General features: G+C 45.2%; 1 long non-coding RNA gene across 1 annotated transcript; it reads right to left on the bottom strand.

Annotated features, from left to right (window-relative positions):
• Nucleotides 1-32,544: 32,544 nt before the first annotated feature.
• LOC138302152 (uncharacterized) lies at nt 32,545-33,728 on the bottom strand. Its single transcript, XR_011205308.1, has 4 exons — nt 33,625-33,728; nt 33,451-33,539; nt 33,263-33,322; nt 32,545-32,974 (listed from the first exon to the last, which is right to left on the bottom strand). It is a non-coding gene; the product is annotated as an uncharacterized lncRNA (long non-coding RNA).
• Nucleotides 33,729-72,089: the final 38,361 nt, after the last annotated feature.

Genomic DNA, 72,089 nt, shown 5'->3' with positions numbered 1-72,089 from the left:
CTGTAAAGTATTATTAGCAATAAAATTAAATATTATAAATCATTTTCAAATCAGAAACTGTATTTGAAACAAATAATAACAATTATACAAACAAAAGTAACACATAGAATTAAACTAAAACAAATTAAAAACTGTAAAAAATTACATTATTTACAATTATATTATTGAAAATGATCTAAACAACAGCATTCTTAACAGCACTATTATTTACCTGAAAAAAATATTTTTGACAATGATATTTCTGCATAACAATATTTTTGTATCACAATAACTTTTTTCCCGATATTTCTGTCCCCTGATATTTGCAACTCAATATCTTATCCAATCACCAGTCAATGGACCAGGACCTGGGGTTGCACCGCTTGTTAATTAGGTACTCACTCCAGCAGAAGCCAACAAGATTCAGGTAGGTCTACTTTGGCCAAATTGCCCCTGAAGCTTTTGTCCACGTGGCTCACCTAGGTCAGTCAACTGGCCCATGCAATCACTCTGGGTTAGCCTGGCATGAAGATAATCAGATCCACTCTTCCATATCAGACAGCAAGGCTGTCTTCAGCCTCAGAGCAGTCCTCTAGTAGCAGGGCAGTCCTTCTTTTGTACATTCCACAGGTCCAATGTATAATTTGATGATTGGCTTTGGAGGTACAGTATTTTGTGGGGGACTCCATATCCTACCATCACATCTGGTTCTAGAAAATTTGCCTGCTTCCACTTCCCCTTCCCCTGTCAAGGCTCCAAACTTCTTGGGTGTGACAAAAGGAAGGGAAGGCCTGTTAAAAGATTCCTTTGTGTTTGCAGGATTCAAAGCCCTTTGTAGTGTAAGTGGGGCTTGGTACAGCTCCTCACCTAGCCACCATACCAGGATGGCCCACCCCATCCACCCTTAAGCCCATTCTGTGATGCTGTCTGGAAGCAATATGCAAAACCCAATACAGGACTCTTCCTCATCATCGCAGGCTGAATTGTGTCTTGAGGTTGTTGATCAAGGAAGGTCTATGGATAGTCCCACAGATTGCATTGTTTTATCAATAATTGAAACTATAGCTACCATTAACTCCTCAAAATCGGCCAAGGCTCCAGGCCCTGATAAGAGACAGGGGGATCTTTACAAATCTGAGCCAGTTATTTGGTCCTGGTATATTAATACACTATCTAATGCTATGGCCGCAGGAGGCCCTATTCCCAACACCTGAAAAAGGGCAGAATTAATTCCTATCCACAAGAAGGGTGATGTGGGTTCCCCTGTTAATTACAGACCAATTAGCTGCATTGATAATCTCCCAAAAGGTTTTTTTAAGCAGCTTCTGGATAGGCTTTTGGACTGGGTCCATGTTCATCAGGTATTGTCTACACTTCAGCCTGGTTTTTGCCCAAAAATCAGTACGGTGGATCAGGTTTTTAGGCTGACTCTTCTACATTAGAAATATTTAATCCTGGCAAAACAAAATTTGTATGTTGCTTTTGATCTGGTCACTAGAGAGAAGTTATGGGAAGTTCTATATAGAATAGGCATTCCTGGTAATATTGTACACTTGTTACAAAGGCTGCCTGAGAACACATATGCCCAGGTGGGATGGGGTAGTCAGGGAGAGTTAACCGATCACGTATCCATTCAGCGGGGGGTTCGCCTGGGCTGTGCCTTGCACCAACCCTTTTTAACTTGTTTATTAACGAGGTGGTGCATGTTGTGTCTTCCTGTCAAAAAGATGCCCCCTGCGCAAAAAATCCCTATTTTGCTATTTGCAGATGACTCTCTCCTGATTTCTAAAACCCCCATGGGTCTGCAAATTTTGGTTGACAGGTTCAGCGCTTTTTGTGCGGACCATGGTTTGGAACTTAATGCCAGCAAAACCAAATTAATGGTATTAAGTACGGGCCCTAAAGGAGATGTGCTATTACCTTAGATGGGGCTCCCTTAAGTAAGGTATGTTCTATAGATTACCTGGGAGTAAGAAACATAAAAAATATGCAGTGGGAGGATCAGATTGGAAAGAGTGTTTCACTTCTTCAGCATAGGTCAGGTGCCATTCTGCGCTTTTATAATACCACTATTGCAAAAGCTGTTTCTCCGGCTATTAAAATGTATTTAGCAAAGGTGCAGGGTGCAACGATTAATGGGGCTGAGGTATGGGGTCCTTTTAATACCAACAAACTGACCGTGGACAAAAATAATTTTGCAAGAGCTCTTCTTGCATGTCCTCGCAGTACACCATTGATCCCGGTCTTTTTGGACCTTAGACTTCATCGCATTTCTGATGTGATAGCCTTAAGATCCTTACTATTCTGGGTAAGAGTTTGGACCACCCCTGTGCTCACTGTTAACAGGGACTCCCTTCAATATATCTTAGATAGACCTAATGCTGTCTCTATTCCTTGGCTCAAGCATGTTTCCAAGTGGTTTTATATGTTGGGACTTGGGTATTTTTGGGAGAACTTGCACAATTTGGGGAGGGCCCTGAAACAACTTTTGAAATCTGTTTACTGGTCTCACGTCAAGAATGATGATCTTTTATGTACATCTTATGACCGGTTGACAACACAATTTCTTACTTTTTAATGGCATTGCCAGTTTGAATCTTTTTTGGACTTAATTCCTGACTTACTAGGTAAGAGCTTGTATGCTCATTTTAGATTTGGGTATCTACCGTTAAAGTTCTTTACATGTAGCTGGCAATCATCATTAACACTTGATTTGTGTCCTAGCTGTAATTGTATAACTGAACCTGTAGTACATTTTATGTTTTTTTTGTCCAGCTTATGCCTCTGTTTGTTGAAAATGGATACGACCTGTCTGTAGGAGTATGGGCATAAGACAATGTAAGCTGCCTTAAGGATATTGCAGAGCAATACCTCCCTCATCTTAATTTGTGCAGTTAGCAAGTTCCTTGTGGTCACATGGCATATACGATCTCGTTTTAAAAAAATTCATTTTTTTAGTGATACTTGTTCTTACATTTTTATATCCTTGTATTTATTATGTGCGTATATTTAGGATTGTTGTGATTTTATGCTTTGATGGTTGTCTTTTTGACCGAATAAAGATTATGTGATTGTGATTGTAACAGAGTGAGTCACAGTCATATAATCCATGATACTGACAAAAGGCAGTAGTAGTTTGGTCAAGAAAATGATAACGTTTGAAAAGTTACATTTTCAGAATTGTGACTTAACAACTGACTTAGCCATTAAAGAATGTTTTAAATTACAATTCCATCAAGTGTAAGCAGCATATTTCTACCTGCTCCCAATCCAAAGTTAGCCCAATATTAAATTTAATAAGGTAACTCAATATTATCCTATGGGACAGATAGGACTTACAGTAGTGAAAAGCATATCTAGCAGTTTTCACTACCACGACTTGTAAAACATAAAACTGCAAGTCCTACTTTTTGATGCAATGCAGCCTGCCCCAGGGGCTGTTTAGGGCTTAAACTATAGTAGTAAAAAGAACATTGGAGGCCTGGCATATGGATTATTTTGCCAGGTTGAATTGACAGTTTAAAACTGCACACAAAGACTGCAATGGCACGTACGAGGTAAATTAAAAAAGGCTACAAAAGAGGGTTGCACAAAAGGTTCTACATGTTCCTAGTAACATTTAATATACTGGTCCTGACTATGTGTAGTGCCACTTTTCCTGGGATTTATAAGTAAATTAAGTATGCTGATTGGGTGTAAGCCTTTTTACCATGTTTTAATCAGTGAGCACAAGCTCCTTAGCACTTGGTACCAATGGTAAAGTTCACAGAATCAGAAGGTGTGAAGGTAAGACTTGTATAGAAGAGTGTTTTAATCAAGATGGTCACACCAGCTATCTTACTTTTATCTGAGACCCAACATTGGGCAGGATAGCCCCTGCACTTCACCCCAAATTGATCTTGCTTCAGTAGGTGTGTCTCTCTTGCAAAAATATATCTCCCTTAAATACCTCTAAACCATTCATAATTTTGTTGATAAGATGAGACCATCCACATTAAATGTAGTGTGCTTGAATAATATTTATATTGTGTCAGATTAATTGGGGTTGAAACTCCTGCAGTCGTTTGGTTGTGTGTTTGTGGATTATATATCGATCCTGCAAATGTAGCTTAAATAATGATCACCCCAACTATTTCCCCTGTGATGATAAGGGTCACCTAAGTCCCCATGCAATAAAGATAGTGATCTTCATCTCTTTTATGGAGGTTGATATTGGTGTGCCTTAGGAACACTGTGTATGGTCATTGTAGTGTCCTGAATGTCATCCTCCCACTGATGCCCAATGTCACAAACCACCTCTGCAGTTCTGCTATGTGGCTCTTCAGGCTTTCCTCTGTGTTACTCATGTGATGATGATCATTGTCTATCCTCACTTTGTATCACTCCTCATCTCCCTGTTACCTGTCGCCTAACACAAATGTTTTTTGGAGCTGTGTCCACTTAACGTTTGTGGTGCTTCACTAGATGTGGTTTGTCAAGCAGTCAGCAAGTGTATATTGTTATCCCCAGCTTGCCTTTTGGTGAACAGAATCATTGTTTGTTCATTTCTTTCACATTAATTTAGTTTTAGGGGTGGGTGGAACTCGCTGAGTTTTACTCCGCAGAATTCTATGGAGTTCCACCCACTCTAGAAACTTTGTAAAACACACTGCAGACACAAATATCTGCCTTAATAAATGTAATTTTTCTGTCACTGTTAAGTGCTTTGCACCCCACCTTGTTTGTTCTTCCTCCCAGAGTGACTGCAGAACCAGTCCCCTCTCTCCCACCACTGGTTCCCAAACAGAGGTAGGGCCCAGAGTGTTGTTGAGGTGTCTCCCCACTGGCTGCTGAAGTGAGCAGACCATCTACTCAAATTTGGACTAGTTACGCTCTGCAAGACTTCCGTCTAACAAAATCACAGAATCGCTTTCATGACCTCACTCACTCAGTCTTGTAAGATGTTGTGCATTGATTCTCACTCACTTATCACTCACACACTCCTGCACACCTCACTTCCATGCAACCTCCCTCTTCAACTAACCCTAATTCACCCACACACCCTCATTCACTAAGTCACTTATGTGTTCACTCACACATATAAACTCACTTGAATTGATATTTGAAGCAACACTTGTATCCCTGTCTCTTAAACGTCCCAGACCCGAGCATGAATCATTATAAAAGAAATCCCAGAAATTCAATGCCTACTACTCTTGAGCAAAAACACCCACATGAAAAGTGCTGTACAGACTTTAACAAAGCTCACAGAATAAAGTACATAAAGGATTAATGTGGAGACATTGTATTTTTTTCAAACAAATTCCTTCACTTACCTGAGAACTGGGAGATGGTTCTTGAAGGATTCCAAGGTGTCCTCGCAGGAAGAGTTGGGGTGCAGGAAGATTGGGGGTTGTCTAAAAATGGAAAAGATGCTCACTACTATTCCCCCATATTGGGGGATGTAACGGGATTGAAACTACGGCTGGCAGGGTTTTATGCTGCCTCATTAAGTGAGGACTCTGAAAGCTTGTGTCTCCTTGGGGGTACTCTCTGATAAACACTGTCCTCCAAGGTCTCACTATTCTGCGGCTGAATCCAAGGGACTGAAAAGCAACAGGAGGGGCAGGCAGGTGTTCTAGAAAATCCTGCATAGGCTAGCAAATAGAGATGACTACAGAACTACAGATTGTGGGGTCATAGAGAGCAAAGCCATGAAACCAGCATACTAATACATTACCTTGTCTATCCAACTGATAGGATTTGAGACTGCAGAGTGCAGGGTGAGGGCAAGCCAACCCCAAAACCTGTATATATATATACTAATGAAACAGAAGTATTATAGAATGCAGAGTGTGAAGCTAAGGCAAGCCTAGCCTCAGAACCTGTGTGCTTCTAATAGCGCTGATTTGATTTTTTATCTCCACCAGAGGAGTGGAGCAGGGGAATTTCTTAATAACTTCATGTTACAAGAGTAATGAGGAATTACTGAATTCCTCCAGGTCTGCCGGCAACATTAAGAATTTCACCCACCCTTATTTATTATAGCCCTCATTATGACTTCAACGGTCATTCCTTATGACCGCCGAAGCCACGGGCGCCAGGAGACCACCAATAATGGCAGTCTTCTGCCTGCCATAATATGGGTACTGCTGGATTTCTGCCACACTGTGACCATGCTGGCGGTTGGAGGTGCTGGGGTGGTGCTACCATCTGCCACACTCCGCCAGAAGGACACCGCGGCCACATCATGACCATTAATATGGCCTGGCAGGGTCCTGCTGGCAGGACGCTGCCGGCGGTAGCAGTGCCGCTTCCTGTTCCCTGCCAGATGACCTCCTCGCCTGAAAAGGTATGTCGGGCGTCCAACTGGGGAGGGGAGTGGGAGGCTGGGGGATGTTGTGTGTGAGAGTGTGATGTCAGATGTGTGTATAAATGTGTGTGTACTTGTGTGAATGTGTCTATGAGTGTTATGGTGTATGCGTGGTTGTATGCATGTGATTGAATGCATGTATGAATGTTGCAGTGAGTGTGTGTCTGCATGTCAGTGTGTATGCATGAGATTTTCCAATGGAAACCATACAATATGCCTTTTTCAGATTCCAGTGGAAACAGAGAGTAGTAAAAAACAATTAAAATTGCTATCAAACTAAAACATATAACATTTTTAGAATTGTCAAAATTCAGGCCCTCTTTATTAATTTGGCTGTCAGTGGACCGCTGCGGTGGAGATGATGGTCTCACCACCGCGGGCCTGGTGGCATAGACCGCCATATTACGAGTACTGAGAAGGCACCTGCAGAACACAGTCAATTTGCCGTCTGGGCCGCCATTGTGGATGGACCGATGTTGCCGGCGGAAGCCCTCTTTTGGCCGGCGGTCAGACAGTTTACACCTACCATATTACGAGGTTGCACACAGCCAGGACTTTTGGGGCAGTCCAACCACCGCAAAAACCATGGCGGAAATGAACAACATAAAAGGAAGCACCCACCTTCTGGAACACAGGCGCTTCTGTAGGTGCCATGGCACGTAAATTGAAAGTATTTCCAATGCTCCTGCTGCCCATTGACATTCAGGACCAGCAACACCGACATAGACACCAGCCGTAAGTATCCCAGCCTAGCACACACTGGAAGGAAGGACATTAGTACACACACACGCACAAACTCGTAGTCACCATACATACATGTGCAAGGAAAGCCAGGACAAGCTATGTAGTACCAACACCAACGGTACCTCTGTAGAAAAATATTATTGGAAATATCAAATATGTTATGACAACAACTATCTACAAAATGCCACAAGGGCCAGTGCATCAGTGTCCGGGCACACTGGGTATGTGAGGACTGCCCGACTTGAATCCTGACTGCAATGTGAAGACCTCCATAGGGCAGGGGCATCAATGGGGCATGCAAGCACCTCAGTAATGGGGGGTGAATACGGTTTGCATGGGGGTCCTACCTCTTCTTATTAGGCTTCCCCCCTTACTATCATGCTGTTGGGGGGACGCCTTAGCATTGCCCCTCTTTCCTGCCTTCATAGGTGGGATGGCAGTGGAGGCCACCATAGCAGGTGACCCAGTTGGAGTGCCACCAGGGCTGGAGATGTGAGGGGCAGATGTGCCTATTGTGGCAGCACTGCAGACTGCTGTCTGCGAGGCATGGCCCAGCCCAAAGGAGGAGAGGGAGATGGAAGAGAGGGCTCTGGGAAGGCTAGCAAGGTGTTTGGGGGCAACATGGACTGGACCAGGAGATGGGAACAGGGAAAACTCATGCACGAATCTTTCCTTAGGTGCAGTGGGTAGGTCATGGGTAAGGCGTTTGAGAGTGGAGGGGGAGGGGGAGGGGATGGTTGACAGGTGTGTACATGGATGTGGTTAGGGGGCTGGTGCATGGGTGTATATGTGTGTGCTGGTTCCGTGTTGGGTGGATAAGTGTGTGGGTAAATGTGTACTGGGAGGAGGAGTGGAGGAGACACAGGGAGATGGCAGCGGGATGTGTGAGTGAATGTTGTGGTAGTGTGTGAAGGTAGGGTGGATGAGCTGCATGTGGTTGTGTTGACTGTTGTGGTGCATGTGGATGTGGTGTATGGGCTCCATGTATAGGGGTCTAGTGTTGTGGTGACGGTGGCAGTGACGGCACATGTGGCTGGACCTGGGACTGATGATGTGGTGTTTTCATGTGTGAGTGGTAATGTGACTGTGAGGGGGAGGACGTAGGGGAGTCAGGGTAGGTAGTGGATGTTGTTGTGTGTACGTCTGAATGGTGGATGTGTGCATGGTGGTGGGAGCATTTTGTGGTGCATGTGATTATCCTTGTAATCTGGCTCTGTTGGAGGGGATGCTTGCTGGCATGAAAGTGTGCTTTGGATGAGAAATAGGAGAGGGATGTGGGAGTGGGAACAGGTAGTTGGAGGGGGGACGGAAGAAGAAGGAACACTGGCTGCCATCAATAAGGAGGCCAGAGCCTGAAACAATCTCTGAAGGGCAGCCCTGACACCTTGAATACCTTCAGGGATGCATTTGGGATGCCAGTACCTGTATGGCATTCACAATGGTTGTCTACCCAACAGAGATGGACCTCATAAGGTCTATAGCCTCCTCATTGAGGGCAGCAGGGCTGACTGGGGCTGGGTCGGAGCATCTGGGGCGAAGGAGATGCCCACCCCCCTGTGTGATTGTGGCACAGGCAACTGGGTGGAGAGCTACAGGGAGGATGGTGCTGGTAAGGGGGGTGGCGGACAAGGTTGTTGCAGGCTTAGGGCCTGAAGTTTCCGCCACCACCAGGGAGTCACCATCGGAGGAAGAATCAGTTCATGGTGTAGATGTTCCTGTCTCCTCCGTGGTGCTCCAATCGTCCTCCATCCTTTGTCCCCTCGACTTGGCTGGTATCAGCCTCCTGGGTCCCGTGGGATGCAGCTGCCCAACTCGCTGGTGCCCCTCCTCCTACACCAGATGATGCTGTTGCTCACAAAGACAGAGGAGGAGAGGGAGGGAGGGTGTGACAGTGAGAGACGGGTGAGAGAAAGAGAAAGCGGGAGCAAGTGGGCAATGCCAGCACAACAGCCACACGCAAGTCACTACCATATACTCTAGTGCCATGTCATTTCATGCCATGCCTTCACACACGCCACTGCAATGACAGCCCATGCATGCCACCTAAACCATGCACATGAGTTTCACTCATACTGACGCCCAATGTATCCTGCAGAGGATGAAAGCCATACCCTCAACACATGCCTGACCCACCCCATTGTCTCATGGCTCTATAGGATCACTAGACCCAAATGTAATACTCTATGGGCATTTGGAGGCATACTTGCACAGCCACACAACCCAAGCACATATAGCTGTTTGATGTGAAACCTCAGACTTTGCAGACTACACATGCACCACATGCCGGCAGACAGCAGATAGAGATATGGCCCCAGCAACGCTGATTGGATAGTTGGGAGTATAATGTGTGTGAACTCCAGAAGCAGGTACCCTGTTCACACCTAAGACCCTGCTCATGTACTACACAGTTGCCCCGTCATCGATGCCACTTAGCAGTAAAGTCAACTTCAACTCAGATCCTGCAAGGCATAGGAATACTTGCAGTGTAGCACATCCGGCCTCTATGTGCCCCAAGTTTAGTCCGACAGTAGCTACCTAGCACACATTTCACAGCCTTCACACACTGCACAGGCTGCACCTATCACTCACCACATAACTTAAGTACAAATGCAAACTCGTAAGGCTCGTAAGGCTCGTAGCCCCTTGTGGCTACTTTGCTGCCCTCAACCGCCCATTCACCTCAGGGTACGCCACCACCAAAATGTGGGACATAAGGGGGGTCAGGTTCTGCCAGGCACCCCTCCCTCATTGGGCAGACGTCCCCAGCTGGGCCTCATAGGTCTTCCTCGCCCACTGACTTGGGTCCTCCAACTGCTTCCTACACTGGGTGCTCCACTGGGCATGGACCCCCAGGGTCCTCTCTTGCTTGGCGATAGCACGCCAGATCCCCTTCTTCTGCAGGGCACTCACCTGCATTGATGACTTGGAGAAAAGGATACAGTCATGTAGCGTGGCATCTTAGGGACAGCATTGGACACAACACATCCCCTGAACAGATGCACATTTCAACCTTCCAGTTGTCCTCACAGCCCTCAGCCAGCTCCTTCCACAAGACACTCATCCTCGTCCCAAGGCCCGGTCCACATTCAAACCACTCACAGACAGTACAATCATAGTGCACTCACCTGCTGCCCTGGTGCCCCATACAACTGGGCATACAGGGGTAGGACACCCTACACAAGCTTCTCAAGTTCTTCCTGTTAGAAGGCTGGGGCCCTACCAGTGGCAGAACACAGCAGCACACGCAGTGGAGGTCTTCTCAGCACAAGTGCCAGGAGTCAAGAGAACATGAGCACATGAAATGGTGGTCACGGCTGCCACGGACATCACCGTCACCGCCTGCGGTGATCGCCATTGGCTCATGTCTGTTAACCAAAGAGGAGCTGCACAGCGGTAGCGACTGCCTACCGCCATGATATCTTACTCCAGCGGGATTCGCTCACTTCCATCTGTTCTGTGCATGCAGGGCAGGCGGCTGTAATTTTACTTGTACAATATGTACAGAGGGGGTTAATGGGGTGTGTCATGGATGTTAAATAGTGACCTGTGCACAGCTCCACTGCGTACATACAGTCCTTTATGCACATAATTATTGCCACTCCCTCCTATTTCCCCGGCATGGTGGAAGACAGATGTGGAGGAATGCTCCTGTATACAGGCCCCTGATCGTGCTTGCCACCCCTGAAGAGCGACAGGTCATCCAGTGCTATTGGCTCAACCGTCAGACCATCATGGAGCTGTTGGAGCTGGATCTGCAGCTTGGTATTTGTCATCCCAATGCCATCGCACCCACAGTACAGGTGTTGGCAGTCCTCCACTTCCTTGCCTCAGGGTCCTTCCAAATAACAGTGGGCTGGGCTGCCGGAATGTCCCAGCCCATGTTCAGTAACATCTTGATGAACGTCCTATGTGCCCTACTCAAACATATTGGCAGCTATATCAGGTTCCCCCAACGTGACGATCTGCCAAATGTGAAAGCAGCCTTCCATGCTGTAGCACATGTGCCACTTGTGATCGGGGCTTTTGATGGGACCCACATTGCCCTGAAGCCAACCAGGAGGAGTGAATAGATGGTTAGGAACCATAAAAACTTCTGCTCAACCAATGTTCAGGTGGTATGTCTGGTCGACCTCTACATCACTCAAGTGATTGCCCGGTTCCCAGGGTCAGTGCATGATCCCTACATAGTGCAGAATAGCAGCATCCCACACCTGATGGCACCACTGCAAAGGGACTGTGCCTGGCTCATCGGTATGTATTGTGTCATATGTGTGCCTCTGTATTCTGCACGCTCTACACCTCCTTCCAGATTTACCTACAGTTTTCAATATGCTTATTACCTCTGTGCAGACAGGTGACTCTGGTTATCCCAACCTGCCATTGCTACTGACACCTCTCAGGCATCCGACTACAGCAGCAGAAAACTGTTTCAATGAGGCTCATGATAGCACCCGACAGATAATAGAATGCACCTTCGGAGTGCTGAAAGCCAGATTCAGGTGCCTACACCTGTCTGAAGGAGCCCTACTGTACAGGCCAGCAAAAGTGTGCCAGGTCTTTGTAGCGTGCTGCATGTTACACAATTTGTCTCTCAGGCGTCACATCCCATTACCGGATGCTGAGGAGGGTGCAGCTGTGCACGTGGCTAATGAAGGGGACATGGAGAGTGATGAGGAGGAGGATGTTGAGGATGCAGCTGATTCCAGAGCAGAGCTAATACAACAATACTTCCACTGACATACAGGTATGTGTCAAAGCCATGATATGTAACCAGCAGCAATATGTGCCATGTGCAGGGCTGCTACCAAGGTTGTGTGTTCAATGTGGGTATATGTTGAACCCATTACTTTAGATGTGGTGCAGTTAACTGTATTACAGAACTTGAAAATAATTACTCCCCCTTCTGGCATTGTCACATAAATTGGTAGGTCAATGGTCTTCCTATTACATATGTCATGGCTGTATATTTTGTACTGATGGTACATAAAGACGTAGACAGAAATTGTGCTCAAAGGTGTTTATTTTTATAGTACAAGTGCAAGGGCTGATGAGTGCGGTCATGGCGATTGGAATCATCAGAGTACTTAGCCCATCAGTGGGGAGTCATTGTCCAATATGTTGGCATGTGAAAACGGTGTTATGACAGTGGACAGTCAACAGGGTGTTGCTGTGACACACAAGAGGCTCACTTCCTGGCGGTGGTCTTGGCATCAGTGTCAGCTGGATGTCTGGTTGTACGTCCTCGCTTGCATAGGGGCTCCTCAGCTACAGGGGAAGTGGTGCTGGTGTCCTGCGTGTCCTGTGGCAGGGCCTCACTTCCACTGGTTGCGGCTGACATGGAGAGCTCAGATGTGATCTGTCTAATGGTAGGGGCCCGCTGGTGGGAGGCGGACTGATGCAGGATGGAGGTAAGTTCTGTCAGCACCCCTGCTATGGAGGCCAAGGTGGCATTGTGGGTCTGCCACTGCTGCATGGCCTCCTGATGGTTCTCCCTGTGTAGCCTCTGGGTCTCCTGCAGGGTAGTGAGGATCAGGGCCATAGTATCATGGGTTTGGTGGTATTCATCCAGGACGTGGGTGAGGGCCTCCTGCCCAGTCTGATGTTGTTACTGCCCACTCCCTTGGACCACAGATCCACCCCCACTAGCCCTGGCCTCCTGTGCCTGTGCCCCTGGCACAGTGTGCCCACTCCAAGTAGCACCAAGACCTTCATTGTCTGCTGCGGGTGCCCTTGAGTCAGGCCCCAGTACTGTGGTGCACACCTCTAGTTGAGTGGTCCCTAAGGAATAGGTTTTGGGAGGAGGGGCTAGCTGTGGTATTGTAGCCACACAGGAGGGTGAGTACGGGGTGTCTAGGTTGGGGCTGCTGCGGGTGGACTGGCCATTTGTCCCAGATGGCCCAGGCAATTCATCATCCTCCAGACATCCACTGGGGCCTTCCTGGGGGGGCTCTCTGACCTTGGCATCCTTTGCTGGATGGCAGTAGCAGGTTAGCTGTAGATGGAAAAGGTGACAGTTAATACGTGGAAATGTCATTGTAGTGTCATGGTGTGCCGCTTGCAGTGGGTGGAATCCTTACCTAGGGATGGCAAGGACATTTGCAGCAATGCTAACACTGCATTGTGTATGGCCTTTGGGCCATGCTTGTCATATCAATAGTAGTCGTGGGTTTGCTGTTTTACATTGCTGTAATTGGCTTAGGTAGTGAGGTGGTGTTGGCTAGCAGTAAGGGTGGGCTGTGGGATGAATGTCCATGTAGTTGCACTATTGTGCGGTGTGAGCCTGACTCGGATCCGGCATGCCTAGTGATGGATTGTGGGAGTGGTAGTTGAAGAGATAGTGAAGGTTTAGCGTGCATTGTGGGCAGTGGGTGTGTGGATGATTGGAGAGGGGTGGTGTGGAATGCAGTGTAGGAAGGTGGGATGATAGTGGGGGGTGCATTCTTGTCATTTGTGATATGATGGGGATTGATAGGTGCTTGGGAGGCATGCAGGACTGGAGTGGTTAGTGCTCAGGGGTGGTGTAGGTTCTTTACTAGTATCAATCCCTCAGGATGCATGATGTCCAAGACCTTCTCCTCCCAGGTTGTCAAGTTAAGGGGAGGAGGTGGGGGTCCACCCCCAGTCTTGTTGAGGGCGATGTTATACCTAGATGCCATGGAATGGACTTTCCCCCTGAGGTCATTCCACCTCTTTCTGATGTCTCCCTTGTGCATGGGTGGCTGCCGTCTGTGTTCACCCTGTCAACGATCCTCTGCCATAACTCGGTTTTCCTGCCCATTGATGTTTGCTGGACTTGTGCTCCCATCAGTTGTGGCTTTACTCTGACGATCTCGTCCACCATGACCCGCAACTCATTGTCGTTAAAGCGTGGGTGTTTGTGGTGTGACATGTTATGGGGGTGCATGCACCATGTGTATTCAGTGGTCAATGTGTAGTGGTTTGTGGGTCGTGTATCTCTGGGTCGTGGTAGTATTCATAAGGGATTGAGGGGGCGAGAGGGTGTGTGTTTTATGGTGCGGTGAACAGGTGTCTGTAGTGTTTGTATGTGTTTCAAGTTTGAGGTATTTGAACTGTCCAATCTGGTGTTGTCTTCTATTGGAGGTGATTTTCTAGCCTGAGGCGGGACTAGCCGCCTTGCATGTTCCGCTGCCTGTATTCTGACTCATAATATGGCAGCTGGTATGGTGTCGGCGCGGCAGGCCCGGCAGCCACACAGTCACTCTTTCGCCGGCAGTGGCAGTGGCAGTGTTGGATTTATGGATGTGTTTTGTCAGCTTGGTGCTTGTAACTTGTAATACGGCAGTCACTGTGCCATCAACACTGGTGGTATGGTGGCGGTATTTTCCATGGCTATCTTGCCCGAAGACCGACAAACTCGTAATGTGGGCTTCAGTCTTAGAAATCAGTTTACAAACATCATAGACCACAAGTAAAGATGGTGACACTCAATGATCTTTCGTATGGATGTATTCCTTTCATCTCATATCATAGACATAATTGTAGGCCCGGGCAAAATTTGTGGAGTTTAACTCAGTGGAATTCTGTGAAGTTCCACAAGAAGGTAAAATGTGGGCATGTTGCACTGCTTGCACTGATTTTTAGTGCCGGGAGCTTGTTCCACACTGTAAAGTCAGTGTGAATGGTACCACGTGATGTGCCAGAGGGTGCTGCTTCTTTCTTCCACGCAAGAAGATTTTCTACTTTAGCCGCAGCTTTCTCAACGCGAATTGTTTTGACCTGTAGTGCCCGCCCCCATTGAGCAATCTTGGTAGGATGTATTCGAATGTCTAAAAATCATGCTTTGGGGCACAAATTCTCACCCATTCACACCAATTTAATGTTGGCAAGCCATGCATGACAAAAACTCCACCACTCGGGGGTTGGCGGAGGTTTACTGGAAGACCGGACTCCAAGTGAGCACAAAGTGAGCAAAGTGGGTACAAGGTCTGTTGGCAGATCAATAATTTTTCACACACCCTCACATATTAGTCGCAAAATTATCAGACAAGCATACCAATGTAAATCAATTATGTAAATGTTAGTATTGCATTGATATATAAATACCTGTCTGTACAGCTCATATTAATTTTACAAGGCTTTTAGCTTCTTCTGACCAAGGTCCGACACAAAAACAGTTGCTGGAATCTAAATGGCAAAAGAAAACTAAACTCTTGAAATAGTAGGCGTCATAATTTATTCCTACCTGTTATAATCACATTTTGATTGTATCCATTATATAAGAAAACCCATTGACCATCCGAAACTTTGTGTTTCTAGATGACAAACTGTTGCCGTAATTACCTGTCCTGTATTAGCTGCGGTGTTCATATACTCTCTAACTTGATCAAGTTTTTGTACCATTAGTTGTAAATTGTTTTTAATGTCAGCGACATCTTTCCCTATGTCAGAACGCAATTTGTTATGGCCTTCCAGAAAGGTGTTTTCTAGGTCAGTTTTTATTTGTTAGTAGTGGGTCTTAAGATCCTCTTTTGAAAGAGGTGAGCCCTTGACCGCCAGGCCTCAATAAGAGGCTGAGGGGCTTGCACTGTTGTCAGGAACTCTTTTGAAGAAATCTACAATGGCGTTTATCTTCTGGCACGTTTGTGAGTGTGGCATGAACTGTTGCCTTTGTTGCCTTTTTATTAAAATCTTCCACAAGTCTATGTTTGCAATTATTCTCTTTTTTTGTAGAAAACATGTGGTCTTAAGAACTGTATTTGCTTTGGTTTAATTGTTCATGTTTTGTGCACCTGTTGATTAGGCCATTGTTTATCTGCTCTGTAGGGTGCATGGCATTTATCTCCCGTGTTGGAGGACATATTGCTCAAGTGGCCCTTCCCTCATGTGTGCAAGAAGGGCCCAACTGATTTTTTCTGCATGTTTCCTCTGGCCCGGTATCATATTCTCAGTGTGAGTGGCTCTACTATGCCTCTAGCTGATCCATGTGGGGATCTGACATGTCCCAGTCAACCTCAGTATTGCTGCAAGCCCTCAGCCAGCTGCCACTCTTATGTGGCTGCTGACACCAGTCAGAAGGGCTCACTCAATTATACAGTAACTCAGCTATTCACTTCTGGAAGAAATTGAATTGTTGGATGACTGGTGTGTGTGCCCTGGTCAAGCAGCAACCTCAATCCTTGTCAGGGGGAGGCACAAGCAAATCCCAAATTAACCTGTGGCCAACCCCCGGTAGCATGGCTCAGAGCAGTCAGGCAAAACTCACAGGCAATGTATAAACCATTTGTGCAACACTTCAAATAGTAACACAGTGAAAACCCACCACAAAAGGAACCCGCAATAGAGCTAGAAAATAGAGGTATTACTAATAAATAAATCAAGACCATAATGCCAAAAATAACATTTATAAAACTAACTATACCGAATTTTAAAGTTTTCAGTCATAATGGTGCCAAAAAGTATAAAGCGCCAATTGGGGATATCTGGTCACGTCCGCCCAGGACAGAGTCACAAATTCAGGCTGACCATAGTATAGCACAGGCCAGTTATAGGGACCCAGTTAGGCCTGCTGAACAGAGTACCTTAAGTCCTGGTTGGGGAGTGTTACATGAGTTTGTGCCAAAGATGTGTGGCACTGCCGAAACAATACATCAATTCCAAACAAGTAGTGAGGCTAAAGTGCGAGGTTGTGTGGCATTATCGTTGAGGATCCCATCAATGGAGCTTGCGATGCAAAGTCTGGTGTCAGCGGTGTGGCACGCAGTGGTTCAGAGGAACTGGCGGAGTCTAGTGTCAGTGTTGAGGCTGCCATTGATGAGCGATGTGAGGACCTGGGTCATAGATGTGCTGCATTGTCAGGGGGCGGCAACAGTTCTGAGGTCTGCTGAGAAGATGCAGGCCTTAGTGACAAGCAAAGGCATGCAGAAGGGGCGATGAATTGGTTATGCTCGGGATGCATTGTTCAGCACAGGGAATGTGTTGATTCAGCTTGGAGATGCATCACTCAGCAGTGAAGATGCATTGGATCAGCTACCAGGCACCTTAGGCTCACTTCTAAGGGTCCTGGTCTAGTGTGGCAGCACTTGGCAGGGTAGACTCACAGATGGCTGAGCCCAAGTGCAGGTGTAAGGTTGTTAGAATACTGTTATGTCCCTGAGGCTTCCGAACAGGCGGCCAGCCAGCTAGCAAGGTTCTGCGTTCAAGAGGTGCAGGTCCAGCCCTTTTCACCCAGACAAGAGAGCAGCAGGTCAGCATAGAAAAGCAGGAGTCCAGCAGCGTGGGATTCCTTCAGAGGAACAACAGTCCTTCCTGGCAGAGTATCCACACACCAAGATGTGTTATGAAGTGGTGGTGCCTGAGCTCTTGTATTTATATCCTTCTGCCCTGGGTCAGGAGGGTGGGAGAAACTTCTAGACAGTAGCTTTGAAGTGCAAGGAATTCCCTGCCTCCCCTACCTTAGATCCAATCTGGGTGGAGTGGCAATGCAGGGTTGTCAAGCCTTTTGTGTGTGGACAGGGCCTATTTAGGTGTAAGTGAGGATGTCTCCACTTACTCCCTTTCATCCTGCCCGAGATGGTCCATTGTTTCACACACCTAAGCTCCCATTGTTTGTGGCTCTCTAGGAGAAATGCACAAAGCCAACTACCAACTACACCCAGCCATGTGGTCAGTGACAGGCTGCAGGCACCAAATACCCCCTTTCTAAGAGTGGAATTTTCACAATTGCAATTTAAAATCCGACTTCACCATAAGTTAGGTCTTTCAATTGTGATTCCAGAGACACCAAACTTGAAGGAGTCATCTCTTCTCATTTAAACATTACAACAGAATTTTTGTTTATTTTGTTTTCTCAGGCTATGTTAGAGACAGCCTTAGACATGTGCTGGCTAGGCCATTATTTCAAATATATATATATATATATATATATATATATATATATATACACACACTCTTACACACTTAAAAAAAACAAAGGGTACAGGGACACTATATTTAGGAAATATTTTTTTTTTTAAAACCATAGAAATTCACTTAAAAAAACAAAGGATACAGGAATGTTAAAGTTATGCCATAGAATCATAGAAATTTACCAGTTTTAGTTAGGGTTACCTCAAGTAACTATAACTTGAGGCCTAAGATAACTATAACTTGTGCCTCCGCCATGCACAGCAAACAGCTATGTCCCGGTGTAGGAAAGGAGCCTCTTTCTAGCATGGTTACCCCCACTTTTGGCCTGTTTGTGAGTGTGTGTCAGTGTGTTTTTACTGTGTCACTGGGATCCTGCTAACCAGGACCCCAGTGCTCATAGATACAAACCTATATGCCAGTATGTTTTGCCTGTCTCACTGGGATCCTGCTAGCCAGGACCCCAGTGCTCATAGTTTGTGGCCTAATGTGTATGCCTATGTAGTGCCTAACTGTGTCACTGAGGCTCTGCTAATCAGAACCTCAGTGCTTATGCTCTCTCTGCTTTTAAATTTGTCACTGTAGGCCAGTGACTTCATTTACCAATTTCAATTGGCACACTTGACACCCCTTATAAGTCCCTAGTATATGGTACCTAGGTACCAAGGGCATCGGGGTTCCAGAAGATCCATATGTGCTGGAGCGTTTCTTTTACCACCCTTAGGGAGCTCAGACAACCCAGACTACCACTGCAGCCTCCGTGAAATAGTGCACACACTATTTCACACCCATTTTCACTGCACTTAAGTAACTTATAAGTCACCTATATGTCTAACCTTCACTTGCTGAAGGTTCGGTGCAAAGTTACGAAGTGTGAAGGCATCCTTGCAATATCAAAGATGCCGCCATATAGGTCAGGGCCATTTCCCCAGACTTTCTGAGTGCGGGGTCGCCATTACATGTGTGCACTACATATAGGTCAATACCTATAAGTAGTTTCACAATGGTAACTCTAAATATGGCCATGTAACACGTCTAAGATCATGGAATTGTCCTCCAATTCCAAATTTGGTATTATATGGTTTGTGTTGCCCCTAGACCTATTTTCTCCCATTGCATTCTATAGGATTTCCTACTATTTGCATTGTTCTAAGACTATTTACTTGTCTAATTTTGGTGTCTAGTGTATATATTATGTATCATACTTACCGCCAGAAGGAGTATTTTCTGTAAGATATTTTTGATACTGTGTCACCCAAATAAATACCTTTATTTTTGGTAACACTGAGTATTGTCTTTACTTGTGTATATGTACTGTGTAACTATAAGTGGTGTTGCATGAGCTTTGCATGTCTCCTAGTTCAGCCTATGCTGCCATAACACTTCTACCTTCACTAACAAGGGATAACTGGACCTGGTGTAAGGTGTAAGTACCCAAGGTACCCACTACAAACCAGGCCAGCCTCCTACACCTGGGTGTCAGCACTCCGGGACGTAGCAACAGACGGCTTTCAGTGGTATCGGTCCCCAGGGCCAACAGAAGCTCTTCAAGGGAGGCCCGTGCCCCCCCTCCAATCTGAATATTGCCCCCAGAGAGGTGGTGGTTCCCAGGGCTGAGGGGTCCACAATAAACCCCCAGCAATTATTTCTCATATAGCCCCGGGGAAGTGGTGATCCCTGGGGCTGCAGGAGGGGCTGTGTGCCCCTGCTGCTATTTTCATGATAGCCCCGGGGAGGTGGTGATCCCCAGGGTGCGGGGGTGGCGGCCCTCACTGATATTCAATTATAGGCTGTGGTGGTGGTCCCTGGTGCTGTGGGGAAGGCCATCGGGCCTCCCCATGATGTAAAAACACTTTTGTCCTGGGGGTGGTGGTCCCTGAGGTGGGAGGGGATGTGCGGGCCCCTGCTGATATTTCATAATAACCCTGGGGAGGTAGTGGTCCCCTGGGCTGTTGGGGGGGCCAGGAGGTCCCCCCCAATTAAAAAGGAAAAACTCCCCCTGTGACCTGGTCGACCCGGGTGCTTATCTAAAAACAAACCTGTGCTTGTTTTTTTAAAACATATTTACCATGGATTTGCATCCCTGTTGCAAATTTGCCATAAAAAATAAAAATATATATTTTTTAGGCCTGGAGAGGTCCTTTTGGGGCCCCAGCACCAGAGCTAGGGGGTCAGGGTGTTCGTACCCTGGCCCCACTTTTATTTTTTATTTTATTTTTCTGGGACCCAGCTCCAGCCAAGTCCCAAGATGGCTGCCAACACTTCAACAGCTTCCCTGTTAAAGTGTTGTCAGCCAATCAGATCTCTGCATGAGATGGGAAGTGGTCGCAAATCCTTTTCGTCTCTTGATATGCAAATTTGGATTTTCTTTAATTTCTCAAAATCTACTGAAAGGATTTACACAGAAGCAAAACAAGGTTGCTTTCAAGACCAGTACCTACCTTTCTGCCAATTTGGTTTAATTACGCCCAGTAGTTTCGGCACTATTGCTGTTCAATTTTTCCTATGGAAAAATGAATTTGGGACTCCCCCTGCAAACCACCCTGGGTGGATCACCCTGAGACTTCCCAGAAAGCTGCTCAAGTGACCATCATATTTTTTGGGGGAAAGTTCATGAAGGTATATCAAGCGGCGTCAAAGTTATTAGCACAACAAAAAATGTTCTTTCTATAGAAACTTGGTTCTAACTATAACTACCTAGTGGCAACATTGGGTCAAGCTCTTGCACATGATTGGGTAGTTCTGGTATTACTCTCATGTGTCTGCTTTGAAATCCATTTGATTTGGTTCCTATGCTCCCATTTTACCCAACTAACAGCTGTTTCAGTCTCACAGTGTTCTGATTGGATGGGTTTTATCCTTCTGTTTACTTGATGGCACTCTTTTTTATTTATAATTTAACACTACATTTGATTGCATGTATTTTGTTTTACTCTCCCATGCTTGTTTCTGTACCCTTCCTGTACTCTCTTTTTACCTCTTCTCCATGCCTTTCTCTCCATTTCTGTTTTCATTTTACATTTTTTACAATGACCTGTCAGCTTACAGTGATAATGAGCTGCTTCTTTGATTTATTTGCCCTTGCGTGCACTTTGATTCCCTTTTTTTCTTTTTAATTTACCATCCTGAAATGGCCGTTGTCATGTGAGAATGGCAAATACAAAAATGTAAAAATGGCCCAAGACGCATGTGTGCATCAATGGCCATCTTGGAGTGGGTCTTCTTTAATAGAAAGCCTATCACACATTTATTCATACACAGGTATCATGATGCATGTGTTTAACAGTAAAAAAAAGCATTTTCAAAACTACTATAATTCGATCTAATAGAGATGAGACATCATAACTTTGCCAATGATTGTTTTAATGTGTTTCTGTTTCTAACATTTCATCACCTGTGTGAGACCCTCACCCACAGCTCCATGGGGCAAGCAGGAGCTACTTCTGCTGTCCTGAAGCCTGACTTCATATAGATCCAGATTAACTGGGCAAAGTACCCATCTAACGCTTGACTCTCAGTAGTAGCTTGGGTCAAGAAGTCTTCTTGAGGAGAGGTAATCACAGGATTGCGAATAACCCAAAATATATGCAGCAAAAGCAGCAATAAATGATTTCCCAATTAAATAATTGCTTTTATGAAAAATGTGTATTTATATATGAACACAAAGTAAAATACTATAATCACAAACCAGCCTGAGTCTCAAGAGTCCCACACCAACTCTTTATGAAAGTCAAAGTGTTCCAGCACTGAAGTGTTGCATTGTAGGTAGGTTTCCCCAGGGTTGTCTGGCTTGAAATCAGTCTTACCTGCAAGATGAGTACAATAGGAGTCTCTGAGCTCACCACTCTGTGAGTGCTAAATCTGTATTAGCTGTCTCTAGTAATTATCTTACATGTGACCTGGGAATGCGCAGCAGTCGGATCTCCCAGAGTTTCTGCAGAGGCAATGGTTGGGGGGCTTTTGCTGCAACTTTGATCATTGCCAGGTTTCTTCTGATTGTGCCCACAGGTTGGGGGTGTGATGTGGGACACTCTTGGTCCTCAGTCAAGGATTGGGCCCTTTAGGGTCACAGCGGCAGCCTCATATTGTTGATAAGCGTTACAACCACACCATGCTTCTTGCATTGTGCCAGTGGGCCATCCGGCATACGGGGTCACTGTCTCCACTCTGTAAATGGGCTACAGCCAGCTCGGCAAAGCATACAGGGCCTTGAACTATGATCCTCACATGGGGTAGGGCCTGATCAGCATGGCAGCACTTTTTATGATGGCCCTGCCTGACATACAGGGTCACTGGTTTACAACTTGAACACAGGCAATGCCACAATCAGTGAAGCAACGGTCACTGCTCTCACTGCTCACTTCATTACATCCTACTTCTGGCATACAGTGATCCGAGACTTTTCCCTGAACATGGGCAATGATCAGATAGGTACAGCAGCCACCTCCTCAGCCCTTGAAACATGGGTCCAATCAACAGGATCCCCCAACTTGACCTCGCTCCCTCCAGAGCTCTCCTTTTCAATACACGACACACTGGTCATGGCAAGCAGACAAGCACTGGTGCTTCAGTCTTAAAATCCCTGGGTGATGTCCCCTCACCCTGCTAGGAGACTGGCAGGCCTAGGCCCCCAGTCCTGGTCACAAGCAGAAGTCTTGCAGTGATTATTTTATGTGCAGAGCCTGCCGAACTGCTTGGCAATTGTCAATTAAGGGGGGCTCAAGTAAATTTTCGGTGTCTGCTCTTCCTTTTGAAGTGCCCACTCCTCTGCCATTCCTCCAGAAGGCAGCATGTCACAGCAGGAGGGACTCCAAATCTGTGCTGATGGCAGTAACTAGAGGTTCACACCTGGAAGTCAGCCACATTGGTATGTGTATCAAACTACTCTTTATGAGTCTCTTATTTGCCCCATCACCTTCCCGAGATGTGGCCACACCCATTCCCAGTGACCTCTCTTATATCAAAGAGCACCCTTAAGTTTACTGAAGAGCCTTGCTCTGCCTTTCACCAGTGTGTCCCATCCAGTTTACAAGAATTCACAATCCACAAATCTGTCTGGGTAAATCCTCTATCTCTCCATTGTCCTTCAGTTAACCCTGGATCTCTCAAAGTGGAACTCAGAATTTTCCATGTATTGTACCATTCACATGCAAAAAAATACCAAGCACATGTATATAACACACATGCACTGCACAGAGCTGCATCATCCGAGGGTTATACCATTGACAGCCAAGAATCTGCCCAGCACATGTAGAACACACATGCACTGTATAGCACTACACACCATCCAACATTGACCAAGGATGAGTTAAGCACACAGCAGCTGAACTTCAAATGAGTGAGCCTGTAGGCTGCTAAACTGGTGAAGGCAGTAGTCTGTCAGCTGCATGAGGTTAGCTCTTTGGGCACCCCTCCCTGTTCAAGCATTCCTTGAGACAGGCCTTTGGCATGATGCACACGCATGGTCTGTGTTCAGTCATGAAAACAAAAGTCACCACTGGGGATTCAGACATTACTACATTTGGGGCACTCGGGAAAGAGTGCATGTCTATCTCCATGCCAGGGACTTTTCTGTCAGACTAGCCTGCTATTCATTAAAAATTATGTATTTAATAAGCAAAGCATGATGCTCTGCCATGTTTCTTCAAATAAATCAGGACTTTCCTTTATTAAGCATGGGAAAATCCCACTTGGCCAGGGTTTTCCACTAAGCAATTAAAAATTGAGCTAGGTCTGCAAGGCCTGAAATTCCTATACTTGAACACAAAAATAAAGTCACCAATAAACTATTCATACAAACACTTCAATATCACCACAAATAAAACATTTTTAAAGATTGTGTTAGATCTGACAGCCTTGGGGTGGTTTTCCCCTAACTTTTTGCCTACCCTGCTTTTCTGACTAGGGGTGGGCAGAGGTGGAGTGCGTGGAGTCACAACATGCGGAACTCTACGAACTTGTGAAAAAAACTTCACCACACTACGCGGAGGTCTGTGAGCAGGCTGAGTTCTCTGTGGCACTCATTTGCATTTTATTTGACGTCAAACTCAATGCGAAGTACGTACTTGTGTTGAAAATTGCACGTGAATGGCACCACACTGTTCGGTAGTGTGCGGCCATCTGTTTATGGTGCTGGTGCTGTTTTTTTATCGCTATCTATCTTTGTAATCCTCCAACCTCCAAATTAGTCTACCTCTCTTTTTCATTTATTTCATTGCTGCCTCTTTTTCTGAATCTGTATTTTCACTTTAAAAAAAACAAAAACTAAATTGTGTTTTTTGTGACTTTTGTGTTTCCCTTATTTTCTTCCTTCATTCCTTCCTTGTCCTCTTGTTTTTCTTCTCTTTTGCATTCCAAGCCATCCAGTGCCATGGCTGAGAAGGGTAGCCATAGCAGCAGGAGCTGCCTACCTTGTGGGCAGTGGCGCCATCAATAGGTGTATCCGCAGCCCATCATTTTCGGGGAATAGATGGCAGCACTAGTTTTTCATGTGCACTTCCACCTGCCCTCTGTACTGGCAGCAGGCAGCAGGTCTGGGAGTTTTTACACCCTTCGGAAGTGCATTGACTGCTATGGGGAGAGTGTGACAGTTGGTTCCTCAGCAGACTGTGGGCCATTACATCCAGCAGAAGTTGGCGCACTGTTTGGCAGACATAATTGACCGTGAACAAGACCTGCTTGGCGTTGAGGTGTTGGGGCTTCATAAGTAATAGTTATTTATAGTTGTGTATGTTGTTCCACAGTGCTAATTATTTTTCTAATTGCAGTGCTGACTCTGAGGCCTAAGTTAAGGTTACGTTTATTTATTATGTGATCCAGTTTGAGCTAGCAAGGTGAGTCTGTGGCGGTGCTTCCTTGTTGCACTTGTAGGTGTTTGTTTGGGCTGATTATTTAAGAAGCCATGCACAGACTCCTCCTGTCACCAAGAATAAGGTAGTGGTAGTAGTAATAAGTACCATCAGTGAGCATTCCCTTCTCTGTGTCTTTCTTTATGTGGCTTATGCAGCATGCCCCATCATGATCTCCCAGTGATGTGTAGTATATCATCATAGTTTGTATGTATACATGCACTGAAAAGAAATTGAGGCTGAGAAGCAAAGATCATTTGTTGCAATATGAATGCATTGTTACTAGTATGTAGTTGTAAATGTAAGGCCAGAATTTTTTATAAGGCCTTTTGCACTGTCCGAAGTCATGCTTAGTCATGGTCTGGCAGCACACTCTGCAGGACCATTTTTACAAGGTCATGTAAAGCCACCCGGTGTGGCTCTTTATGGCCTTATAAATGTGTAGTGAGTAGACGCAGCACAAGTTGCTGTGTGGATCACACTCTGCAAGGGAAGCGTGCCATTGGCGTTACATTGGGTGTTCCCATGTAACACCTACGGCATTTGACACATTTCCAGATTTCCAAGGTTTTGTAAATCTAGGAATGCGTCAAAAGCACACACCTCCTCAGGGGAGACGTAAGGGAGACACAGCAAGGAGAAATACCTTCATTTTTCCTTGTTTTTTTCATTTTTCAATATGTGCTGCAATGTACAGCATACATAGAAAAAGGAAAACTCTTCTTGTGATTTGTTTTGCAGGAAGTTATCCCTTCCTGCACAAAAACAATCATCCCCTCAATAGAGGCACCCTTGTAGCATGGTGCAGGGTTGCTGCATTAGCTCATGGCTGCCCCTTGTGCACCTATGCAGGGGAAAAGAACAGAAATGCACCATATCAGTTGTAGATATGGCACATTTCTGCCCTCTCCTTCAGATGCAGGGCAGCACTGCCAAAAGGCTTGCGGTGCAGCTCTGCCTCAAATATTTGTAAATATGGCCCGTGGTTTAGGACATTTTAGATTCAGGCTTAGGTGTAGGAATTAGGAAAGTAAAAGTAATAGGTCAACTTGAGTTGAGTCCATCATACCAGGCAATCTGATTTAGAAAAGTACAACATTAATGTGTTTGCCTCTGCTTGTTAAAAATTAATCTTGTTTGTAACTTCTTCTTTATTTCTCAGCTCAGCATGCAAGGGGTAGAAGAGGGCAACATTATTTGTGGGTTCAGGAAGAGACAATTGTGCAAGTGCCCCCACCAGTGCATATGCTGGAAGATCTGCTGGCCCCAGTAAGTCTTTCTGTTATATCACTATTATTTCCCTAAATTAATTTTTCATCTCTCCTCATTTCAAATACTTTTCCTTTTCCTTTCATTGTGCCTGTCTACCTTTTTTGTACTTATTTTCATTCTGTGTAAACTTTGTTTTATTCCTGTTATCCCTGCATTTACCTATTTTACATATTTCTTCTGTACCTGATTTCCTCTTGTCTGTACTAGCTTTTTTCTGCTTTGTTACTAAGCTTAGCTTTGCCTTCTCTCCTTATATATCTTGTGGACTGGTACTTAATATTAAGAGGACAGATTTTTAGGACAGGAGCTCTACCAACAATATTGCATGTCCAAGTCAGCTTTTCTACGCATGTTTGTGAAGGTTTTCTTTGCCTTGCTCATCCCCATTGCATTTGCCAACCACCACCTCACCGTAGGTTCTCATTGGTTGACCAAAGTATTCCACCCCTTTATTGTGCTTCAGTGACTTAGGTGGTCATTATGACTTTGGCTGTTCTGCCCTGCCATGCCAGCGGTGGCGGTCAGACTGCCGACAGCGTGGTGGGGCAGGACCGTCAAATTATGACCTTGGCAGTGAACTGGCTGCAATGCTAATATACTCACTGCAAGGGTGTTGTTTGGGAAGCCCCTGGTTTAGCAGCTGCAGCAGGGAACGAGTTCTTAATGGCCTCTTCTCTCTGTGGCTCACCAGACAAAAGCTCATAATGAACTGACGTTACAAATTATGGCATGATGGAAAAGCAAGCAAAGGATGGACAGCTAAAAGAAAGGATGGGTGGAATGGTATTTGTGTGAAAGGATGTGGGGATGAAAAGAAAGATACGTTGATGATAGGAGATATATTGGTGGGTGAAAAGATGGATGAAAGGGGTGAAATGAGTAAAAGGGGTGAAAGGATGCCTCAGAGAGTGAAGGGTTGATGGGTAAAGGCTGATTCTCAGGTGAGGAATGGGTGAATGGTAATTGTTAGAAATGGGGTCTTTGGTTGGCAGTCAGGTTACCCCCTGTCCAAGCAAGGACCCTCACTCTAGTCAGGGTAAGTCACACACAATCCAAATTATACTGTGCCCATCCTCTGGTAACTTGGCACTGAGCAGTTAGGCTTAACTTAGAAGGCAAAGTGTAAAGTATTTGTTCAATAAATCATACAATACCACAATATAACACACCCCACAGTGTTTAGAAAAATATATAATATTTATCTGGATAAATGCAGGTCAAAACAATTAAAGATGAAATAAGCAAATGTATGGCTATCACTGAAAGTGATATCAAGTGTTTTAGAGTTAAAATATTACTGTAAAAGCAATAAAAAGTGTCTTAAGTTCTCCTAAAAACAACAAGTGTTTCTTGCAGGGCAAAGTACCTGGTTTGTGTTGAATAATCCTCGCAAGGGACCGCAGAGGAGGAGGTGCGTGGAAAATGGTGAGTTTGCGTCGGTTTCGCCCCTTCGCACACGGACTTATGTCGTTATTTTCCATGCGGGGAAGACGTGCGCGGACTCGGATCCTCTTCGTGTTGACGGGTTTTCAGGTGCCCTGGGAACGATTCGTGGAATCCTGGGCTTGTGGAGCAAAGTCACAGGGGCTGCGTCGATTCCGCTAGGCGATGCGTGAAATGTTCTTCTGCACAGCAGGCGCTACATCGATTCCTCTTGGGAAGTCGGGTGGCATTGTTCTGAGTCGGCTTGTGTCGATCCAGTAGGGCTGTGTGTCGAAGTTCCGGTCGCATCACTGGCGCTACGCCGATCTTATGTTGTGAAGTCGGGGCTGTGTCGTTCCGGTCTCGGCGTGCAGTGAATTTTTCAGTATTGGGGTCCAGAGGACCAACAGTGTCGATGCCCAACCTTTCAAAGGGGGTGCCAACGAAAGGAGGTGAGATCATGGGGGCCTTAACCCTTTTTCCTGTTTTAACACTGGCCTGGCAGGTAGGACAGGACCTACAGAATGCATCTGAGTTTGTCCTCATTCAGGGCCAATAGAATTGGGTGACAAGCCTGGCAAAGGTTTTGTCTTGCCCCAATAGTCCTGCCAGGGTAATGTCGTGAACACAAATTGTCAGCAGGTAGGGACAAATACAATCATTGTTTTAAGAAAACAGTGCTCAATCCTGATTTCTTAGGTCAATTTCTTTCCCTTATTTATTTAAATTATTTAATAAAAAGGTCAGCGGTAGCTTATCGGTGAACATTCTATAACATGAATATATACATAACATAAATATACACATGACATCACAAACATTTATGACAAAAAAACAAATCTCAAATATTGGCGGTGTGCCCAACATCATTTCTTTGCATTGTGGTCACTATTATAAAATTAAAGTTGTAATCCACAAAAAATGCAATGATTGTAAGCCTTAGCTGCACCCAGCTGTCAAATACCTATATATTTATTTTCAAAGGTATTATGTAGTGCATATCAAATTTCTTAACTGAAGTAAATTAACTTGAAAGCCCTCAATCTCGCAAAAGATGTGTCAACGCGTTTCGGCCTCTTCAGTCAGGGCCTCATCAGGACTGTCGAAGGGCAATACCGCCTCTATAATAATCAACAACAAACATAAACTCGTATCATTCCACACGGTATCGAAACAGCAAGTATACCATCAGAGTATGCGTCAGTGTCACCAAAAACCTATGTGTCCCGTCGCTATCACTCCTTATACATAAGAAAACCCCACTTACACCACTGTGTGTAGAGGGTGATATCAAAATCGTGAATTAAAAAGTGCCCAGAGTCAAACATAGATAACGTGCTCTATGTTGTTAATGAGCATGCATTTCTTACATATAGTGCAACCACTACGAGTAAAGAACTGTTAGTTACCTTTTTGCTGTTAGACTTAATGATACTTGCAAATAGCCGCATCTACTATCGCAAGGGTACCTAGCCAGCCCAGAAATGCAAAAACACATTAATATATTTACATGCAGAGCATGCCTGTTAAAGTATCAAAATAACAAAATATCCCTGGGTCCTCTAATACTGCCCCAGATATTGTGCTCAAGCCTTACTTTGTCCTTTAAAGCAAGTAGGATCATCAAGCCTGTGGAGTGCTCCTGATAGCTGGAATGTTACCGCTATCGGAAATATAGACCCAAGTCTAAAACCAAAAAGGAAGCCGTTATTTATGCGCATAAGATTATCATGACTAGTGTGTAGGCTTGGAGAATAAGAATAAGGTAGTGGTAGTAGTAATAAGTACCATCAGTGAGCATTCCCTTCTCTGTGTCTTTCTTTATGTGGCTTATGCAGCATGCCCCATCATGATCTCCCAGTGATGTGTAGTATGATATCATCATAGTTTTTATGTATACATGCACTGAAAAGAAATTGAGGCTGAGAAGCAAAGATCATTTGTTGCAATATGAATGCATTGTTACTAGTATGTAGTTGTAAATGTAAGGCCAGAATTTTTTATAAGGCCTTTTGCACTGTCCGAAGTCATGCTTAGTCATGGTCTGGCAGCACACTCTGCAGGACCATTTTTACAAGGTCATGTAAAGCCACCCGGTGTGGCTCTTTATGGCCTTATAAATGTGTAGTGAGTAGACGCAGCACAAGTTGCTATGTGGATCACACTCTGCAAGGGGAGCGTGCCATTGGCGTTACATTGGGTGTTCCCATGTAACACCTACGGCATTTGACACATTTCCAGATTTCCAAGGTTTTGTAAACCTAGGAATGTGTCAAAAGCACACACCTCCTCGGGGGAGACGTAAGGGAGACACAGCAAGGAGAAATACCTTCATTTTTCCTTGTTTTTTTCATTTTTCAATATGTGCTGCAATGTACAGCATACATAGAAAAAGGAAAACTCTTATGATTTGTTTTGTAGGAAGTTATCCCTTCCTGCACAAAAACAATCATCCCCTCAATACATTCACCCTTGTAGCATGGTGCAGGGTTGCTGCATTAGCTCATGGCTGCCCCTTGTGCACCTATGCAGGGGAAAAGAACAGAAATGCACCATATCAGTTGTAGATATGGCACATTTCTGCCCTCTCCTTTAGATGCAGGGCAGCACTGCCAAAAGGCTTGCGGTGCAGCTCTGCCTCAAATATTTGTAAATATGGCCCGTGGTTTAGGACATTTTAGATTCAGCCTTAGGTGTAGGAATTAGGAAAGTAAAAGTAATAGGTCAACTTGAGTTGAGTCCATCATACCAGGCAATCTGATTTAGAAAAGTACAACATTAATGTGTTTGCCTCTGCTTGTTAAAAATTAATCTTGTTTGTAACTTCTTCTTTATTTCTCAGCTCAGCATGCAAGGGGTAGAAGAGGGCAACATTATTTGTGGGTTCAGGAAGAGACAATTGTGCAAGTGCCCCCACCAGTGCATATGCTGGAAGATCTGCTGGCCCCAGTAAGTCTTTCTGTTATATCACTATTATTTCCCTAAATTAATTTTTCATCTCTCCTCATTTCAAATACTTTCCCTTTTCCTTTCATTGTGCCTGTCTACCTTTTTTGTACTTATTTTCATTCTGTGTAAACTTTGTTTTATTCCTGTTATCCTGCATTTACCTATTTTACATATTTCTTCTGTACCTGATTTCCTCTTGTCTGTACTAGCTTTTTTCTGCTTTGTTACTAAGCTTAGCTTTGCCTTCTCTCCTTATATATCTTGTGGACTGGTACTTAATATTAAGAGGACAGATTTTTAGGACAGGAGCTCTACCAACAATATTGCATGCCCAAGTCAGCTTTTCTACGCATGTTTGTGAGGGTTTTCTTTGCCTTGCTCATCCCCATTGCATTTGCCAACCACCACCTCACCGTAGGTTCTCCTGGATTGATCAAAGTATTCCACACCTTTATTGTGCTTCAGTGACTTAGGTGGTCATTATGACTTTGGCTGTTCTGCCCTGCCATGCCAGCTGTGGCGGTCAGACTGCCGACAGCGTGGTGGGGCAGGACCGTCAAATTATGACCTTGGCAGTGAACTGGCTGCAATGCTAATATACTCACTGCAAGGGTGTTGTTTGGGAAGCCCCTGGTTTAGCAGCTGCAGCAGGGAACGAGTTCTTAATGGCCTCTTCTCTCTGTGGCTCACCAGACAAAAGCTCATAATGAACTGACGTTACAAATGATGGCATGATGGAAAAGCAAGCAAAGGATGGACAGCTAAAAGAAAGGATGGGTGGAATGGTATTTGTGTGAAAGGATGTGGTGATGAAAAGAAAGATACGTTGCTGATAGGAGATACATTGGTGGGTGAAAAGATGGATGAAAGGGGTGAAATGAGTAAAAGGGGTGAAAGGATGCCTCAGAGAGTGAAGGGTTGATGGGTAAAGGCTGATTCTCAGGTGAGGAATGGGTGAATGGTAATTGTTAGAAATGGGGACTTTGGTTGGCAGTCAGGTTACCCCCTGTCCAAGCAAGGACCCTCACTCTAGTCAGGGTAAGTCACACACAATCCAAATTATCCTGTACCCATCCTCTGGTAGCTTGGCACTGAGCAGTCAGGCTTAACTTAGAAGGCAATGTGTAAAGTATTTGTTCAATAAATCATACAATACCACAATATAACACACCCCACAGTGTTTAGAAAAATATATAATATTTATCTGGATAAATGCCGGTCAAAACAATTAAAGATGAAATAAGCAAATGTATGGCTATCATTGAAAGTGATATCAAGTGTTTTAGAGTTAAAATATTACTGTAAAAACAATAAAAAGTGTCTTAAGTTCTCCTAAAAACAACAAGTGTTTCTTGCAGGGCAAAGTACCTGGTGTGTGTTGAATAATCCTCGCAAGGGACCGCAGAGGAGGAGGTGCGTGGAAAATGGTGAGTTTGCATCGGTTTCGCCCCTTCGCACACAGACTTATGTCGTTATTTTCCATGCGGGGAAGACGTGCGCGGACTCGGATCCTCTTCGTGTTGACGGGTTTTCAGATGCCCTGGGAACGATGCGTGGAATCCTGGGCTTGTGGAGCAAAGTCACAGGGGCTGCGTCGATTCCGCTAGGCAATGCGTGAAATGTTCTTCTGCACAGCAGGCGCTGCATCGATTCCTCTTGGGAAGTCGGGTGGCATTGTTCTGAGTCGGCTTGTGTCAATCCAGTAGGGCTGTGTGTCGAAGTTCTAGTCGCATCACTGGCGCTACGCCGATCTTCTGTTGTGAAGTCGGGGCTGTGTCGTTCCGGTCTCGGCGTGCAGTGAATTTTTCAGTATTGGGGTCCAGAGGACCAACAATGTCGATGCCCAACCTTTCAAAGGGGGTACCAACGAAAGGAAGTGGGATCATGGGGGCCTTAACCCTTTTTCCTATTTTAACACTGGCCTGGCAGGTAGGACAGGACCTACAGAACGCATCTGACTTTGTCCTCATTCAGGGCCAATAGAATTGGGTGACAAGCCTGGCAAAGGTTTTGTCTTGCCCCAATAGTCCTGCCAGGGTAATGTCGTGAACACAAATTGTCAGCAGGTAGGGACAAATCCAATCATTGTTTTAAGAAAACAGTGCTCAATCCTGATTTCTTAGGTCAATTTCTTTCCCTTATTTATTTAAATTATTTAATAAAAAGGTCAGCGGCAGCTTATCGGTGAACATTCTATAACATGAATATATACATAACATAAATATATACATGACATCACAAACATTTATGACAAAAAAACAAATCTCAAATATTGGCGGTGTGCCCAACATCATTTCTTTACATTGTGGTCACTATTATAAAATTACAGTTGTAATCCACTAAAAATGCAATGATTGTAGGCCTTAGCTGCACCCAGCTGTCAAATACCTATATATTTATTTTCAAAGGTATTATGTAGGTCATATCAAATTTCTTAATTGAAGTAAATTAACTTGAAAGCCCTCAATCTCGCAAAAGATGTGTCAACGCGTTTCGGCCTCTTCAGTCAGGGCCTCATCAGGACTGTCGAAGGGCAATACCGCCTCTATAATAATCAACAACAAACATAAACTCGTATCATTCCATACGGTATCGAAACAGCAAGTACACCATCAGAGTATGCGTCAGTGTCACCAAAAACCTATGTGTCCTGTCGCTATCACTCCTTATACATAAGAAAACCCCACTTACACCACTGTGTGTAGAGGGTGATATCAAAATCGTGAATTAAAAAGTGCCCAGAGTCAAACATAGATAAAGTGCTCTATGTTGTTAATGAGCATGCATTTTTTACATATAGTGCAACCACTACGAGTAAAGAACTGTTAGTTACCTTTTTGCTGTTAGACTTAATGATACTTGCAAATAGCCGCATCTTCTATCGCAAGGGTACCTAGCCAGCCCAGAAATACAAAAACGCATTATTATATTTACATGCAGAGCATGCCTGTTAAAGTATCAAAATAACAAAATATCCCTGGGTCCTCTAATATTGCCCCAGATATTGTGCTCAAGCCTTACTTTGTCCTTTAAAGCAAGTAGGATCATCAAGCCTGTGGAGTGCTCCTGATAGCTGGAATGTTACCGCTATCGGAAATATAGACCCAAGTCTAAAACCAAAAAGGAAGCCGTTATTTATGCGCATAAGATTATCAGGACTAATGTGTAGGCTTGGAGGTCAGATCTAAAACTTACTCGGAATCGCCTGCCGCATATGAGCGGCACAGTGTATATTAATCCTGTCGGCGAGCAGCTGACAGTTTTCTCCTCGTGTATAACCAGAAGTAGTGACGGCGTTCCTGTCGCGCGCGTGGTTTAAAAGGCTACAGGATGCGTCTGCACTAGCTCGCGTCTATCTCTAGAAATATCGGGGCTCCCAGGCGGCCATCTTAGTGGAACCCCAAGCTACAAATTCTTGTGCTGAAACAAACCTATCCGGCTTTATTATGAAAGTGCTATGGATCCAAAGGAGGATCGAAATCACTATTCTTCTCGTGGCTGATCGTTATTTGCATAATCGATCTCTCCTTTCACCCTTAATCAATTTCCTGGTCTCGCACAATACCTCCACAGTGTCCAGGCCGAATAGGGAAGACGGGCGGCCATCTTGGAGAGCTAATTCCCCCATTTGCTAGTAGAGGCAGCTCTACACTGCTAAAGCTCAATAACAGGGGAACATTTCATATTAATCCTTGACATAAGTATTCATGCACCAACTCTCTCATAAGTATACCCCTAAAAAAAAGGGATATATCCCTTGTTAGCCAAAACATCCTAGTTACCAATTATTTACAACATAATTACTGGAGCTTCATTGTTGATTTCAAGGTCTTCTATATATTAATAGCGACCCTCATATCTTGTCTTTCTCTCTTACATAGTGACTTCTTATCAGCTCTGCCACACAGCTCTACAGATATTATGGTGCCATCAGATAATTAATGTCCATACTTCATTGCAATCATTTAATCCGGTTTTAGCTGTTTGGAATTTTTCAATTAGCCTTGCTTCCAATTTCAGTAGTTTTGTTGTCATTGATGGTCCATCCAATTTAGGCTGTATCACAGCCAATACTGTCCAGCGTATATCTTCAGCTTTATGTGTGTGCTCCAAAAAGTGTTCAACTAGTGGTGCTCCTTTTATTGCACATTTAATCCTTGAACGATGTTGCAGGATCCGAGTCTTTACTGGTTGCAAAGTTTGTCCAATTTAGGCTTTATCACAGGGGCACACAATACAATAGATCAAATTTTTTGTGTTACAGTTCCTGAAGTCATTTTGTACATGCAATTTGCCATTTATTTTTATCTCTTTAGAATCTTGCGTGTATTGACATCCTCAAACTTCCCACACCTATAGTGGCCCTGAACTGCTGGTAACTGCAACATTGATCTCAAATTTTTTCTTTCTGGTTGCGTTTGTGCCGCCTGTACCCACTGGTATTTTAGGCTATGTGCTTTCTTGAAAGAAAAGAGCGGTTTGTCTATATTTAGGTCTTTGATAATCTTCCAGTTCATTTCTATAATAGAACGTATTTTATTTGCCTTTGGACTAAACGTGATCACACATGTTAGAGGGATCTCTTTTGTTCTTATTTTGGGGACAAGGAGTGTTTCCCTTGGTGTGAACCAAGCTCTTTTGGCCGCTGCTTTTACCAACTTTTTTGGGGTAACCTCTGTCAATTAGTTTTTTTGTCAGTTCTTCTGCATTACAAAAATAATCTACTTTTTCAGTACAGTTTCGCCTTATTCTTAGAAATTGCCCATGTGGCAGATTTTCTTTAAGTGTTCAGTTCTGCCGTGAGCTAGACCCAGTAGGAAGGATCGGTTACACTGGGGGACCACCAGCGCAAGCACTGCCCCAATGGCCGTAACCTTAGGCTCACTGTAGAGGAGATCATTCTCCCAATATATATGGTGATCACCAGAGACTTCACCTGCTGCCTGAGCTGAGGCTTGTTTCCTCATGCCCTCTAGAGTGGGGCATTCTTTCTGTGACTTGCGGAATTCCTCGCTGGTGGGCCCACCCTCAACTTGCCAGCCAGCAAGCTCAGGTAGGTCACCTAGGGTGGCAATGTCTTTCCCAGTTTTCTCGGGGGCCTCCTCCTGAGAAACACCATCAACCACTGTGGGAACTTCTGGGACCGGATTCCCACGCCCCTTGCCCCTCCTCTTGGCAGTTGTCTGGGCTATTGTTCTAGGCTCCAGATGCCCTTGACTTCCCTCCCGGGCAGCCATGGATCTTGTGGTCATGCAGACCCACTCAGGCAATCCTAAATTCTCCAAGTGAGACCTTAGCTCTATCTCCTTCCAGGTAGTGTGCTCAAGGTCGTTGCCTAACAGACAATCTACAGGCATGGCAGGACTCATGGCTACTTTTAGAGTACCAGAGACCCCCCCCCCACTCAAATGGAACCAGAACTACCAGTAGGTGCTCTCACGATTGTCGGCGACTATGACTTGGTAGAATGTCTTACATTCTCCTACAAACAATAAGTGTCTCTTGCAGAGCAAAGTACCTGGTTTGCGTTGAAAAATCCTCGCAAGGGACCACAGAGGAGGAGGTGCGCGGAAAACGGTGAGTGTGCGTCGGTTTCGCCCCTTCACACACGGACTTGTGTTGTTATTTTCCATGCGGGGAAGACGTGCCTGGACTTGTATCCTCTTCGGGTTGCGGGGTTTTCAGACGCCCCGGGGACGATGCATGGAATCCTGGACTTGTGGAGTGAAGTCACAGGGGCTGCGTCGATTCCAGTAGGCGATGCGTGGAATTTTCTTCCGCACAGCAGGTGCTGCATCGATTCCTCTCAGGAAGTCGGGCGGCGTCGTTCTGAGTTGGCTTGCATCGATCCAGTAGGGCTGTGCATCGAAGTTCTGGTCGTGTCGCTGGCGCCGCATCGATCTTCTCCTTGCGAAGTCTGGGCTGTGTCATTCTGGTCTCGACATGTGGTGAATTTTTTCACTGCGAGCAGGCTGTGCGTCGTTTTTGGCAGACAGTGCGTTGAATTTTCGCCGCACGGGGATTTCAGCTGCAGAAGAGAAGTTGTTTTGGTCCTGAGACTTCAGGGAACAGGAGGCAAGTGCTATCCAGGCCCTTGGAGAACACTTCTGTAGCACAGCAAGAGAGCAGCAAGGCAGCAGTCCTCTTCAGAAAGCAGTCAGGTGAGTCCTTTGGGCAGCCAGGCAGTTCTTCTTGTCAGGGTGCTGGTTCTGGTTTAGGTTTCTTCTCCAGGAAGTGTCTACGTTGGTAGGGCAGAGGCCCTGTTTTTATACCCTAATGTCCCTAATGTGCCTTTGAAATGGGGAGACTTCAAAGAGTGGCTTAGAAGTGCAGCAAGTCCCCTTTCAGTTCAATCCAGTCTGCCAGGGTCCCAGTAGGGGGTGTGGCAGTCCTTTGTGTGAGAGCAGGCCCTCCACCCTCCCAGCCCCGCCCAGGAAAACACATTCAAAATGCAGATGTATGCAAGTGAGGCTGAGTATCCTGTGTTTGGGGTGTGTCTGAGTGAATGCACAATGTCAACTAAACCCAGCCAAACATGGATTGTAAGGCACAGAAAGATTTAAGTGCAGAGAAATTATCCCTTTCTAGAAGTGGCATTTCTAAAATAGTAATATTAAATCCAACTTCACCAGTAAGCAGGATTTTGTATTACCAGTCTGGCCATACTAAATTGACCCTCCTACTTCCTTCAGATCAGCAGCTACCACTCAAACATTGTATGAGGGCAGCCCCAATGTTAGCCTATGGAGGGAGCAGGCCTCACAGTAGTGAAAAAATGAATTTAGGAGTTTTAAACTACCAGGACGTGTAAACTACACAGGTACATGTCCTGCCTTTTATCTACACAGCACCCTGCCATAGGGGTTACCTAGGGGAACTTTAGGGGTGACTTATATGTAGAAAAAGGGGATTCTTAGGCTTGGCAAGTACTTTTAAATGCCAAGTCGAAATGGCAGTGAAACAGCACACACAGGCCTTGCAGTGGCAGGCCTGAGACACGGTTAAGGGGCTACTTAAGTGGGTGGCACAATCAGTGCTGCAGGCTCGCTAGTAGCTTTTAATCTACAGCCCTGGGCACATATAGTGCACTACAATAGGGACTTACAAATAAATTAAATAGCCCAATTGGGTGTGATCCAATGTTACCATGTTTAAAGGAAGAGAGCAGATGCACTTTAGCACTGGTTAGCAGTGGTAAGGTGCGCAGAGTCTACAAAACAAGAAAAAACAGTATCTCAAAAGTGGAGGGAGGCAGGCAAAAAGTTAGGGGTGACCCTGTCAGGTCTAACAGTAATAAACGATACGGGGTTAAATGGATGGCTTAGAGAAATCAGGCTATTTGAAAGGGTGGATACTGGAGAGGTCAGTCTATGGATGGATGGACGAGTGCATAAATATGAGTGGCTTGATTGGAATATAGAAAGACTGGTCAAACGAGTTAAGCTTCAATCAAATGATGGATATCAAAGCTGGGTGAACAGAATAAATGAAAGAAAAGATGCATGTATAATTGCTTGGATCAAGAAATGAGGGAGCTATTGTGGAGAAGGTCATGTCTGGTGTTTACCTAATTCGCTTTGTTTGCATGGGTATCAAAGCTTTTGGACATGTCATGGTTTATAATTTGCCATTTTCCTTTTTCTTTCCTGCCATAGCAACTCCTGGTTGACATCATCATCCAACTCACCAGGGGATGTCATTCTGGCAACAGAGACTGGAGGGCATTTGCAATGAATATTGGTAACTGGTAGCCCTCCAGGACGAGGAGGATGAGGCAGAGGAAGCCTTCCTTGCTCTAGATCCTCCAACCAGTGGCTAGCCCCCAGTGCCTCCAGCTTCCCAGCTGCAGCACCTTTGCAGCCGGTAGCTGCCATCAGCCCGTCCGAGTTCCACCACTGCTGATCCCCCATGCCAGAACCGCATCTTCCAACACCACATCCTGCAACACGTTGCACGCCTGGACCACTGGGTAGCACATATAGAAGTAACTCTCAACTATCTCCGGACCCAACTGTGAAGGACCCCCTCTTCGGACTATTTTTTTACATTTTTTGTTTCAGTGGGAGGGACACTTCTGGTGGGTGGAAAGTGTAGGGAGGGAGTTGGGATGGGGTTTTATCTTTGCATATTGGTATTTTTGTTGTACTTTGTGGGGATAGGCTATTTGTTTGGGGAGAGGGGTAGACCTGTTGTGGCCGGAAAGGGTAGGATTTTCTAATTGATTAAAATAAAGATGATAGTTTATTTTACTTGATTTATGCCTCAAATGTTTGTTTTGTTGTTTTAGTTTGCACTGCTCTCTTTTAGTGTAGCCTGTTTTTTAAATCTGCTAAAAATAGTGTATGTAATGTACTTATAACCCTTGCTCTATTGCCATCTACAACTAAATTGACCACTAGTGGATGATTGCCATTGGCTATTTCTCCTACAAAAGCTTAGATGAGGCACACTGAGGCAAGTAAGGCAACATCTTCTTTAATAGGAATTCATTACTAACTAAACAAGTTACCTTCAAGCCATAATTCTTACCATTGCATCTTAAGGAGGTGGTAGGTAGTTAGTAGTAGTAGCAGGCTAGTGTGCTAACAGAGATCACAGAACTTCAAAGAACGTGCCACTCTCACCTATGCGAACTCCAATTACAGGATTAATCAAGGGGTTATCCATCATTGTGAACTCAATTGAAAGAAAGCAGAGTTAGTAGGTCATGATATTATCATAACTTTAGGAAGACTGAGACCAAACTACCACAATGACAGTAATCAACACACAGCAAGGAAGAGCAAGGAAGACCTGATGTGATAATAACAACTAGCAATATCAATTTCTTCTGAGCATTGGTGGGGAGCCATAAAACTAAATTTAGGAAATTAAATCATGGAGTCAGGAGACGTGGGCTCAGACTTGTGTGGTTGGACCAGGTTAAGCATTTACAGAGAGGCTCGATGAATGGATGAGACAGAGGATTTCAGGATAGGTGTGACAAAGACAAACACTACACAAAAGAAACCATGGCAATATTCATTGGGGCGCTGATCAGCACACCATCATCTATATGTTGCGGAAGGAAATGAAGGGATAAGTATGACACAGTCCAGTTAAATGCATTGCAAGCAGTCTCTCTGCCCTAGAGAGACCCCAGATCATATATTCTAAGTTTTATGTCTTCTAGTTCTGAAATATACAAATTTATAACACATCCAGTTATAAAAATTATGATTGTTAAAAGGAAAAATGAAACTGTATTGCCAAATTGGGCAATGCATCTCCATTCTTCTTAGAATGCTCGTCATTCTTGGGTGCCTGCCTTAACCTGTCCAGTAGGTAAGCTGGAGTCTTGAGCTTCCCCAAGTTTTGTTTGTGCAGGAGAGAACTAGGAGAATGCCTATGTATTGAAAAAAATATTTGTATTATAGAGTAAATGAAAAGAACAAAAGGAAGCAAGGGAAGCGTCATGAGGAGTCAGGTGTGTACCACGAAGACTCAGAGGCAGAGCAAGAACATAAGATGTTTCAAGTTTGAGCCAGCAATGCAGCAAACACATATTCAGCAACATTTCCAAATCAATGCACCTCTCTCAGCAGTTCACAGAGCTGAGTGAGTATTAGGCCTCAGAGTCTTCACCATCATCATGGTTTCTCTTTGAAGTCGATAACTTCTCCTTCTAGCTGTTGAGGTAGTCCTGCCCTGAATTCTTCCATCCTCCTCCTCCAGATTCTGAGTAACTCCGTCCCAGTCCCAAACCGAGCAAGGTAGACCTGTGAAGTGCACTGCTGTTGAAGAACACATAGAGAAACAGAACTGGAGTATTTTAAATAGGTATGTGTTTGGTAACTAAAGTGGCTGGTCTGTTCAGAGGAACTAGAAAAAAGGAGGGGAGCCTGGAGGTAAATTTCAGTAAGTTTGAAAAATCAATTACTTTCAAGAAAACATGATCACCCATCAGCCTCCAAACATTGAAAATCATCGGAAACAAGTTTTCTAATTTGTTGAACTCCCTCCCTTAGTAACGGCCACCACATACATCAGTCATCACTCACAAATTCACAATCACTCAATATATGAACATTAATTGGTGCAATTAAGTAGTTACATAGTAGTTACCTGTTCCAATCCAAGTACGGTGGTTGAACAAAATATCTCCTCTTTGATGGTCTCAACACATTGGAATTTGGCAGTGGCACTGGCAGTCTTTTAATCAATGATCTTCTAGTGTAGCCCTGATTGGTGATGTAAAAAAAATAGGATGGGCAATAGTTAGTGAGGGAGGCAGGCATTGTCTCCAATGTCCTCAAGGGTATGTGGGGGCTTCTTCACTGCACATAGGTCCAACTCCAATTCAGGCTAAGATGCAGCTATAAAATGGTGGGGCAGTATAAATCAGAGTGAGAAATAATAGAAATATTCTATGGTGGCACTGGCATACTCAGTCTGGAAAGAAGGGCCTGTCCTCAAACTCTGGAGGTTCACCCAGAATTTGGTCAGCTAGCACACTTGATTGTGACCAATGATCCTCTTCTTCCTCCTGTTCTGTTCCCATGGTGTTTCAGGAACGGTGTAATCAGGTGTTATAAAATGCTGGTTCATTTTGATCATGGTTAATCTTTTCACAATTTGAGGCAGGAGACTGGACCTTCTCACCATAGCAATTGCACCAGCTACACTAGACACATGTTCAGCAGACACACTGTCTACACGACAACCCAGAAACTTCATTGCCTGCCTGCTGGGGTCTGGTCATTGGCGCATCTTCTCATACCAATACACCAATGGGGTTTGATCCACATACACCTCTTTTACATCAACCAGATACTCCTGGAACATCTTCTGAATGGTCATTTGTGCTGCCACTTGCTTGACTGCTTTTGCCTTCGCCTCTGCACTGGACTTGAAGTCTGCCAGTTGAATCCAAGCCAATGCAGAGGTTGGGTCTGATTTTTCTGTTGCCGTTGTTGCAGGTTTTCTTGTTGTTGAGATTTGGTGGATGTGAGACAAGACTGCCCTCTCTGGAAGTTGAAGGTCGCACCCCAGAACTGTGGAGAAGGACTCAAAGTTCCAGCCATTTTTCTTCCAGTTCTCCTGCTTGCTCAACAATCCATCTCTTGAATTGTGAAACATCCTCTTCAGGAAAGGAATGAATGTGGAAATATTTTTTTTGCAGCATGGATCAAGTAGGGTGGCACAAATGTACTCTTTGAAGGAGGTTATATCATTTTTCAGCCTTGCAATACAAGTCAAGTGATAGCCTAGGCTCTCAACCAAGGCATGCGCTTTGGGGTTTACATTCTCATCCACAAATGTGAACCATTCAGGCCCCTTCTTTGGAGGCTCCTGAGCAGATGCAACAACGGGACAGCTTGGCCCCTTGTACTGTCCTCCTTGCTAACTTCCCATGTGAAAACCTCAAAAGGGAGCAGCATCTGTGTGAGGCATTTGACTAGCCCCCATTTGTCCACAGCCATAATCATACCTTTCCCAATTTCATCCCCTCTTCTTAAAACGATATCGTCTTTGATCTGTTTGTACTGCTCAAACAGAGGTGCAACATATAATAGGTTGACTTCTAACATGTTGGCACCTCTTGTATCAGGGCTTGAACTAGTACTCTGTTATCACACTGAGTAATCTGCAACTGTTTTAAGGCTGAAATGAGTGTAGCTGCGTCTGCAGGTGGTCAGTATGGTGCTGACTATGTCTTCTATTCTAAGAAAGTTTTGTACGACCAGGTTACTGCAGTGCGCCAAACACATGACCCTGAAATAGCCACCGCCTGCATGGCCTTGACTATGTTACTGCCATTGCCCATGGAAACAAATCCAATTTAAAGACATCTGGGTCTTATCCATTCAGACACCTACTACTAAATACATCCAAGATGTTTACATCTGTGTGTGATTTCTCGAAGGCAAACATTGCTACTGTTACATGCTGCTGAATGCCCTTATTTCTTTCTTCAGGGCCAAGGCCTGTAGATAGCTTTTGTTTTACCCCCACAAAAGGGACTCAGTGTGCTGAATCACATGTAATCAGTCACCTGACAACTGGTCCACATGTCTGACTTCAGATGGATAGTGGGAACAACACTTTGCTGTAAAGCTTGTCTAACCAACTGTAGCACATCATGGAACACCAACTCTGCCAAAATAGGTTTGACTTGGAACCTTCCATTTCAGGTATATGGCTGCACAAACTCTAAGAAACCCACTCCTTCCACAAAAGTAAAAGAGAGGAGGTCCAATGCTAACATTTTTGCCAGCTTCCTATTGTACAAATGTGCTATTGGTTGGGTGCGGTCGCAGGGACCCTCCTGCCTAAAAATGCCCATAATAGTAGCATGGATTTCCTTCTTTTCTGGGGCCACTGATGCAAGTGACATTTGAGAAAATGTAGATGGTAGTAGACTCAATGTGCATTGTGGGGCATTTATATACCATGGTCTTTCACTCTCCATCTGACTCTGAGGCCCTCATTCTGACCCTGGCGGTTTGAAACCGCCAGGTCAGAGGGCCGCGGAAGCACCGCCAACAGGCTGGCGGTGCTTCATGGGCAATTCTGACCGCGGCGGTAAAGCCGGGGTCAGAAAAGGGCAACCGGCGGTTTCCTGCCGGTTTACCCCTGCCCAAGGGAATCCTCCATGGCGGCGCTGCTTGCAGCGCCGCCATGGGGATTCCGACCCCCTTCCCGCCAGCCTGTTCCTGGCGGTTTACACCGCCAGGAAGAGGCTGGCGGGAACGGGTGTCATGGGGCCCCTGGGGGCCCCTGCACTGCCCATGCCACTGGCATGGGCAGTGCAGGGGCCCCCTAACAGGGCCCCATAATGATTTTCAGACACTGAAAATCGCGACGGGTGCAACTGCACCCGTCGCACCCCTGCAAGTACGCCGGCTCCATTTGGAGCCGGCTTCCTCTTTGCAGGGGCTTTCCCGCTGGGCCGGCGGGCGATCTTCTTGAGATCGCCCGCCGGCCCAGCGGGAAAGTTGGAATCACCGCCGCGGTCATTTGACCGCGGTGCGGTGTTTGGGCGGTTTCCGCCCAGCGGGTGGCGCCCACCGCCCGCCAGGGACGGAATGACCCCCTGAGTCTTCTTGTACCATTGTGAGGTCACTGAGGCTGGTGATTCTGGCTCACTGCTGGGGTCTGGGATGCTTTGAATGAGGATGATGTCACCCTCTTTTTCCTCACCTTCGACCATGATTTGACCAGTCGTTGCTAATGCTTCTCAGCTCTCCTCACTTTCACTACTGCAACCACATTCAGCCATTTTGTGAAGGTGCTCCTCCCACCGGATTGTGTGATGGTTTTTCATATGGATTGTCTGGCCTTCAATACTGTAATGTGAACTAGACTTACCTCGACAAACCTTCACGTGGCAAATGGAGCATATCGCAGTGTTCTCTTCCTTTTGGCTAATCATAAAAAAAGAACTAGGGAGGTGTACTTTCTTATCGGGTGACTGCCAATGCCTGAAGAAGAACTAGAAGTAGCTGGGTGAATCGATTACCTCTCTTCAGTGCATACTTCTACCGAGGTACGGTTTGGTGCAGGTCTCTGCTTTGGTCTTACAAATATGGGAGCTGTTAGTGCTGCCTGTGCCACATCCCTTGGAGCAGGTTGGATAATATCAGACACCTCTGTGACTGTGCCAGCTTCCACAATGACTGGCTCTTCATCATCATCCTCCTCATCATCATCTCCTTCCATGATTCTAAGGGTTTTGGGAACTTTTCTTTTCCCTTGTCTCTGCCGGCATCTCCTGGACTCTGCTGGGGTCCACTCCATGTCCCTATCATTGTCATCAGAAGTTGTGCTTGGAGAAGATTGTTGAGTGCTACCCTTACTTTTTCTTGCTGGAGATCTTGAAGCCACTGATTCTAAAAGAGGAGGTTCTTGCTTGACAGAAAGCTTGACCTCCTGTTCTGCTCCAACTTCTGGGAGATCTGCTATTACTGCCTGTGGCTGCTGTCCACTTTGCTCTGTCTCCTGAAACAACTGGGTACTACTTTCCGAAAGGGACAAATCCAATGCAACATCACTGCTCATCGGTGTTGCCATGATTGTATTGGCTGTCTCACTGACAGACTTGGTATTGAGCTTGGGTTACAGAGGTGTTGTTGATGAGAAAATGCTGCTCCTAGGTCCCTCCCCAGTGGCAAGGGTGGCAGGCATACATCTCCCAGATAAGGTTGCGGTAGGTACATCACTGGCGGGAAGCTGCTTCTTCTTCTCCTTACTGGCCACTTTCTTGGGAGCAACTTTCTTTGTTGCCATCTTGAGCTCTAGATTGGAAATGGCACTAAGATGCATAAGCAAAAGACTTTGGAGTACCAAAGTAACTGTAAGGCCTTCTCTTTGGCAGTACTGAGGGAGATGTGGGGCCACTTCTCTTGTGCAACAACAAAGCACGAACAAAACGTAGTTAGTGAAACGTGGCATTGTTGCAGGTTGAAATAGTTCAGACAAATGCAATCTTAGTACGGTTGGTTGCTTATATATTAAGTACTAATTTTAAAAAACTTGGCAAAGGCAAACCACACCATGAAAAAGATGCATTTCAAATCAGATAGCACAACAGACAGATCTAGCTCTATGCTTTACCCCATCTGTTTTAAAGTAGATACCTCGGCTAATCAGAGAGAGGTGCATGGGTGAATGGAATAATCCTTTAAATAACCCACAGCGACAAGGTGGCCCGGGGGAAATGGAATAATCATTAACAAAATTAATTATGCTGTTGATTTGTCAGCAATGCTCCGCAGCCAGGGTATCCTTGTGGGAATGGAATTACACTTAAAGAAACCGAATGCTATAGTCTAGCTGTGTGTCTTTGGTGGTTGGATGGATGGATGGATGGAGGAATGGATGGATGTGGATGGATGTGGATGAATGGATGGATCAAGGCAACATGCAGAATTAAATATAAATTGAAATAAAAATCTCAAATAATAAAACCATGTAAAACTAAAATACACAAATTTAAATTAAAAAAGAAATTAAAGATGAAAATAAAAACTTAAACTAAGTAAAAAAAAAAAATTGAAACTGAAAATGAAAAAATAAATTACAAATACAAATAAAAAAGGAATTAAAAAAGAAATAATTAAAATTAAAATGGAAAATAAATAGACAAAAATTGAAACAAAGTATCAATAATTAAAGATGTTTACATGTACGGCTATTTTAAAGAAACGCTGGCTGGATAGACAAAATGGCTGTTCGCCCGCCACATGGTCAAACAATAACAACAACGAGCAAGAAGGCATGTCAAACACACAATGGCTGCATGCACAAAATGACCGCCAGCCTGCCACATGGTCAAACAACGATAAGGAGCAAGGAGGCATGGGAAACAAAGGTCACATGCAAGCATGTGGCAAAGGGACACTGGCTGGATGGACAAAACGGCTGCCAACCGGCCACAAGGTCAAAAAACAACAAGGAGCAAAGAGACATGGCAAACAAAGGACACATGCAAGCCTATGACAAACACACACTGGCTGAATGCACAAAATGCCCATCACCCAGCCACATGGTCAAACAGCAACAACAAGGACCAAGAAGGCATGGCAAACAAAAGACACATGCAGGCCTTTGACAAAGGAACACTGGCTGGATAGACAAAATGGCCAGGTATTGGCAGAAAATGGCCCCTGAACTGGCCACACTGCATGGAGAACAAAGTGAAATGGTGGACAATGACAAACACACACACACACCCACACGCACACACTGGCCATAACAAGACATGGTGGTGGTGGTAATACTGAAGACAAGTAATCATCAAATATTACCCCAAAACATATAAACCTTTCACCAAAAAAATGAAATGCAAACAATAGCCAACATTTCTAATTAAGCCAATGCGATCCCTGCTCTAAGTTAAGTTTTAAATACATATATCCCTGAAACGTGTATTTCATGCACTGTTGTCTACTTGTCCTGAGCATACTTGTGAGATGGCTCTTTGGAAACCTGGGGCACATAGCAAAATAATATTGCAAACGTAACAAACATGTAGAAAAGGACAGGTACTACTGAGCTGTGCAACAATTTGTCTTCACAAAAGGTGAAAAATTAATGAAATGCAAAAAAAGTTATGCTCATACTTAAACACCAGATCACCCACCACTATAAATCAAATTAAAGTACAAAGAGATATTGGTGCATGCCCAAGCAAACAAACAACACCCTTATTCAATAGTTTTGGAACTTGTGTGATTTCACAAAAACAAGTCCTTAAATCCAAAAGGCAAAGAGAGTGATCCTTCCAGCTCAAAATCCAAGTGAAAAGTGACCAGGAGATGGACAAACCACTGGGAGGAGCCTGCTGGACAGTAACATGAAGTTAGAGTCTCTGATTCACTTCCTTCCTGTTTGAAAAAAAGTCTTCTCAATCTGAAAAACAAATTGCAAGGTCCATTGGGGACGAAAACCTAGTAAAAAATCTATTTTTGACTAGATTTATAGTCAAAAATCTCTTTTTGACAATATTTAGATGCATCTGTAGTAGAAAATCTACTCCAGAAATGAGTTTGTGCTCTAGAACGGCACTGTTTTTACCTCTGGCACAAGCGGAAGCAGTGTGCGTGAATGCAAAGCGTCTCCCGCCCTCGCCAGCGGCCCGGGAGTGTCATACCTCTTAGGAAATTAACTCTGCTCTGCTATGAAGAGCAGAATTCTGTATCGCTGCACTACTCTGCATAGCACGAAGTGCCCAAATTCTGCAAACTCCACTGGCAGAGTACACTTCTATGTCTGGGCCTAGTACCAACCTCATTTCTGATGGATTTAGGACTCTGAGCACTTTACCCCGTCTAGCCAATGTGAAAGTGCTTGTGCTCTGTCCCCTAAAACATGGTAACATAGGCTTAACCCCAACTGGCATATTTAATTTAGTTATAAGTCCCTAATAATGTGCACTACATGTGCCCAGGGATTGTAAACTAAATGTTGCTTGTAGGCCTGCAGCACTCATTGTGCCACCCACTTAGGTAGCCCATAGCCAAGACTCAGATCTGCCATTTCGGAGCCTGTATGTGCAGTTTACTCTGCCATGTTAACCTAATAAAATAACCCCTTTACCGGTCCAAACCTTCCCTTTACACATATGTTACCCCTAAGGTAGGCCTTGGATAAACCAGGGGGTAGGGTGGAATGTACTAAAAAGGTAGGACATGTACTTTTAAATTTTAGATGTCCTGGATGTGAATAATTCCCAAAGTCATTTTTCATCACAGCAAGGCCTATCTCTCCCAAAAGAAAACATGGGGATTAACTTATTACATCTTATAAGTGTAATGCACAATCTGGAAGAGATAGGTTTTTCCAGTTTGGTGTCTCTGGAATTCCAATTTAAAATTGCAACTTATGGTGAAGTCGGATTTTGAATTTTAATACTGAAAATGTCCCTTTTAAAAAGTTGGCATTTTCCTACTTTATCCATTTGGTGCATGCTGTCTGTCTCTGATCACTTGTCTGGGGTGGGTGACTTGATGGGCCATCCACATCCTGATGGGCGAACCTGGGCAGGATGGAGGATGGAGCTGAGTACAGTCTCACACTTAAACCTTAAAAAGGCTTTGTCTTGTCCCTACAAAAAGGGATCCATAACCCCCAGTGGTGGATTTGGAACCAGGACAGGAAGGGTAGGACCTCTGTGCATGTCTAAGGCCTGTCTCCCCACTTCAGAGGCCAAACTGGGTATAAGTAATAGACCTCTGACACCACCAACTCAGTGCACTTATGGTCCTGTGGATACTTTGCCAGGAAGAAGGGCTGCTGTGCTGCTACATGAACTGCCAGTCTGCTGGACTGCTACTCTGCTGGGCTCCTGGTTTGCTGTGCTGACATATTGCCCTCTTTCCAGGGAGTGAGAAGGACGTGACCTCCATCTCTCCAACCCAGAACCCAGAGTGAATCCAGGGCTGACTAACTGGTCTCCAGATTGAAGTCTCAGGGACATAAAAGGTTTTCAACCAACCTACAGCTACACCTGGACTCTGCCACTTGTAAGTCTGTCCTGCCAAGTGGTGACACCCCATTCCTGGACCCTTTGAAGTGGGCCTAAGATGTTTTCTGCAGGTGAAATGAAGCATAGCTGACTCTGCAAGGACTGAAACAAGCACATCACCCCTGTTGTGTGAATCGGAAATGGAAGATCGGCACCACTTCTATGGATTGGAAGAGACACATCACCTCTCCAGTATGGATTGACCTCGGTGCATCACCTTCGGAACTTCAGCATCTTGAACCTGACGTATCACCGCTGTTGCATGGAGAAACTTGACAGATCTTTGCTACTGTAAGGGAAAGACTGATGCATCACTGTCATTTCAAGACTTTAGCCTGCTCCCCACCCATATTCAATGTCAACACAACCAGGATTAAGGTACTTTTCTTTAGCAGGCCGAACCGGGTCCCTGTACCCAGCCCGCACTCCATTGTGGTTGACCGGAACTTTTGACTTTATCCTAGCTTGGTGCTGCAAGATTCCCAGTTGATACTTTTTGTTTTTAACAGCTACTTTACAGTTTATTCTTTAAAAGTTCAAATCTGAAGTTCTACTTATTGAATTTTTGTTTTTTTCTACTTGGTCAGGTTGCATTTCTCTGTCAGCCAGAAACCCAGTTTCTAAAATTCCTGTATGCTCTGTTCTTTGAATGTGCTGCTGATGATTAACAAAATAGGTGCCACACCAAAAGCCTGTTTGGAATAATTTGTGCAGGCAGTTTTCATGTGACAGTGTCTTCCTCTATACTGTGATTTTCAGTAGGGAAAACCAAAATATATATATATATTGTAGGTCATGTAATGTGTGAAGAGTAAGTGGAATACATTTAAAGCTCTATACCACAGAAATGTGGGGAGAAAAAACTCAACACTAGAACCTTGTACACAAAAAGCAAAATAAAAACACTACAAATATTAAATCATTGAAAAATAATTATTATATTATTCAATGAATGCAAATTCATTGTATCAAAAAAACAAGACAACTCACTTTGTGTATCATCTAACTGATCATAAGAATTGTTTTCCATTTAACATGTTCAGCAGTAAAATGCACAAATAATATTACAAGTACATCATAACTGCACCAATAATATTCACAGCATGTACATCCTATATTAATTATAGTTGCCAAAATCTATCCATCCACAAGAGGTAGTTGAAGTTTCCATCCATTGCAGTCTCCAACACGTGTTTTGCGGAACATTCGCTTCTTCATGGATCTACATAGATGGCAAAAGAAGAATAAATAAAACATAACATAAAAAGAACACCTAGAAAAGTTTGAAAAGATATTACATTGAATTCAGACCTAAAATCTTCAACTAGCAATTTTTCTTGCACAATATCTTATAGATAGAAAAAAAGAAGAAAAGAAGGAAAGCAAAGGTAGAATGTAAGTCCATCTTCGAGATACAAAGGATTTGCTAACCAAATTATCTGGCATACCATGGGAGGAATCATATTGTTTGGTAACTATGGATGTTAAGAGTGTTTATACCATTATTTCTCACTCCGTGGTCTACAGGCATTACAATACTTTTTTTGAATCAAGAGTGCTAGTAATTATAAACATGTACAAATGCTTGTCGACATGACAAGTTTGGTATTGGAAAACACTTTTTTCCTGTTCCAGAAAGATTTCTTTCATCAATTGTGGGGTACAGCTATGGGTGCTAGGTTTGCTCTCTCTTAAGCCAATCTATTCATAGGTTGGTATGAGAGGAAACATGTATGGAACGAGAAACAGCATGGTAGCTACCATCATGTACTTGTATGGTATTGGTACATTGATGATATTTTTTGTATTTGAGATGGGTCAGAGGAAGAATTGTGGGAATATCACGCCTTCCTTAATACCAACTTCTTAAACATTGAACTGACATTAGAATATGATAAACACCCTATAACATTTTTGGACTTTGAGCTATATGTGAAGGATAAAGTGCTACATAGCCGAACCTTTCGGAAACCCACAGCAAGAGATAATATAGTGCACTATAGTTCTGGGCATCCTTACAAACAGAAGAATAATATCCCCTCCTGAGACTGAGGAGTTTGAGGATCAAGCATTGCAATGCTTGCAGAGCTTTCAGGTGAGAGGCAAGCCAAGCAATACTCTGGCAACAGCATTAGCTAGGGTACAGAAGGTTTCACATACTTCCCTGTTGATGGAGAGAGGGAAGGTCAGAAGTAGACATAGGACCATGACAGAGATTCAATTTAATACACCTTTCTGTATAGAGAATAGGCAGATTTTCCAAATATTATTGAAACATTGACAAATTTCAAGACTTGACCCTAATCTAAACCATATTTTACCCCAACAGCCTCTGGTTACCCATAGAAAGGCAGATACTCTTAAAAAAATACTTAGCCAGAGTGACACCTCTAGATATATTCCAAATTCTGATAAGACATGGTTGAAGTTACAAATGTGGGAACTGCTTCTGTTGTTAGTATGTCAATGGTAAAACTGTGGTTTTTCACAATTTTAATGGCTTCAGAAGTTTTCAGATTAGACATTTTATAAATTGCAAGACAACATACTGTATCTATGTATTCACTTGTGTTTGCAATTGTCAATATGTGGGCTCAACGAACTGTGCCTTGAAAATAAGATGGGGAGAACATTTGGGAGCAATTAGACATGCTGACCTTAGATCTCCTTTGGCAATACACTTTATGGATATTCATCAGTTGGATCAATTATATCAAATTACACTTATGGGAATTGATCATACTGTAGTCCATCATAGGGATGGAGGTAGAGATCTCAAATTATGACGCAAGGAGAGTTGATGGATCAATTGCTTCCAAACTATGCAACAAGGGTTAAATGTTGATCCTGAAATGTAAACATTTTTGATAGGTTAACTGGATCTTATGATGGTATACCTGTCCTAGGAGGAGGACATGTATATATAACGTATTATTGTGATAAGGGAAGATAGAAGGATTTAATCCTACTTGTTGCACTAATTGTTTGGGCAGTGGGAGATCTGCGATATATATATATATATATATATATATATATATATATAACCTGAAACACTCCTTCCAATATCAGGAGAACCAGGACACCTCCAATATGAAAATTCAGTTTATTTCAGCACAAAATCCAACGCGTTTCGGCAACAGCCTTACTCAGTGTTTCAGGTTATATTAGGGTCTCTCGGAACCCATCCAGGACCGCTGTGTGGAGCACCTGCATTCCGGGACTTGGTTACGAATATATATATATATATATATACATATATATATACATATATATATTGTGTATCAGACCTGCTGGGAATCATCTACTAGTTAGGACTATTAGAGGCATATCAATCTGACTGGGTATTATTTCCAACTGACCATTGATAGCCATATGTTTTTCTCCTTAAAGGACACAGACAGATCATATTTATTACTGTTTTTGGGACCATTTGATGTGATCAAGATTTTATTTTGTGTCTAGTGATTTGAAATGTAGTGTGGTACTGGGTGGAAGTGCAGAGTCTCTTTTATTGGCATATCATGAGTTTTAGGTTGTGACCATTGTGATTTTTCAGTTCGATTATGGTAGTGGATTAGGATCATACTTTTCAGATTTCAGTGGCCTTAGTATTTTATCTCTATTTACTTTCATACTCAATCAGTATTTTTCCAACGTCTCAGTCAGCTTTTTAGTAGTACTCTAATCGCAGGAATAACTATATAATGATTATCTCTGTGATGTTCTGTTATGTAGTTCAGAATCTGTGTTTGAAAGTTTGGATTGTAAAAGTAGCACTATGTTGGAGTGCGGTTACTTTCCACTTTGTCGGCTGTGAGTTCTAGAATGTGATTTTCTAGGTGTTTGGTCTGATTGTGGCAGTGGATGGGAATTATACTTTTTTCAATGAGTTAGAGATTTTTCAATGTGTTAGTGGTTTCTTCATTTTATTCTTATTTACCAGCAATTTCCAAATGATGTGATTAAATATTAGTGTCTGGTGGCTTGAAATGTAATGTGGGTCTTTGTGGAAGTGCAGAGACTTTCTACTTGGAATGTTATAAGTTCTAGAATGTGATCATCGTGATTCTTCAGTTCAATTTTGGATTGGGATTATATTTTTCAAGTTTCAGTGGCTGTTAGAAATGGGGTTTTTGGTTGGCGGTCAGGTTACCCCCTGTCCAAGCAAAAGCCCTCACTCTAGTCAGGGTAAGTCACACACAATCCAAGGTTATCCTGTGCCCACCCTCTGGTAGCTTGGCACGAGCAGTCAGGCTTAACTTAGAAGGCAATGTGTAAAGTATTTGTGCAATAAATCATACAATACCACCATATAGCACCACAAAAATACACCACACAGTGTTTAAATATATAATATTTATCAGGATAATTGTAGGTCAAAAAGAATAAGGTTGCAATGGAAAATTGTAGAAATATCACGGAAAAGTGATATAAAGTGTCTTAAGTCTTTAGAATATAAACAAAGTCTCTTTCAAGCACAAGTACCTGGTTGGGAGTGGAAAAATCTCCTCAGAGGCCCACAAGAGAAGAGGTGCGTGGAAAAAGGGTGTGTGCGTCGATTTCTTCCCAGCACACACGGACTTGCGTCGTTATTTTACACGCGGGGAAGTCGGCGTCGTTTTCCGGCGCGCGGACAGTCTCTTTCTGTGGATCGCGGGGATTACCAGATGTCCCGGGTCTGTGCATGGATTTTCCTGCTTGTTCTCCGGCTGCGCGTCGGTCTGCGGGGCTGCATGTCGAAATTACGATTTCACGGCAGGCGTCGCGTCGATTTCTCCTCTAGACTTCGATCTGCGGGGCTGCGCGTTGAAATTACGATCTCACGGCAGGCGTCGCATCGATTTCTACTCTAGAGGTCGGGCGGCGTTGTCCTTGCGAGGCCGTGCGTCGGATCTTCGATCATCCCAAGAGCGTCGCGTCGATCAGCGTCGGAGTGCCGCGTTTTTCTCGCCGCGAAACAAGCTGTGCGTCGAAATTTTCGGCGCACGGAGCGTCCAAGTAAAAGAGGGAAGTCTTTTTGGTCCTGAGACTTCAAGGAACAGGAGGCAAGCTCTATCCAAGCCCTTGGAGAGCACTTTCACAGCCAGACAAGAGTTCAGCAAGGCAGCAGGGCAACAGCAAGGCAGCAGTCCTTTGTAGAAAGCAGACAGGTGAGTCCTTTGAGCAGTCAGGCAGTTCTTCTTGGCAGGATGTAGTTTCTGGTTCAGGTTTCTTCTCCAGCAAGTGTCTGATGAGGTAGGGCAGAGGCCCTGTTTTATACCCAAAAGTGCCTTTGAAGTGGGGGAGACTTCAAAGAGTGGCTAAGAAGTGCACCAGGTCCCCTTTCAGTTCAATCCTGTCTGCCAGGGTCCCAGTAGGGGGTGTGGCAGTCCTTTGTGTGAGAGCAGGCCCTCCACCCTCCCAGCCCAGGAAGACCCATTCAAAATGCAGATGTATGCAAGTGAGGCTGAGTACCCTGTGTTTGGGGTGTGTCTGAGTGAATGCACAAGGAGCTGTCAACCAAGCCCAGCCAGACGTGGATTGTAAGGCACAGAAAGATTTAAGTGCAAAGAAATGCTCACTTTCTAAAAGTGGCATTTCGAGAATAGTAATATTAAATCCGACTTCACCAGTCAGCAGGATTTTGTATTACCATTCTGGCCATACTAAATATGACCTTCCTGCTCCTTTCTGATCAGCAGCTGCCACTTCAACAGTGTATGAGGGCAGCCCCAATGTTAGCCTATGAAGGGAGCAGGCCTCACAGTAGTGTAAAAACAAATTTAGGAGTTTTACACTACCAGGACATATAACTACACAAGTACATGTACTGCCTTTTACCTACACAGCACCCTGCCCTAGGGGTTACCTAGGGCCCACATTAAGGGTGACCTATATGTAGAAAAAGGGGAGTTCTAGGCTTGGCAAGTACTTTTAAATGCCAAGCCGAGGTGGCAGTGAAACTGCACACACAGGCCTTGCAATGGCAAGCCTGAGACAAGGTTAAGGGGGCTACTTAAGTGGGTGGCACAACCAGTGCTGCATGTCCACTAGTAGCATTTAATCTACAGGCCCTAGGCACATGTAGTGCACATTACTAGGGACTTATAAGTAGATTAAATAGTCCAATCAGGTATGAGCCAGAGTTACCATGTTTAAAAATGAAGAGAGCATATGCACTTTAGCACTGGTTAGCAGTGGTAAAGTGCGCAGAGTCTAAAAGCCAGCAAAACAGGGTCCAAAAAGTGGAGGGAGGCAGGCAAAAAGTTAGGGGTGACCACCCTAAGGCATGTCAGGTCTAACAGTGGCTTTAGTACTTTATTTCTATTTACTTTCATACTGAATTTGAATTTTCTCAATCTCCCAGTCAGTTTTAAGTAGTACTCTAATCAATGGAATAACTTACGTTGACTATTTTTACGATGTTCTGTTATTTGATTTAGAACCTGTGTTTGGTGGTTTGGAATGCAAAAGTAGCACTACGTGGAAGTGTGGTTACTTGTCACTTGGTTGGTTATGAGTTCTAGGATGTGATTATCTAGATATTTGGTCTGATTGCGTTAGTGGATGGGAATTGTAATCTTCAATGTGTTAGTGGTTTTAACAGTTTAGTTTTATTTTTCAGTAATCTCCAAATAACATGAAAACAATGGCTGGAGCAGAGCAGAGCAGCCAAGTACTGATAACATTAGCTAGAAAATGCCAGAATGAGATAGAATCCAAGCTTCCAGTTTTTAAGCACTGAACTGTGTGTGAGGGATTTGGAAGCTCGCAGATGGAATTGTGGAAGCTGCCATGGCCCAGCGCTGCCTCCCTGTTTGCTTGTGGTGCTTGAGGGGGAGAGAGGTCCAAGCAGGCGGTAGAGGTCTCCCCAGCTTGTTGTGGATTAAGTTAAGTTTCCACACAGGGATAAAATACCTTTGTTTCTCTGCTCTATTATTATGACTGATTATTTATGCCTGCACTGTGTTTATAACCTGAAGTATTCAGCTTGTTTATATTTTGCTTTCTAAACCTATTAGTATGAACTGCTACCATAACTGAAACATGCATTTTGGTGCACAGTAAATCAAAGCTTAAATGAAGTATCCAGTTTGTTTATATTTTGCTTCCTGAACATCGTAGTGAGAGCCTGCTGCAGTAATTGAAACATGCATTTTGGTGTGCAGTAAATCAAAGCTTATCTGAAGTATTCAACTAATTTATATTCTGCTTCCTGAATATCGTAGTGCAATGCATTTTAGTATACAGTTAATCAAAACTTATATCTGTCAATTAATTCTTTGCTTATATATATATAAATAGATGCTTTTCATTGCTATTCTTATTCTACTATTGTTAATGTGCTAAATGCCTACATTTTACCTGCAATTCTAGTAAATCTAAATTGTATTTATAATTGGCGTGGGGTCCTTCATTGAGCGTCCTTATTGACTTATACCGAACAGGTGTCAACCAGACACCTGGATAAGACATAACAATTTTGAAGGAATCAACTATTTGAGTTCGCTTCATATTTTTGTTGTTAAAAAATACAGTGAACTTTCCTATTACTGTGAAGTATTTCAGGAGGAGGTTTTTTCCGTGCTCCATGTTGGGCTTTGGAGGTGTTCTTCACGGTGTTTCAGTTTGAATGAACATTACCCAGTGAAAAACAAACTGCACAGGTGATACTAATTCTATGATTTCAGACTAGCTCAGCACACACTCTATAAATGAACTGTTCAGTGCAATATGAGTTTGGCTGAACTCGCTTTGGAGGTTTGTGCAGCAATGTCAGTCTGCATTCTTGAGGTAAATATTTGATGTGCTGGGATACCATAGTTTTTTGTAACTGTTAAGTGTGTGATTATCAGATTGTAGAAATTTTAGTTAATTTTGGGTTTTCGATTAAAAAATGTGGGTCAAGGTGTTTGATAACAAAATTAGGGATTTGTAAAGTGAAGTGCAGACTTGTTCTATAAGCTTGATGTGCATATTGATTTTTGTATTTTCCTTCCCTCAGTACCCTCAATAATTTTTTCATGGGTGGATGTGCACAGTGAACTCTGGGGGGAGAGGTCACTAGGAAATTTAATAATATATGCCATTTGCAGTGTTCATTGCGAGGTCTTTAGGCAGTTTAAATGTCCATGGATGGTAAATGAGTGGAAGGTGTTATTGTAGATAGTATGGAAATTACATGTGTCAGGTATACCATATATAATGGTGTTTTGAGGCAATTCAATCATTTTTGTATGTTGAAGCCATGTTCCCAATGTATAACCTTTGTGAGGGTTGGGGGAACAGGGCATTGTATGTAGTTTCAGAACAAGAATACCTGTAGTATCTGAAATTAGTAATGGCTGTTGTAGATTTGATTAATAGGTGTTATGAGCTTTTAGATTTTTATTAATTAGAACTGATTCCATTGGATTGTTGAAGATGTCAAATATAGCAATGGATATATACAGTTTCTCTGTCATGCAGTATTTGAGTAGATGAGCATATGTTCTGTTGTTCCTCTGCATACTCTGTAACTTTTTCAGAAATTGTGCCATTAGTGGTAAATCTGTACCACAAATGGTGTGTAGCTCTGCAAAATCGCTTAATGATGTAATTTGGGAATTTAGCATAGGAAGCTAAACACAAAATGACCTAATTTACGTGAATTACACCTGCATAATATACATTTTTCCCAGAAATATAAAAAACTGAAATTGAATTAGAAACATAGAATAACATTTAATAAACAAAATGGCACCAAAACAACAAAAATCCAACTAGGGGAGCCAGAGATAAGAAGCTTCCAATTTCTAAGTAGAAATTTTACCAAAAAGTACAAAGTGACAATGATAGTCTATGCGGGCATTAGACCAGAGAACTTGTCACTATTTGAGGCTGACCGCAATGGAACCCTAGTTGAATACAACAACTGGATTGATCTTGGTAAAAGTCTGGAAGTAAAAAAAAGTCCCTCTTCAGAAAGGCATTTGTCACTTTTTTTTAGAAAAGCATTAAAATTACATTTAGGTCTTAACACAAAAAGGGACTTTGTTACTTTTTAATGAGAAGCATGCTACCTCTGAAGTTATAGCCACCACCTTGGAACTGAAGCCAAATACTTAAAACAGGTTGGTCCATCTGGAGCTTTGGAGGTGTCTCCAAGAAAGTGTTCTAAGTCCCAACACATAACTGGACTGTGTAATTTTTTTAGAGGTCTCAAACAGCGGTTTCAGTCATTGTCTGTTTTTCCACAAGTCCAGAATGGATTTTTATGCGCTGTCTCAGGTGCATTATTTTAGGATTCACTAGCTAGTGTGTATAGATAGCTCTGGGACACTCCCTAACCGAAGAGAAAAAAATCTCAACGGCAACCCACCCACTTTTTGCAGCACATCCTGTTTGCTTTACTACAAACTATTCCACAACAAACATTTCTAAGTAAAATCCAAAGTTGAACAACCTTTCTGCCCTTGGACCAGCCCAGTGTTTGCTTATGGAAATTAGCAATCCTCTACCACTTAGCTACACTAAATGTGTTTTGCGACCAGCCCGCCTTCGACTGGGATGGTGCCAAACTGGATTCTCAAAGCTTAGAGGTCAAAATGATTTTCTCCCAGATGTTTCTCTTTATATTTAACCATGAATAGACAGATCAACATCGTTGTCCCTTTTGAATTCATGAAGCTCCTGAACACTTCCAAAGCTGTCCTACCTGAGCTGCTATGGGTCACATACCTCTCCCCCGGGTCTTCCTGCCAAAAGACCTACGCCATTGTTTCTGCCCAGAGGGCAGTTTTCACCTCTCGCTCAGAAAAAGGAGTGATGGGCCATCTGTCAGAAGGCTAATGCACATTAGACTACTGAAGGTTCTGGTAGACAAAGTCTAACTTTTAAAAGTCCTAAAACTCATTAAAATCTGTCTTCAACACTAAACTGGATTCTAATAAACATTAAAAATAGTGTGAGTATTTTTCCAGTTAGCTTGTACCAAACTAGAACTAGAAGATCAATGATTTTATTCTGAACTTGCTTTTCTCCTAGGAAATCTGCAGTCATTTACAGTAAAAATAGCTATTAGAGGACAATCACTGTAGGTACATACCCACATTAAAAGAAATTGTTGCACATACTAGCATTATTTTCAGGCACCCTACCTTGTGGTCTATAGGGACTACTTAATTGAGGAATCATTTAATACTTCAAATGAGGGTTCTTTACTGTCAAAAATGGTTATTTTAACAATTGTTTTCTGCAGGTTTAGAAGCTGCAGGCGTAGAGCTGAAGTTATGTTTTCCTTGTCATTCTAGTGTTGTAGTTATCAGGTGACATTATCAGGTGACATTTAACTTTCCATACCATTGATGTATTTTACTGCATCATATACTGTGTCCTTATTGAAGAGTTGAATACATCCATTGGGGAATAGCCAACTGTAGCATGTTGTAGGAGTCAGTACACATATACTGGGGCATATACCACTGGTGCCGTGCAGAGTTGAAAAAACAGCAATACCAGTCAGTGAAAAATTGAGAATGACCATTGTTTGACCTGACAGCCTTAGAGTGGTCACCCCTAACTTTTTGCTTGCCTCCCACCACTTTTTGGACACTGTTTTGGCTGGTTTTTAGACTCTGCACACTTTACCACTGCTAACCAGTACCAAAGTGCATATGCTCTCTCCCTTTAAACATGGTAAAATTGGATCATACCCACTGTGACTATTTAATTTACTTATAAGTCCCTAGTGCTGTGCACTATATGTGCCCAGGGCCTGTAGATTAAATGCTACTAGTGAGCCTGAAGCACTGGTTGTGCCACCCACTTAAGTAGCCCCTTAACCTTGTCTCGGGCCTGCCATTGCATGGTCTGTGTGTGCAGTTTCACTGCCAATTCGACTTAGCATTTAAAAGCACTTGCCAAGCTTGAAACACCCCTTTTTCTATATATCAGACACCCTTAAGGTATGCCCTAGGTAACCCATATGGCAGGGTGCTGTGTAGGCAAAGGCAGGCCATGTACCTATGGAGTTTACATGTCCTTGTAGCGTAAAACTCCCAAATCCGTTTTTACACTGCTTTGAGGCCTGCTCCCTGCATAGGCTAGCATTGGGGCTGTCCTCATATATTGTTTGAGTGGTAGCTGTCGATCTGAAAGGAGGAGGAAGGTAATATTTAGTATGGCCAGAATGGTGATATAAAATCCTGCTGACTTTTAAAGTTGGATTTAATATTACTATTTTAGAAATGTCACTTTTAGAAAGTGAGCATTTCCCTGCACTTAAATCTTTCTGTGCCTTACAATCCACATCTGGCTGGGTTTCGTTGACAGATCCTTGTGCATTCACTCAGACACACCCCAAACACAGGATACTCAGCCTCATTTGCATAAATCTTTATGTTGAATGGGTCTTCCTGGGCTGGGAGGGTGGAGGGCCTGCTCTCACACAAAGGACTGCCACACCCCCTACTGGGACCCTGGCAGACAGGATTGAACTGAAAGGGGCCCTGGTGCACTTCTAAGCCACTCTTAGAAGTCTCCCCCGCTTCAAAAGCACATTTGGGTATATAAACAGGGCCTCTGCCCCTTCCAGCTCAGACACTTCCTGGAGAAGAAACTTGTAACCAGAACCTGCATCCTGCCAACAAGAACTGCCTGGCTGCCCAAAGGACTCACCTGCCTGCTTTGTGTGAAGGACAGCTGCCTTGCTGTTGCCCTGCTGCCTTGCTGCTCCCTGGCTGTGGTGAAGAAGTGCTCTCCAAGGGCTTGGATAGAGCTTGCCTCCTGTTCCCTGAAGTCTCAGGACCAAAAAGACTTCTCTCTTGCAACAGGACTTCTTGTGTGGTGAAAATTCGAACCAGAACTACGCAGCCCGACTTAGCAAGGAGAAGATCAATGCGGCGCCTGCGTTGCTACCGGAACTTCGACGCACGGCCCACTGGATCAACGCACAGCTGACCTGGGACGACGCGGCCCGACTTCCAGAGGGGAAATCAACGCAGCACCTGCAGTGCAGAAGAAACTTCCACGCAACGCCCACCGAAACGATGCTGCGACTTTGCTCCAGAAGCCCATAATTCCACGCACAGACCCCGGGGTGCCTGAAAACCCTGCAACCCGAAGAGGATCCATGACCGAGTATCGGAAATCGACACACAGCCGTCCCTGCGTGGAAACTAAATGACGCATCGCCATGTGCGGCCCGCGAAATCAATGCAAACCCCTTAGTTTCCACGCTTCTCCTCCTCTGTGGCCCTTTGTGGAGATTTTTCACACAAATCAGGTACTTTGTGCTTGAAAGAGACTTTGGCGGTGATTTACCGCCAAATGACCGCACCGCGGTCACAAGACCGCAGCGGCCATTCTGGCTTTCCCGCTGTGCTGGCGGGCGACCGCCAAAAGGCCGCCCGCCAGCACAGCGGGAAAGACCCAGCAACGATGAAGCCGGCTCCGAATGTAACCGGCGGAGTTGCTGGAGTGCGACGGGTGCAGTAGCACCCGTCGCGAATTTCAGTGTCTGCTAGGCAGACACTGAAATTCTTTTTGGGGCCCTCTTATGGGGGCCCCGCGGCACCCCCTACCGCCATCCTGTTCCTGGCAGGAGACCCGCCAGGTACAGGATGGTGGTAGGGGGTGTCAGAATCCCTATGGCGGCAGAGCGCGCTCCGCCGCCATGGAGGATTCTCAAGGGCAGCGGAAAGTCGGCAGTACACCGCCGACTTTCCGTTTCTGGCCACGGCTGAACCGCCGCGGTCAGAATGCCCAGCGGTGCACCTCCAGCCTGTTGGCGGTGCTACCGCGGTCATTCGCCCTGGCGGTTTTTACCGCCAGGGTTAGAATGACCACCTTTGTTTGCTTTAAAAATACTTAAGACACTTTGGGGGTCATTCTGACCCTGGCGGCCGGTGACCGCCAGGGTCACCGACCACGGGAGCACCGCCAACAGGCTGGCGGTGCTCCCGAGGGCATTCTGACCGCGGCGGTTCAGCCGCGGCCAGAAAGGGTAAACCGGCGGTCTCCCGCCGGTTTACCACTGCCCTTGTGAATCCTCCATGGCTGCGGAGCGCGCTCCGCAGCCATGGGGATTCTGACACCCCCTACCGCCATCCTGTTCCTGGCGGGTCTCCCGCCAGGAACAGGATGGCGGTAGGGGGTGCCGCGGGGCCCCTGGGGGACCCTGCAGTGCCCATGCCCATGGCATGGGCACTGCTGGGGCCCCCGTAAGAGGGCCCCGCAAAGTATTTCAGTGTCTGCTAAGCAGACACTGAAATACGCGACGGGTGCAACTGCACCCGTCGCACCCCTGCAACTACGCCGGCTCAGAGGAAATGTCTGAATGGCCGCCGCGGTCTTTTGACCGCGGTGCGGTCATTCAGCGGCGGTACCTTGGCGGACGGCCTCCGCCGTCCGCCAAGGTCAAAATGACCCCCTTTATCTCACTTTTGAGTAACATCTCTACATTTACTTATTGCATCTTTGATCATTTTGTCCTGCAAATATCCAGTTAAATATTATATATTTTTGTACACTGTTTGGTGTATTTTTTTATAGTGCGATATTGTGTTATTTTATGACTCATTGCACAAATACTTTACACATCGCCTTCTAAGTTAAGCCTGACTGCTCAGTGCCAAGCTACCAGAGGGTGGGCACAGGATCATTTGGATTGTGTGCGACTTACCCTGACTAGAGTGAGGGTCTTTGCTTGGACAGGGGGTAACCTGACTGCCAACCAAAGACCCAATTTCTAACAACCAAGGTTACATATGGGGCAATAAAAATGTGATTCTATCGAAAGTGGAGCTATGGTTAGTTGTGGACGTAAGGACATCATCAACTGAAAATAATTAATTGTTTGATGTATGTGTAGAGTGAGCCAATAATGACTGTCACGTCCGGTGACACCAACTAGCCAACACAAGGTAACCTTAGTCACAGCAGAAAAACCATTTTAATTAATTCCGCAACTCCCCAGAAATTAGACCAGTCCAAGATGGTTTTTGAATTCCAATATTCTCTTCAACTGAAATTAATGTCATAAACACAATGATTATTTTTCAAATTAGACAATGTAATTTGTATCAGCTGCAATTCAGCTTGCTTGATTTGATTCTGCTGACATTCCACCTAGCTAAACGTTTTGTAGAGGTGGGTTCTGCATGAATGTATTATAAAAAGAAATGGCAAGTCTCAGCATATCTCTGGGTCTGCTGTGACATGTTATGTTAGTTCAGTGTGTGTCTTTTTACTATTTTAAATACCTTGCCTTAAATATGGTAGTTTTCTTCCTAAGGGCTCAGCCTATTCCTGACAATGAGGCTCTGCTTCCAAGTTCTCCGTAGAGGCACCTTCACAGACTTTATAACACCAAGGCCCATATTTAAAAGAAAATGGTGGAGCACGACAGTGTGCTAAAATTATCAGTGTCGAGCTTCGTCATTTTCACAATGCAGGGATGTGCTGTATTTAATTGAATACGGAGCACCCCTGTGTTGTCCCCTGCGCTGGCGTTAAATTAAGCTGCCTGTGCTAATGGAGGCATCCTTGCACCATCATGCAAGGATGTCTGTGTTGAGGGGTTTGATTGTTTATGTGTGAGAAGGAGTCCCTTCCCTGCACATAAACAATCACTAATGGCGATTTTGCACTTCTGTGTGTGCTGCAGAAGTGGAAAAGCATCATTTTGACATGATTGTTTATGTGCAGGGAGGGACACCTTCCCGCACGCACACAATAATTTCTGGCATTTTGCTCTTTCTATGTGTGCTGCAGAATGCCCCAGTGGTGGCATTAGATTTTGGCGCTGGTGCAGCTGTAAATCTGAGGCAGCATCAAAATACAATGTGTGTTGCCTGAGGCATGCCTACAGCAACAACCATTACACGCCCCTTTCACGTAGTGGGCTGCGTGTGAAGGGCTGTATTTACAAGGTGGCGTTAAGCTACTAAAAGTGGTTTAGCGCCACCTTGTAAATACAGCGCAGGGCATAGCACCCCTGGAGCATCACTAAAAGTGACCCTCCGGTGGCGCTAGGGGGTCTTAAATATGCCCCCAAGTTGTTCTTGAAAGCGTATTGGAGGATATTTTCCCTCTACTTTACTTGATGCTTACTTTCAGGGTAACCTTACATGCATCCCTCTCAAGTCACACACAATGTGTGATGGTGGAGGTCACTGGAATTACTAAATTAAAAAACTGACATATGTGCTCAAAAGAGTAGAACTGAGAAAAATCTAGTGGTTGGCATTACATTACATTGTGAAAGGAGCATGGCCATATCAAGCCACAAGCAAAGCTTTCTTTCCCAAATTGTTTATCTGTGTAGAGAAAGTCGGTTAATATATCAAGACGGGAAAAAATGCATTCTGTTTACTAACCGGTGTACATGGCTTGAATAGCTACTGAATAGTCTTTAGCCACGTGTCAGTCAGCATAAAAGTAGCAAGGTTTCTTTGCTTGCTGTGATCTGTAGCAAGTACAGGCCGGGTGAATGGAAAAGAAAGGTTTGCATGAACAACCTTGATATTTGTAGGTTTCTGCCCCAGTGGAATCAAACTGGAAGATTTCTTAGATATCGTATTCTACAAGTCATACATATTTAAGATCGATTTATGATGTCGAGTCAACAGCAGCAGAGTAGTAAAGTGAAATATTGATGCATGCTTTTGCTCATGTAATATTTCGGCCATTGCATCTGTCCACCGCATAATATTAGCTGTACACAGTTGTTCATTTATTTCCAATTTCTGCTTTATTTTATTGCTTTTGTTTCTTGTGTGGACGTGTCGCTTTAGAAGTGTTAATATTTGAAATTGTCTTAGCCCAGGATGCGAATTTCGATACTGCGATGCAGTTTGTTATATAATGCTTTGCACAATAGCACGTGGCTTCTAGTAAAGATTGTGCCTCCTGACAGGCAGTGAGATCCGTAGATTGGAAACTGATGCAATTTTCAACATTTACATACATTAGCGTTACCAGTGTGTCATTGGCCCTAGTACAAGGAAGGAAGGCCCCCTCTGCCTGCTGTTTGAGTTATAAATTCCAACAGTATTCAGAGTTAAGTAGGTCTTACATGCCCTGCCAATGCATCTGTTGCCCCAGTGAAATATATGTCCCTGTTTGATTAGGAGGCAAGTGAATCAACTTGTTGTCCTGGAGAAGACTGTAGAAATGGGATAGTTGTGCCCTACCTGGCTCAGTGTTTACTTTGTAAAATTATAGGTGCCAGAGTCCTAATACTTTGTTCAGACGTTCGCTCCGGGGCTATTAAAGGTCAGAGTGCTAAACACCAAGACCCAAATTGACCAAATTGACCAATGCTTTGTAATGGGGTTGTGTCACTTTTGTTCTCCAAACCAGACGGTGGATTTACTCTCCAATGCATATCATGATTTGCATTGGATAGTATCAAAGAAGTAAATGCTAAATTGTGTTCTGCCCTGCTTTGCACTTCTTTGTGTCAAAGGTGAATTCCATGAATGGCGTTTGGGTATTCACACCAAACTACACAATGGTTTTGATTCAAATCGATATCTCCAAACATTGGTAAACTGTAAATTTACGACTATGGAGATTCCGCAGTCAAGCAGGAGAAATCTGCACATAAAAAGACAGGACATGCCATTCTTCTTTTCTGTGAAGTTCTCCACCCCAGGTGCGGAGTATTCACAGTGGTAAATTTACTATAACTTGTAGGTTGTAAATACAGGAAACAGCATACAAATTCACAAAATTGTAAGATTACCTTGGTAATTCTGTGAATCAGGCCCTTTGACTGTTGTGAACATTATATGCAGTGTTGAGCCATTGACCCTTGTTTTGTTAGAGTGCTATCTGCTTTATCTAGGCTTAAGTTGGTTATCAAGGGTAGGCCGCTCCCCCTGCCGCTGCAGCTCCACCAGCCCAGGCTCCTGACACCTCCCAGCAAGACCTGCTAAAACAGTAAGTACTCCCCCGCCCAGCCCCTCGCCCAACCCTGCGCTACTCACCTCTCTTTTCCTGTACTTGTCTTCTGCCTTCCGCTCTCTCCTCCAACCTCTCTCCGCACCTATGCTGTCCATTTCCCTTCGCTCTCTGCTCCTCTTCTGCAGCCCACTTGTGGCGTGTTCCTTCTTCTTTCTTTCTCTGTGTTCTCCTTTCTCCTCTGCACCCCGACCTGCGTGTTCTTTCTTCTTCTGTGTTCTTCTTCTGTGTTCTTCATTTCTCCTCTTCCTCACCGCGTTCTCTTCCTGCTTTGCTCTTCATCTGTGTTCTTCTTTCTCCTCTGCACCCCCGATCTGCGTGTTCTTTCTTCTTTCCTCATCTGTGTTCTTCTTTCTCCTCTGCACCCCGAACTGCGTGTTCCTTCTTCTTTCTTCATCTGTGTTCTTCTCTGCACCCCGACCTGCGTGTTCTTTCTTCTTTCTTCATCTGTGTTCTTCTTTCTCCTCTGCACCCCGTCCTGCTTGTTCCATCTTCTTTCTTCATCTGTGTTCTTCTCTGCACCCTGACCTGCGTGTTCTTTCTTCTTTCTTCATCTGTGTTCTTCTTTCTCCTCTGCACCCCGACCTGCGTGTTCCTTCTTCTTTCTTCTTCTGTGTTCTTCTTTCTCCTCTGCATCTCGACCTGCGTGTTCTTCTCCTCTTCTGTACTTTTCTCTGCGTGCTCCTTTTCTCCCTCTCTGGCCTCTCCTCATCTTCTGGACGCTTCCCCTCTGCTTCTCAGGTCTCTCCTCTTCTGCATGACTCTTCTTCTTGACTCTTCTCTCTTGACTCTTCTCCTCTTCTTGACTCTTCTCTCTTCTCTTCTGTTCTTCCTGACTCCCCTCCTCCTCTGTAATCCCCCCTCCCCTATCTTTTCTCCCCTCCCGTCTACCTGACCCCCCCACCCTCCGCTTTCCCGCTGCCACCTCCTGCTCGGCCCCGCCCCCCCTGCTCCCATTCGTCGCCCCCCTTCGGGCCCCCGCCCCCAGCTGACCCCTCCTCCCCCCCTCCTCCATCTTATGGCGGCCGCAGCAGGCGCGCCACTGGTGCACCGAAAGCACGCCAAAGGCAAGCCCGTCTGCGCCCGTCCGTGCCTGGACTGCGCCCAGCGCCACGACCCCTGGCCCCCAACACTCCCAAACCCCTCAGCACCGCTACGACCCCAACACCCTCCACGCCCTCAACCCGGGGCGCTCCAGTACCTGCGTCCAAGCCAAACCTAAACGCACCCATGGACCCTTCGCATGCCTCACCTGCAAACTCACCTTCCACTGCGAAACCACCCCGCCCGCCAGCCCACTCGCCAACAACCACCTAAAATGCATCCTGATCAACGCACGCTCCGTCCACAAGCACGCCATTGAACTATGGGACCTCCTGGACTCCACCGCACCGGTTTTCGCCCTCATCACTGAGACCTGGATGAACGCCTCTTCGGCCCCCGACATCGCCATAGCCATCCCCGATGGCTACAAGATCTCCAGGAGAGACCGCACCAACTAAGTCGGTGGAGGAATTGCCATCGTCTTCAAGGACTCCATCAACGTCACCACCTCCACCGAAGACATCCCCCTCGCCGCCGAACACCTGCACTTCTAGATCTACATCGACCCCAGGACCACCCTCAGAGGAACTCTCATCTACAGACCCCCTGGACCACGCGCCCTATTCAGCGACTCCATCACTGAATTCATCTCCCCGCACGCCCCTGCCTCGCCGGACTACATCCTCCTCGGGGACCTCAACTTCCACCTGGAACAGAACAATGACCCCAACACCACCGCCCTGCTCGACAACCTCGCCAACCTCGGTCTCAAGTAACTGGTGAACACCCCCACCCACATCGCCGGACACACGCTCGACCCCATCTTTTCCGCCAGCAACCACGTATCCTTCAGCCACTCCTCCGTAATACACTGGACCGACCACAGATGTGTCCACTTCACCTTCCGACGCAAGACTCGCCACCTCCGCACACAACCCATCCCACGCAAACATTGGAACAAAATCCCCGCGGAACAGCTTCTCTCCACTCTCAGCAACAACCAACCCACCTTCTCCACCGACCCCAACGACGCAGCCCTCTGCCTCACGCATTGGATCACCAACTGCGCAGACAATCTCACACCCCTCAGATGCCTCCCAAGACAGACCAACACCAGGAAACCTCTTTGGTTCACAGACACCTACAAGGAATCTAAAAAAACCTGCTGCACCCTCGAGAAAGCCTGGCGCAAGGACCACACCGCAGAAAACATGTCTGCCCTCAAAAACGCCACCCGCGAACACCACAAACTGATCCGCCCCACCAAAAGAACTTCCTTCACAGACAGACTGGACAAGAACACTCACAACAGCAAAGAACTCTTCAACATTGTCAAAGAGCTCTCAAATCCTAACGCCAACGCCATCACGCCCTCACAAGACCTCTGCAACTCCCTCGCCACCTTCTTCCATCGTAAGATCACCGACCTACACGACAGCTTCGAACACCAGACCCAGCCAACCACCACAGAACCTACAACCCCAGCCATCACCCTCAACGCCTGGACTCACATCAGCACGGAAGAGACCAAAGCTACCATGAACTCCATCCACTCCGGTGCCCCCTCGGACCCCTGCCCACACTTCATCTTCAACAAAGCCGATGACATCATCGACCCGCATCTCCAGACCATCATCAACAGCTCGTTTGCTTCTGCCACCTTCCCCGAGAGCTGGAAACACGCAGAAGTCAACGCCCTACTGAAGAAACCTATGGCGGACCCCAGCGACCTGAAGACTTCCGCCCCATCTCGCTCCTCCCCTTCCCTGCAAAAGTCATAGAGAAGACCGTTAACAAGCAACTTACCAACTTCCTTGAAGACAACAATCTACTCGACCCCTCTCTGTCCGGATTCCGAGCCAATCACAGCACGGAAAACGCCCTCATCTCAGTCACAGACGACATCAGAACTCTGATGGACAACGGAGAAACAGTCGCCCTCATCCTCCTCGACCTCTCGGCTGCCTTCGACACCGTCTGCCACCGAACCCTAATATCCCACCTCCGCTCCACTGGTATCCAAGGGCAGGCCCTGGACTGGATCACCTCCTTCCTCTCCAACCGCTTCCAAAGAGTCTACCTCCCACCGTTCCGCTCAGACCCCAACGAGATCATCTGCGGCGTCCCACAAGGCTCCTCGCTCAGCCCGACTCTCTTCAATGTCTACATGCGCCCCCTAGCCGACATTGTACGCAAACACAACATCAACATCACCTCCTACACCGACGACACTCAGCTGATACATTCCCTCACCAAGGACCCCACCAGCGCCAAGACCAACCTGCAAGATGGAATGAAAGACGTCGCAGAATGGATGAAACTCAGCCGTCTGAAACTGAACTCAGACAAAACGGAAGTCCTCATCATCGGAAACACCCCGTCCGCCTGGGACGACTCCTGGTGGCCCATAGCCCTTGGCACCGCACCGACCCCCTCAGACCACGCACGCAACCTCGGATTCATCCTGGACCCACTTCTCACCATGACCAAACAAGTCAACGCCGTATCATCCTCCTGCTTCCTCACCCTCCGCATGCTCCGAAAGATCTTCTGTTGGATCCCCGCCAACACCAGAAAGACTGTGACCCATGCCCTCGTCACGAGCCGCCTGGACTACGGAAACACCATATACGCAGGAATCACCGCCAAACTCCAGAAACGTCTGCAGCGAATACAAAACGCCTCCGCCCGCCTCATCCTCGACATACCCCGCAACAGCCACATCTCCGCCCACCTGAGACACCTGCACTGGCTTCCCATCAACAAAAGGATCACCTTCCGGCTCCTCACCCACGCACACAAAGCCCTCCACAACAAGGGACCCGAATACCTCAACCGTCGCCTCAGTTTCTACACGCCCACCCGTCAACTTCGCTCCGCCAACCTCGCACTCGCTGCCGTCCCTCGCATCCGCCGCACCACGGCAGGTGGGAAATCCTTCTCCTACCTGGCGGCCAAGACATGGAATTCCCTCCCCACCAACCTCAGGACCACCCAGGACCACCTCGCATTCCGGAGGCAACTCAAGACTGGCTCTTCGAGCAGCAGTAACCCCCTCCCCCTAGCGCCTTGAGACCCTCACGGGTGAGTAGCGCGCTTTATAAATGTTTTTGATTTGATTTGATTTGATCTAGGTTTCACATATGAATATCATTCTCATTCTGATATTAATGGTTCTTTAAATTATTCTGTTATATTGCGCAAATGTGTGTTATATTTTGTGTGCCTTCTAGGATCTTACCATTAATGTGACAGATGCAATTACAATTTGTTAGACTTTTCATCCTTAGCGTGGTCTCCCTTAAAGTTTTGCCTCTGTTTCCCAGGTTGTTGATGTGTGCTGGACTCTGATTTTGCAGTTTTTGTTACTCTGGGCACTTTACCACTGCTAACCAGTGCTAAAGTGCAAGTGCTCCTTTACAAAATGTGAATGTAATTGGCTTATACAGGATTGGCATATTTGATTTATTAGTAAGTCCCTAGTACAGTGCACTAGAGGTGCCCAGGGCCTGTAAATCAAATGTTACTAGCAGGCCTGCAGCACTGGTTGTGCCACCCACATAAGTAGCTCTGTAATTATGTCTCAGACCTGCCACTGCAGTGTCTGTGTGTGCAGTTTTAACTGTAAATTCGACTTGGCAAGAGTGCCCACTTGCCAGGCCTAAACCTTCCCTTTTTTTTAATGTCAAACACCTCTATGGTAGGTCCTAGGTAGCCCCAAGGGCAGGGTGCATTGTATGGTTAAGGTAGGACATATAGGCCCTCATTACGACCCTGGCGGTAGGCAGAGAATTGGCGGTAACACCGCCAACATGCTGGTGGAAAACTAAATGGAATCATGACCATGGCGGTTACCGCCATGGTCATCCGCCACTTCTTCGATCCGACCGCCAGGGCGGAGACAACCGCTGGGCTGGAGACTTGGGTCTCCAGCCCGGTGGCCGTCACAAGACCGCCAGCGGTATTCCGACCCTGCTTACCGCCATGGATTTCATGGGGTTGGGAACCGCCATGAAATCCATGGCGATAAGCACTATCAGTGCCAGGGAATTCCTTCCACCCCCCACCCCTGAGTCCTCCTGCCACTCCCCCCACCCCCCTGCCACCCCCCAAAGGTGGCAGGACCCCCCTCCCCAACCCTACCCCCAACATAGGCACACACACACACCCTACACGCATGCAGACACCACCAACACACATACCCGCACACACACCAACATACATGCCAAGAGACACACACACAGTCATACATGCACACATACATACAGACATACATACAGACAGACACGCACACATTTCCAGACTCACAACACACCCCCTGCATGCATACATGCACTCACACACCCCCTCAACAAACTCACACACACACCCCCATGCACGCACACAACACCCCCCCACCCCATCCCCTAACGGACGATCAACTTACCTGGTCCATTGATCTTCCGGGAGGGGACAGGATCCATGGGGGCTGCTACGCCGCCAGTACCCCCTCACCAGAACACCGCCACCCCGCATCACGGAACGTGATTCAGTGGGCGGTGTTCAGATGACGGGGCGGTGGAGGTGGAGCAACCTCCACTTCCTCGCTGACCGCCAGTACGGCTGCTAGTGGCTCTCCATCCGAAAAAGGACGGAGGGCTGCCAGCAGTCATAATTTGCCGAGCGGAAAACCGCCTGCACTGGAGGTCTTCAGCACGGCGGTTCCTCGGCGGTCTTACAAAAAGACCGCTGAGGTTGCAATGACCACTATAGTGATGTGTTTTATATGTCCTGACAGTGAAATATTGCTAAATTCATTTTTCATTGTTGCAAGGCCTGTCCCTCCCATAGGTTAACATTGGGCCTACCTTTAAATATGATTAAAGTGTAGATTCTCTTTGGGAGCGGAAGGACATGTGGAGTTTGGGGTCTCTGAGCTCACAATTTGAGGATACATCTTTGTGTAAAGTTGATTTTAAGACTGTGTGTTTGAAAATGCCACTTTTAGAAAGTGAGCAGTTTCTTGCTTATACCATTTCTGTGACTCTGCCTGTTTGTGGATTCCCTGTCTGGGTCAGTTTGACATTTAGGCTGGTTGCACCTTACACTAGCCAGTGACACAAAGGGAGCTGGGGTGTAGCCTGCATATCCTGATGAGCCATCTGTGCTAGGAGGGAGGGGAAGAGTGGTCACTCACACCTGAAAGGGCTGTGCCTGCCCTCACACAAGCAGTCTCCAACCCCCTGGTGAGTGTCTGGGGCCTGGCCTGGGCAAGGCAGGATTTCACATTCAAAAGAGACTTTACTTTGAAGTAGGCCTTCTTCAAAGGAGAAATTGGATATAAGAAGGGCACCCAAATCCACAGACTTTAGAACACTTCTGGAAACCAAGGTGGATCCTCTGCCTGGAGAAGAGCTGAAGAGCTGAGGAGGAAGAGATGCCCTGCCTGTGACTGTGCTTTATGGAGCTATCCTGCAGTTGCTGCTTCTGCCTTAGTAAAAGGGCAAAGACTGGACTTTGTGTGCCTTCCATCTTGTGAAGATCTCCAAGGGCTTGATTTAGAGCTTACCTCCTGTTGTTTGAAGTCTCACGGCCAGCAAAGACTTCTCTCTGCCAGCACCTGGAGTCTCTGGAGAGACTCCTACTCTTCCCTGTGGTGACCACCCAGTTCCTGGGACCCTGAAAGGAGAGGCTCGCAGCCTAA

The sequence above is a fragment of the Pleurodeles waltl genome, chromosome 6, assembly GCF_031143425.1.
Source record: "Pleurodeles waltl isolate 20211129_DDA chromosome 6, aPleWal1.hap1.20221129, whole genome shotgun sequence".
In the NCBI taxonomy this organism is placed as follows: domain Eukaryota; kingdom Metazoa; phylum Chordata; class Amphibia; order Caudata; family Salamandridae; genus Pleurodeles; species Pleurodeles waltl.
This window is presented reverse-complemented; position numbering and strand designations above follow the sequence as displayed.